General features: G+C 49.8%; 1 protein-coding gene across 1 annotated transcript; it reads left to right on the top strand.

Annotated features, from left to right (window-relative positions):
- Positions 1-30,676: 30,676 nt before the first annotated feature.
- RASGEF1C (RasGEF domain family member 1C) lies at positions 30,677-71,327 on the top strand. Its single transcript, XM_075993754.1, is given in 14 exon segments — positions 30,677-30,853; positions 30,975-31,104; positions 32,197-32,238; positions 32,241-32,317; positions 39,510-39,608; positions 39,849-39,930; positions 42,445-42,546; positions 42,948-42,959; positions 42,962-43,026; positions 43,109-43,204; positions 49,129-49,224; positions 62,155-62,278; positions 70,766-70,838; positions 71,303-71,327. Coding segments are annotated over 14 exon segments (1,200 nt in total).
- Positions 71,328-71,674: the final 347 nt, after the last annotated feature.

Raw genomic sequence — 71,674 nt, 5'->3', positions numbered from 1 at the left:
ATCTAATCCCCTCCGGTTCTGGAGCACTACCTCGGATAGGGAGGTTAGTGACTTTTCTAGGTGTGAGATTGAATCTTCTATCCTTGCAATATCTTCATCAACAGCTGCCCTCAGAGTATTAAACCCTCTTTGCTGAGTTGCCAGAGGAGAGATACTAGTTCCTGCTCTTATTGCCCCTAAGCAAAAAAGAGTAGCCAGGGTTATGGCTGTGAAGGGCTCTCTTTTTCTTTCAAAAATTAGGTTGGTGACTCTTCGCCCTACTATGCCCTCATACATTGTCTCCTCAGTGTGGTATATTATTTTTGGGAACACTAACACCATTATACAGTAATCTTTAGACCCATGTAAGGTTATGGGGTTGGTGGGGGTTCGGGGTGGTAAGTACAGCTGTAGGTCTCCATCCCAAAAACATTACACCCACAACAACCAACCCCCACCGCGACCCGTCCATGTTTGTCACCCAGTTCAATCCTTAGATGCCACGACCCCAGTCCAAGTCTGTGTCAGCGGTCCTGGGCTGTCGCCACCACGCGGGTCAGTCTGGTCTTCAGAGGATTCTTCGGGTCTGCAGTCGCTTTCCACTGGTCCTGGCACCGCTCCTGGTCTTTTTATTAGCAGGTCTCACGTGGGAGTGGTGTATCCAGGTCACTACTATTCTATCGACCTTAAGAGCAGTAAGGGTAACAAGAATAATTTGATAGGGGCCCTTCCACCTCGGCTCGAGGGTTCTGCTGTTATGCTGTTTCACCCACACCCAGTCCCCTGGCTGGTGTGGGCGGAACGGTGTCCGGCACCCTCCTCCTCAGGCCGGTAGATAGCACGGAGGCCCGGCCATACTTGACTGTGGACACGTTGCAGAGCCTGCACCACTTGCAACACTTCTTTGGGATGTCCCGGAAGAGCCTCAGGCCTCATCCTAGGAACTACAGGAGGGGGTGTGCCATACATGATTTCAAAAGGGGTTAAACCCAAGTGATAAGGGGTGTTCTGGGCTCGGAACAGGGTGAAGGGAAGGAGGGTCACCCAGTCTCCGCCAGTCTCCAGGGCCAATTTAGTCAGGGTCTCCTTTATTGTTCTATTCATTCGCTCTACCTGCCCAGAGCTCTGGGGATTATATGCACAGTGTAATTTCCAATCTATCCCCATAGCCTGGGCCAGCCCTTGACTAACCTGCCAGACAAACGCAGGTCCATTATCTGATCCTATCCCTTCCACAGTTCATACCTGGGGACTATTTCTTCTAATATTTTCTTAGCTACTGTCAAAGCTGTTTCTCCTTTTGTAGGGAAGGCTTCTACCCATCCGGAAAACGTATCTACCATGACCAGTAAATATCAGTACCCGTATTTTCCAGGCTTGACCTCTGCGAAATCCACTTCCCAAAATAGTCCTGGCTGCCTCCCCCTTTCCTTTGTATGCGTGGGTCCCTCTGGTCCTCCCCGGCTGCATAACCTGACAGGCTCGGCAGCTTCTGACGATGTCATCTGCAACCCGTCCTTGTGACTTGAACCTTAGTTGAGCAGTGTCCAGCAGTTGCAGCATCTTTCTCTTTCTCTTCCCTAGATGCATGGTCTGGTGTAGGTACTCCAACCGGTGGCGTCCTAAGGTCTCTGGCACTATCAGGCGATGCCCTTCGTCCCAAAACCAGCCATCTTCGCCTTGTGTCGCATGCAACTGTTCTGTAACCCAGGCTTCGTACCGTCCCAAAGGCATAGCGGCTATCAGTGTACACTGTCAGCCTTTTCCCTTGGGCCCGACTAAGAGCCTCCGTTAGTGCTATTAGTTCCGCCTTCTGTGCTGCCAGATAAGTTTGCCCTGGTCATCTACTATGGCTGCCCCTGCGTACCTGTGCCCATCCCGGACGAAACTGCTTCCGTCCGTGAACCAGGTCAGGTCACTAATTGGAAGGGGGCCATCTGGGTTTCAGCCAGGATCTCAAGGCAGTCATGCTCAGGCGTGGCTGAATCGGGGCCGGGCAAAAGCGTGGCCGGATTCAAGGCGACAGGTGTTCAGAACTCAATGCGGGGGGCGTCCAACAGAAGCCCCTGGTAGTGTGTCAGCCTCGCATTTGTGATCCACTGTCCCATTGGCTGCTTCAGGACCCCCTCTATGGGGTGCGGGGTGGTGATCTGCAGCCGCTGCCCTAGGGTGAGCTTATCAGCGTCCTTGACCAACAGGGCTGTGGCTGCGATGATTCGCAAGCACGCTGGCCACCCCGCCGCCACCGGATCTAGTTTTTTTGTTTTGTTTTGTTTTGTTTTGTTTTGTTTTGTTTTGTTTTGTTTTTGACAAGTAGCCACCGGTCTCTTCCAGGGTCCCAGGGCCTGCGTGAGTACCCCCTTGGCTATTCCCCTCTTCTCGTCTATGAACAGGTGAAACTCTTTTGTAGGATCAGGGAGTGCTAGGGCCAGGGATTCCAGCATGGCTGCCCTCAGGGCCTGAAAAGCGTTTTCCATTTGCACAGTCCACTCCCATGCTCGCCCCGCCTTACACCCTTCATACAGAGGTCGAGCCTTTTCCGCAAACCCTGGAATCCAGAGGCGGCAGTAACCCACCGACCCCAGGAATTCCCTCAGTTCTCGGCTCGAGGCTGGAGTGGGTATCCCCAACACAGTCTGCTTCATTGCCTTGGTTAGCCACCTTCGGCCACCTTTTATTTTATATCCCAAACAGGTGACTTCATCCTTGCAAATTTGAGCCTTCTTTGCACTAGCTTGGTACCCCAACTCACCTAATACTTTGAGTAAGTCTTTGGTGCCCTCTAGGCAGGCCCGGGGGTTAGGTGCAGCTAACAGCAAGTCATCTACGTACTGCAGCAGAGTCACCTTTGGGTGATTAGTTCGGTACTCACCCAGGTCATCATGCAGGGCCTCGTTGAACAGGGTAGGCGAGTTTTTAAACCCCTGGGGCAGTCTCGTCCACGTCAGCTGCCCATGAATTCCTCTCTCATCGTCCCACCACTCAAAGGCGAAAATCTCCTGGCTGCGTGTCGCCACCGCCAGGCTAAAGAAGGCATCCTTTACGTCTAGGACGGTATACCAAGACAGCGTGGGGGAGAGAGAGCTCGACAGAGTATAGGGGTTAGGGACTGTGGGGTGGATATCCAGGGCCCTTGCATGGACTTCCCTGAGGTCTTACACAGGCCTATAGTCCTTACCCCCCGGTTTCTTCACCGGCAACAAGGGGGTGTTCCAGGCCGACTGGCATTTCCGGAGAATCCCACTGTCCAGGAGTCTCCGAATGTGGGGCGTAATTCCCACTCTGGCTTCCTGGGACATGGGGTACTGTCTGACTCGGGCTGGCTCAGCTCTGGGTTTTAACTCAACGTAAAGAGGCGGCTGGTGTTTTGCCCATCCTGTGCCCCCTGTCTCGGCCCACGCCATGGGAAATTCACAGAGCCATTGCTCCATGCCTTCCTCTCTGTTTTTTATGGGCTGGTACAGTCTATATTCATCTGCCTGTGTTAGGGTCAGGATCTGAGTGACCCGCAGGCTGTTGATGAGATTGCCTTTATTATCAGTTATTATTACTTCCTCTTCTTCAAAGTGAATTTGAGCCTTAAGCTTGGTAAGGATGTCTCTTCCCAGTAGCGGTGTGGGGCACTCAGGGATGACCATAAAGACGTGACTCACTTGTCCTGAACCCAAATCTAATCTCTGCCACGTGGTCCACCGATATAGTTTGGCTCCTGTTGCCCCCTGCACCCAACTGGTCTTACTGGACAATTTTCCTGTGTCTTCCGTTAGTACCGAATGTTCTGCTCCTGTATCTATGAAGAAGCTGACTGGGTTCCCCTCCACATGCAAAGTTACCCTAGGTTCAAGGAGGGGACCGAACCCCATCTTCCTTATTCGTCTGTCACCTGTCCTGCAACCATGATTTTTTTCAGGACCTTCAAGTCTTCGCCCCCCTTTCTTTTGGGGCACTCTTGGGCCCAATGCCCATGCTCCTTGCAATTGGCACATTGATCCTTGCCTAGCCTCTCCCACCGGGGCCTTTCCCTCTCCTCTGACCCTATCTGCCCCCCTCTTGTGGCGGCTAGCAGGATTTTAGCCATCTCTCTGTTTGCTTTCCGTGCTTCCCCAGCTTGGAATTTCCTATCTTCTATCCTGATCCTCCCTAACCTCTCTTCTGGCGTCTCTCTATTGTTATAGACCTTCTCCACCACTTCTAAAAGGTCCTGCAGAGTCTTCTCGCCTAATCTATCTATTCTCTGCACCTTGCGCCTGATATCTGGGGCTGCCTGATTAACAAACGTCATCATAACAGCGGCTTGCTGTCTTCCATAGTGGGATCTATGGGGTGTACTGCCGGAAGGCCTCCATGATCCTCTCTAAGTATGCTGCCGGGCTCTCTGGCCCCTGACGAACATCTCCTACCTTGGCCAAATTGGTCGGCTTTCGCGCCGCCATACGGAGACCGGCCATCAGAGTCTGGCGGTAGACCCGGAGACGCTCCCTACCTTCAGCCTCACTGTAGTCCCAAAGCGGCCGTTCAAGGGGAAAAGTTCCGTCAATGGTTCGCAGGTTTGTAGTAGGTCTGCCGTCCTCCCCGGAAACCAGCTTCCGTGCCTCCCCCTGAATCCTTTCTTTCCTCCATTGTGAAAAGCACCTTAAGCAACTGCTGGCAGTCATCCCAGGTGCGCTGATGAGTGAAAAGAACAGAGTCTAAAATATTAATTAGGTCTCTCGGATTCTCGGAGAAGTTTGAGTTCTGAGATTTCCAATTATAAAGATCACTGGTAGAGAAGGGCCAATATTGGAATGTCTGTGCTCTGTCCCCCCCCCACCAGGGGTCCCACTGCCCTCAGAGGGAGCGCCTTTACGGGCTCCCGATCTGTGGCTCGGCCAGCCCGCTGTCTGGTCCCATAGGCCGGCCCTGCTGCTGGTGGTCCTGCGTCCTCCTGGGCCGGGGGAGCCGCAGAGGCTGCCCCGGGGTTATAGGGCAGAGGCGCGTTCCATTCGAGACCTGTCAGGTCTGAGTAGAGATTGGAGTCCGGCAACACTGGCGTCCCAACGGACTGCAGACTCCGTGCCCTCTCCTTTCTGACTTCTTTAACTGCCAGAACTTCCGCCTTTCCCCTCGGGGCAGGTAGGAGGGCCTTCAGCCAGGATGGCGGGTCTCGAACCCAGTCTTGCCAGACCACAATATAGGGGATCTGATCAGGGTGTCCATGGTGGCCAAATACCACCCCTTTTACCTTTTTGATCAAGGAGGCATCAAACGAGCCCTCCCTGGCCCACCCCACTCCAAACGTGGGCCACTCGGCCTCACAAAGGGTAACAAACTTTCCTTTCTTGACCTCTAGGGACAGGTTGTGTGCCCTTGCCCTGACATCCTTAAAATGGCTCACCAGGATGGACAACGGCGTTGTTAGAGCCTGTCCCATGGCTAGTCAATAATAGGCAGATGTGCAAACCGATATTCCGCAGTTGGGGCACTGGGGACAAGGATCTGAATCCCTAGCCTTTCACTCCCTTCAGAGGTAACGGCCGTGCCCCTCCCGCACTAGCCACTCCTGGCGCGGGCGGCAGGAGATCCACTGTGCGCTGCCAGCCCATGCAGGGGCATACTCACCTGGAGGTTCTAGTCACCTCTGCGGATCTTTTCGTGGGTCCCCTGATTCCACGGCCCCAGCCCGAAAACCCATGCAACCCTGATGGGTTCTCGGGCTGAAACCACAGAACCCAGAGACTCCAACAAGCCAACAAGAGATGTCACACTCACTCACACACACAGAGAAAGCCGGCGACAAACAAAGCAGACAACAGACAAGTGGACAGTGAGGTAAACAGACAACCTAACCTGGTCCAGACCTGCTCGCCGGTCTCCTCCTGACTGAGCCCTAGGCTACAAGGTCAGCTCCGGAGTCCCAACGGGGCCAGAGGACGTCTCCGCCTGGCTCCGACTGGCGACCCACCAGCGCGTCCACCTAGGTCCTGTGCCGGCGTCCTGATCCGGGGTCCTGCAAGGGGATTCTGCTTCCCTTGCCCAACACCATACCCGGCTAGTCCGGGGGTGGATTTTCACACTCCTCCCTCAGCCCTGAATTCTATCCGGTTGTCTGTGGGGAAGGCAAATCCCGGACGAGCCCCCAAATGTTAGGGACCGACCTTCCACAGCCCCACCGGACAGAAAAGCAGAGACATCGAGGATGCAATCACACAAGAGGAGGTTTATTTTCTGGCTAGCCAGGGTCCAAGCCCCAGAGCACCAACGCAGTGGCCACTCTCACAGGCAAGGACCCATAAATATTTTAAATTAGAGGGAGAGGCATAAAAGGTTTTTTGTAGAAATTAAAAGATAAAAAGCAAAAGCAAAGTTCAAGCAGCAATTAGACCTGGAAATAATGCCACTGAAGCAATTTATAAAGGAGCTTACATACTCGGGCAAAAAAGGAAGCCATTCAGTAAGGTAGAAATTGTGAGAAAAATGCATTGTTGAAGTTGTAGGATGCTTCGACCCCTATAACATTTCAAAGTACAAACAACTGGCTCTCTCAAGGAGAACCATAACAGATTGGCAGTATGAATTAGCGTTTAGCTTAACAGAACAACTTCATGCAATACTCAAAAAGGAAAAATTCAATCGCTTTGGATGAATCAACTAATACTACTAACTTGGTGCAGGTTTTTTACTTCATTCAGGTCATAACAGAAGGTTTCCTTTACTACAAAAAGTTACTCACTTTGGGCACTTTTGTGCACAGAACATGGGGAATAGATACCTTCAACAACTTTCAAAATAAAGATCATGAAGTTGGACTGAATTTGGCAAGTTTAGTGAGTGTGTGTACAAACAGTGCACCTTCCATGACAAGAAAACATGAAGGGTTTATTGCACAGGTAAAAAACTTATAAACAGATCCAGATGCTCTCATTTCTTTTCATTGCATCTTGCATCAGCAATATCTCTGTGCTAAAGATACTATTTTAAGTGACACTTTGCAACAAATTATAAGTATTGTCAACTGCAGTATATTCCTGCAAAGGCAACACGGCATTGTCATTTTTGTAACATGCTAAAGTTGAAAGATGAGTGTTTGGTGAGCATTTGCTATATCACTCTAAAATGCATTGGCTATTGCAGGGACAGATGTTAGCCAAAATTTTATCTCTGCAAGAACAGATTGTTAAATTTTATGAAGAACAGACGCAGCAATGTGAATTATTGAAAGATTTCTATAGTAATGCAGTGTTTCTGTGTAGTATGTCAAAGCAAAACAACTTGAATATTTCTTTGCAAGGTAAAATTAAGTGATATGTGGGAAAAAATCCAAGCATTTCAAAAAACAGCTACCTTTTTTCTAAACACTTCTTCGAAAGGAAATTTCAGATGAACATTTTCCCCAGTTAGCATAGGTCATTGATGAGCATTGATGGTATATGGGAATTATTTGAAGAATATGCAGCTGTTATTAGACTTTGTAATTGGCGAATACAAGGAAAGGTTCACTGACTGTGAGAATCATGACATCACACTCAAATTAGCACTTCAGCCTCACCTAGTTGACGTCACCAAGGCACTACAGATGGAACTGTAAAGATCTACAGATGGAACTGACTGAGCTCTCAGTAGATGACGTTTTAAAGTCATTGTTTGATGCTAAGAAAGATCCAATTGAAATATAGAAAAATGCAGTAGAACACCCACCTTCAGCAACATGCCCGAAAAAGGTTTTCTTGCTTGTCAACCACTTATTTCTGGGAATCTACATTCTCCCACCTAACCCGAATCAAGATGCCCTCAAGGTTACAAATGACTGACACACATCTACAGGGTCAACTGAAACTGCGGACCTCCACGCTGCACCAAATATTCAAATGCTTTCCAACAAAAAGCAGACACAACAAAGTCATTAAAAGGTTAGTTAACTTTAAAATTAACAAATAGTTTTCATTTGTTGAAATTATTAAGTACATAGTAGATTTTTACAAAATAATATACATTTTAAAAGTATTTCTAATTGAACTTTCTTGGGTCCGGCCTTATTTGATTACAGCTGAATTAATGAGGCTTCCAACATGAAAAAGTTCCCCACCCCCAGGCTACATATTTAATACAGTTCCAGTCAGAATCCCAGCAGGATTTTTTGTAGAGATAGACAATGACTCTAAAATGAATATGGCCGGGCGCGGTGGCTCACGCCTGTAATCCTAGCACTCTGGGAGGCCGAGGCGGGTGGATTGCTCGAGGTCAGGAGTTCAAAACCAGCCTGAACAAGAGCAAGACCCCATCTCCACTATAAATAGAAAGAAATTAATTGGCCAACTAATATATACAGAAAAAATTAGCCGGGCATGGTGGCACATGCCTGTAGTCCCAGCTACTTGGGAGGCTTACGCAGAAGGATTGCTTGAGCCCAGGAGATTGAGGTTGCTGTGAGCTAGGCTAACGCCACGGCACTCACTCTAGCCTGGGCAACAAAGTGAGACTCTGTCTCAAAATAAATAAATAAATAAATAAATAAATAAATAAAATAAAATGAATACGGAAAGGCAAAAGAACTACAATAGCTAAGGACACCAAAGTATGAGAAATGAGGGACCTGTGAAAATAAATCCCTTAATGAGACAAGAAGAGCTGCTATCAAAGGCCACTAAGGAAACGCTGATCCGCTTGCGCTGCTCCCGCTGCTCCCGCACTACAGAGAGAGGTCTAAGCTGGAGGCGGTTCCGCTTTCCGCATCCGAACCGAGGCCGGTGCCGGGCGCGCAGGCGCAGCGCGCTCCCCGGCTTGCCTTCCCACCGGTGCTGGTCCTCGCACAGTGCCCCGAGAACTCGGAGAGTCCCACGCCCGGGGCCTGGGGCCCGGGGAGCCGGGGGGCCGGGGGCCGGGGCTTTCACACGCAGGGAGGCAGGGCCTGTGAGCTGGAGCCGGCTTCGGGCGTGCTCGCGGGCCGCGCCCGGGACCCCGCGCCCGGGACCCCGCGCCCGGGACCCCGCGCCCGGGACCCCGCGCCCGGGACCCCGCGCCCGGGACCCCGCGCCAGGCCTGCGGGCTCGGGGCACGTGAGGCTCAGGGAGGCCGCGGCGCAGGTCAGCGGCCAGACCACGTCTAACAGTCACCCCTCCACCTGCTCATTTATATGGCTCAAACGCGCTTTGGGGACCCACCGTGTGCCCACCACAGCCCAGGCCCTGGGGTGCTGCCACCGGTAGGAGAGGCCCGTCCCAAGGCTCCCAGTCTCGGGAGACAGAGAACTTCAGCAGGAGCAAGGGCTGTGGGACAGTGCCCCGGTGATGTACTGAGCAGGGCCCCCAAAGGCGGGCTGCACGGCGCGTCCCCAGAGGGCCCGGAGGCCGAGCCGCCAGCCTGCGGGGGGGGGCGTGAGCCGCGCGCCGCAGAGGGCGCGACCCTGCCCGGCTTTGGTTCGGCCGGCGCCCTCTAGCGCCGCCCTCGCAGTCCCCACCCTCCTGGGTACGGATCCAGGTCGGTCTAGGCACCTGCCCTCCCAGGTGTAGCGTCCGAGACTGGAGCGAGGATCAGGCACGCAATGCCGAGAAACTCGAGCCCTCGGCGGCGGTGCTGTGGCCCAGCCCGGTCCGCACGGGCGAGCCGCATTCCGGGCAGCTCCCCTCTGCTGGCCCCCTCATGCTACCAGGGCTTCTCTCTGAGGTTTAGGGAAGGCAGGTCCTCCCCAGGGCCATTTCTTGCCACCTCCCTGGGGCACCTCCCTTAGAAACAGGCTCGGACTCCTCCGCCTCAGACCTCACTCCCCCAAAGGGTGCTACGGGAGCAAGGCAGAGGGAGCGCCTTCTGCCGCCACCACCAGCCGCTATGCTCCGGGGCCTCCCTGCAACTTATTCCTCTCGCCTAAGCCAGGGAAACCGTTCTCTGTTCAGGGGGTCGTGGAGGAACTTTGCCTCTATTCATGATGTTTCTCCCAGACGTATCAAACTCAAGGACCAGAAGAGTCCTGCCTGTCTCTGCTCCCTGCTGCCACTTCCTCCCTAGAGCTCTGACACAGGCTGGCTGGGGTGTGAGTGGGGAAAGGGTGGGGAAATTGGTCCCTATTTTGAGTAACAGGCCTCCAACCCCCACTCTTCAACACCCACAGCCTTCCAGGGCTGTGCCAGATGCAGGCCTGTGTCCCTTCCTCAGTTTTCCGTCATGTCCCTAATATTGCCGCGCCTTGTTATGCTATGAAGACAGATGCTATAAAGATATATGCAAATAAGGAAAATGACTTAAAGCACTTGTAGGAAACGTTTATGAATCTATACTAGAGATCTACCTGGATTATTGCTGGTGTGAGACCCTTAGTGGAGTAAATATTCCTCGACTTTTCCCCCACTGTGCTCCTATGCAGACATTCATTTTGTGTATTTCAGTTTTAAAAGCATTTTTTTTTTGAGACAGAGTCACAACTTTGTTGCCTGGCCTAGAGTGCCGTGGCGTCAGCCTAGCTCACAGCAACCTCAAACTCCTGGGCTCAAGCGATCCTGCTGCCTCAGCCTCCCGACTACAGGCATGCGCCACCATGCCTGGCTAATGTTTTTTTCTGTATGTTTTTAGTTGTCAGCTAATTTCTATTGTTTTTTAGTAGAGACAGAGTCTCATTCTTGCTCAGGCTGGTCTCAAAATAATCCACCCACCTTGGCCTCCAAGACTGCTAGGATTACAGGCGTGAGCCACTGTCTCCAGCCTTTAAAAGCATTTTAAAAGGTTTCCTAACACTGTATCATGGGTGTATTGTACATACTGACCTGAAATAAGGAGCCAGGTTTTTCTTCCCAGAGGCAAAGCTGACAGGGTGATGGGGAAGTTGCTAGAATTGTATTAGGATAGAAATCTGGGTGTAGGCCATTCAGAGGCCTGTCCCTGCCTCAGAGAGCCAGGTGAAATGACCCCAGGTGTGAAGTGATGGTCAGTATATCACCAACAGAGGGGACACCCTCCCAGCATGGAGCCCAGCCCCTGCAAACAGCCTGGGTCTCCAGGCTCACAAAGCAATGTGCCTTGTGCGTGGGGGCAGGAGCTGCCCAATCTGGAGGCCCCAGAGGCTGACTACACCTGGAAAGCAAATGGGTGCCTTGACAAGACCTGGGAGCCTCACTGACACCTGTCTGCTCCTTAGGCCCAGATGGACCCAAATGGCTTCTTGTAGGAGGGATCTAGGAAGGGTGCTCTACTGAGTCACCACCAGGAACAGAGGAGATTTGCAGGAACCACCTCCAAGTTAGCAAGAAAGTGGCATCCAGAGACTGTTGCACTGGTCTATCCTTGTCCACCTTCCATGGAATAAATGAGGCTGTGGGTGGGCAGCCATGAGCCCTACAGGCAGGAGTATCACTGGGGGCAAATTTTTGTTATCAAGATTCTTTACTTTTAGTAACAGAGGCCCAGTTCAAACTGGCCAAAACAAAACAAAAAATGAAAATTTACTGTTTCATATAAATAAAAACTCTACCAGCAGGGCTAACTTGGGGTGCAGCTGGATTCAAGACCCAAATAATGTGCTCAGAGCTTGTCCTCCTGCCCCTCTCAGGCCTGCTCACCTCCCCTGTTGGCTCGTGGCTGTCAGCAGCTCAGGGCTTTGTCTGCTCAAGCTCTAGTGCCACTGGAAAGAGAGTACCAGGAGGGCAGGCTGAAATCTCACTGAAGAGTCAAAATTAACAAACAAACAAAACCCCACAAGGACAGAGAACAGAAGTAGCAAAAATAGCAAGAAATTCAGGAAGCTAGAAAGTAGATGGGTAAGTTACCAATGATAGAGCAGACCTTAGAAACCCAGCCTTTGAATCAGTTAAGGGGATGCTACGATTAGGAGTTAGACCTACAGCTCCTCTTCCCAACTTCAGCACCAGAGCTCCCCCCAAAAATGGCCCACCCAGACCTCCTCACTGAGCTTGTCCACAAACCTTACCCTCTCCCTCAGAGTGTCCAGTCAGCATCTTAGTCTCTATCTGATGGCCAAGGATACTCTGACATCCAAGGCAATTCTCCAAGCCTGGCTGGTAGAAACCAAAGCAAAGGAAGACAAGGGCAATTGGAGGAAACAAAGACAATGCAGGAAGAAGAAGACTTCAAATAAAACAACACTAATATTCTCAGAGAGGCAAGAGAAGATATTACATCTGTGAAAAAGAGAACAATGTTATAGCTTTAAAAAGTAACATTCAAGACAAAAAAAAAAAAAGACCTCATAGACATTAACATGTCAACAGAAATAAACAATAGAAGATTTGGAAGATAAAACTGAAAACCTTTCAGAAAGTAGAGCATTAAGATTTTTTTAGTGGAAAATAGGAAAGGAAAGATTAAAAATTGGAGGACAAGTCCTGGAGGTCCAACACTGAACACCAAGAATTCTAGAAAGAGAAAATGAAGTAGAGGAAATCATCAGTGAAGAAAATTTTCCAGTACTGAAGGGCATGAGCTTCCACCTTGTAAGCCTGGAAAGGGCTCCACACAAGGGACATAGAAAGATCCATATCAAGGTGCATTACTGTGAAATTTCAGATGATGTGAGATTGGCGTGACCAACTCTCTGGGTTTGCCTGGGACTAAGGAGTTTCTTGGAACATGAGATTTTCAGTACTTAAACCAGGATAATCGTAGGAAACCAGAATGTTTGGTCACTCTACTGGAACAAAGAAAATTCTACAGAGTTCAAAGAGGAGCCAGAAAACTGGCTTCAAAATTATGAAGAAAAATGACTTCTAATCTAGAATTCGATACCCTGCTGAACTATCAATCATACTATTAATAGCAAATAGGATGGTAAAATGAGAACATTTCCAGGCACACAAGATCTTAAAAATTTATTTCCTAAGCACCTCTTCTCAAAGAGGTACTGGAGGATGTGCTCCATCAAAATGAAAAACTAAACCAAGAAAAAAGACATAAAATACAGGAAGCAGGACACAAACACATAAGAGTGAAGGAATTACTTGGACAATGGTGAAAGGTGATCTCATCAAGACAACTTTGCACCACATGTGGAAGGCAACTGAGCAATACTGCAACAGTGTGACCCAGGCATCACCAACATGCTCACTTCCTTTAGGCCATGTGTTTTCTTTAGTAGAGTTTATTATTTTAGAGCATTTTTAGGTTCACAGCAAAATTGAGGAGAAAGTAGAGATTTCCTATATATCCCCTGCCCCCACACAGCATAGATTCTCCTATTATCAACATTGCCCACCAGAGTGGTACATTTATTACCATTGATAAACCTACATTACTACATCATTATCATTCAAAGTCAATAGTTCACTGTAGGGGGTCTCACTTGATGTTGTACATTCCATGGGTTTTGAAAACTGTATAATGTCACGTATCCACCATTATAGTATCATACAGAGTAGTTTCACTGCCCTAAAAATGTTCTGTGATCTGCCTTTTCATCCTTCCCTTCCCTTCACCCCAGGAGACCACTGATCTGTTTAAGTTTTCCATAGATTTGCCTTTTCCAGAATATCATAGAGTTGGAATCATACCATATATAGTCTTTTCATGTTGTCTTCTTTCACTTACTAATATGCATGTACATTTCCTCCATGTGTTTTCATGGCTTGATAGTTCATTTCTTTTTAATAATAATGTTCTATTGTCCAGATGTACCAAAGTTTATTTACCCATTTACCTACTGAAGGACATCTTGCTTGTTTCCAGGTTTTGGCAATTATGAATAAAGCTGCTAGGAAACGTCTGTGTGCAGGTGTGTGTGTGGACATAAGTTTTCAACTCCTTTGGGTAAATGCCAAGAAGTGAGATTACTGGATCATATAATAAGAGGATGTTTGTCTTGCAAAAAATTACCAACTGTCTTCTGAAGTGACTCTACAATTTTGCATTCTCACCAGCAATGATAAGTGTTCCTGTTGTTCCACACTCTTGTCAGCATTTGGTGTTGTCAGTGTTCTGCCTTTTGGCCATCCTAATAGGTGTATAGTGGTATCTTATTGTTTTAATGTGCATTTCCCTGATGACATGTGATGTGGAGCATCTCTTAAAATGTTTATTTGCCATCTTATATCTTCTTTAGTAAGGTATCTGTTAAAGTCTTTGGCCTATTGTTTAATCCACTCATTTGTTGAGTTGTAAGAGTTCTTCGTATATTTTAGATAACAGTCCTCTATCAGATGTCTTCTGCAAATATCTTCTCTAAGTCTCTGGCTTCTCTTTTTATTCTCAAAACGATGTCTGTCACAGAAGCAGAAATTTTTAATTTTAATGAAGTCCAGCTTATTAATTCTTCCTTTCATGGATCATACCTTTGGTGTTATATCTAAAAAGTCATCGCCATAGTCTCTGAACCAGTAGGTTAAAAAAAAAAAGTCATCACCAAACCTAGGTCATCTAGATTTTCTCTGATATTATCTTCTAGGAGTTTTATAGTTTTGCATTTTACAATTAGATCTGTAATCCATTTTGAGTTAATTTTTGTGAAGGGTAGAAAAGTCTGTGTCTGGATTCATTTTTGCACGTGAATACCCAGTTCCAGTCCCATTTGTTATAAAGACTATCTTTGCTCCATTGGACTACCTTTGCCCTTTCGCCAAACATAAGTTTGCTGCATGCACGTGGGGCTGTGCTCTTCATTCTGTTCCATTATCTATTTGCCTATTCTTTCACAAGTACCACACTGTTGATCACTGTTTTAGTAAGTCTTAAAGCTGGGTAGTGTCAGCTTTTCCAGCTTTGTTCTCCATCAAGCCACTTTTTTAACTGAGGACAGAATACCCAGGAGGGCTTGGCTCATCCTGACCACGTGCTGATGAGGGTCTCTCCCTTCCTGCTCTGCTGAGGACACGCACATCACCCACAGAAGTCTCTAGCTTTTCCCCAAGAGCTGGAGGGAGGCCATGTGAGCTTAGGAGCAGAAGATACAGGGCACCCCCGCCCTGACCGTATTTCTGCTGCATGTCCAGTACCTACCTGGCCCATACCTCAGCCCTGCCAGGCACATGACTGTTTCCTGAGACTCCCTCGTGACCTTGCTCATAACCTTCCCAGAAGGGGCCTTGTCAACACCAAGAGAAGCAGAAGTCAGACCAGGACCTGGAGACTGACCCACTCACCTCTTCCCGGAGCCTTTGTCCAGCAGGCTCAGTGCCGCCCTCTCCTTATGGCTAGTGCGTGCTTGCCCTCTGCTTTCAAAACTAGGCAGGATCTTACATATGTCATGACTTGTTCTGAAAACAAAAAGAAAAGGCAGGACATTGTTTGGGGATAGACACAGGTAGAACCATAAAGAAAAGCAAGGGCATAATCAGCACAAAGGTCAGGTGGTCATCTCCTAAAGGTTAGGGAGTGAGGAATGGGGCTGACTGGGGAAGGTGCATAGAGTATTTTAAGGTACTAGTGATGCTCTTTTCATTAGCATGGACAGTAGTTCACAGATGTTTGCATAGTTATTATTAAGTTGTAGGTATGCTTATAGACTCTTTTGTATTTAATTTTTTTTAATTAATGAGAGGAAAAACTATCAAGAGAACATCTTTTGGTGGCAGTCTCCCAGCAGGGCCCATGTTCTATTCTGTCTGGATTACCCCAGACAGTGGTTCAGGGGTGGGAGGATGGAATTCTGCACTCTTTTTTTTTTTTTTTTTTTTTTGAGACAGAGTCTCACTTTGTTGCCCAGGCTAGAGTGAGTGCCGTGGCGTCAGCCTAGCTCACAGCAACCTCAGACTCCTGGGCTCAAGCGATTCTGCTGCCTCAGCCTCCCGAGTAGCTGGGACTACAGGCATGTACCACCAAGCCCGGCTAATTTTTTCTATATATATTAGTTGGCCAATTAATTTCTTTCTGTTTATAGTAGAGACAGGGTCTCGCTCTTGCTCAGGCTGGTTTCGAACTCCTGACCTTGAGCAATCCGCCCGCCTCGGCCTCCCAGAGAGCTAGGATTACAGGCGTGAGCCACCGCGCCCGGCCGGAATTCTGCACTCTTATTGACCAGGACTCAGTTTGCCCAGAGTCCAGCCAGTGGGGAGAAGTTCCTATAAGCAAGGAAGCATGGGGGTTGGGCGGCTGAAACAAACCCCTTCGCTGTGGTTTGGGGGAGCAATTGGGCAGTGCCTCTCCTTTAGATGTGTGTCCTCGGGAAATAATCGAGAACATGGACCAAGACAGGGACTGGATGCAACATAAAGCAGAAGAGAGGCTGCCTCCTCCCTCTTTGGAGAACTCTATTTTTAGTTCCCAATCCGCTATGGGTCTTGGTACATCGACTTGCAACCGACAGATTGCCTCCAGGCTGGGCCCTGAGCTCTCAGAAACAAGAGCCTCCTGAGAAGGAGAAACAGCAGGATCTATCAGCAGGAGTTGAGAGTCATATGGAGCCTGAAATAACTCAGGCCGGCCTTTCCCTCACAGCTAAGCCTACTGCCCCCATGGGCAAGGCCAGGTACATTCCCAGCCTAGACAGGCAGAGTTGGCCTGGACTCAGGCAGAGGAGGCCCTGATGCCCCACAGCATCCCTTCAGTCACCAGGGCACAGGGAGCAACCCTTCATGGGACCCACACTGGAATGACATGAGTGGAAAAGACCCTGGCACTGCTCAGAGCAGCCAGGCATGAACTGGTACAGTCCAGGCCCATACAGGGCTAGGGGGTTTCTCCCCCAAAGTTCCTATGCAAGGTGGGGAAGGGCTGGGCTGTGGGCTGAGGCCTCTCCTTCAGCTGAGTCCGTCAGCAGCTGCTAAGGGGGCTTCCTGCTTCCTGGAGGCCAGGCATGGTGAGGCTTCCAGTATTCAGGTTGTCCTCCCTCAGTTCCCAGCTACTGAGCCCAGTTGCCCTGCTAAACTTTCAGGCCATGTCTGTCTTCCACTCAGCCTTTACCAATTCTCTCTCACAGGGCCAGGGCCAGAAGCTGGGCCTGGAGTCCGGACCCCAGGGATCCAGGGTAAGTCCACTAGTCACCATCTGGTATTCTTATCCACTCAACTTTACTCCTAAGGCCAGGGTGCACTCCTCTGTGAAGTGGGCAGCCATTCCCATATGGCCCTTTTAAGGATTAGCGACATTGACATATGAGAACAAATGACAGATGAGGCATAGTACAGAGTCTGTTTCTTCTTCAAACTGAAGGCCTTGGAGATCAGAACCTGTCTGGGTGAGGTGGAGCAGGTACTTTATCCAGGACTCTCAGAAATAGCCCTGAGTCCCAGCTCCCTGTCCCCTAAGGGTACAAACAGCGGCTGTCCATGTTCCTGAGGAGGCAGAAGTAGCCCCCAGCGAAGGCGCCCACTAGGCCTCTCAGCAACGCCCTGGGCCAGCCGAGCCTCCAGACAGGTTTCCAGGCAAAAGGCCTGGCCTGGCCCCTGTGAGAAAAGCTGAGTAGTGTCAGTTTTCCAACTTTGTTCTCCATCACGCCATCTTTTTAACTGAGGACAAAATACCCAGGACGGCTTGGCCCAGGTTCTCAGCAGGACTTGGCTCATCCTGACCACGTGCTTATGAGGGAAAAGCTTGGAACGCAGGCCTCTTCTCAGAGCTGTGGGGGCCCTGCACACAGAAGCAAAACTGACAGAGACTGAAACACGGGCTCTGATGAGGCCCAGCTGGGCTGGGCTGTCAGCAATCTCATGGCAGGTGAAGGAAGAAGGGACTAGAAAGGTCCTGGAGCTTCCAGGGCACATGCAGATGAGGGGCTGTATGGCCCCAGCTCCTCTCAAAAAGCTGCAACTTCTGTATTTGTAGCAGGGTGACTAGGAACATTATCCTAGAAGGGCTCTCAGCTCTGTCCCCAGAGCACACCTGACCCTAATGGAAAGATGGAACAATTTAAGATACTTATTCTTACCAGGATTGTTTCACCTGGAAAGTTCTGTCCAATACATTACAATACATCATGACAAGAAATGGGAGAGAAGTTTAACCACCAGAAAGGAAGAGATGAAATTACCACTAATTGTAGACATGATTGGCTTCTGCAAACCCCAAGACTATTAGAACTAATAAGATGTAAAAGTCCGTATGCAAAACCCAAGAGCATCAGCCACTTGCAGATAGAACGGAAGGATGTCTGGGAAAACGGTGGAGTAGGAAGCACCAAGATTCCATCTCTCCACCCAAACGACAATTGCACTGGCAGAATCTGTGTGGTGTAACAATTTTGGAATTCTGGATCTATTTGAAAGCTTGCAGGTCCAGAGGAAATCTTGGGCAGTAAATCACTATTGATTCTGGTCAATTTCCACTCTTAGAACAGTAGCAGCTACCCATCTCCCACCCCCACCCCCGGCCCTGTGGCAGGCAGCTGTGCGTGTGTTCCTGGAGCAGCTTGTGGGAGTCAGGGTGAATAATCACTTTGTCCTCCAAATAACAGGGAGCTATATTCTGCTGCTTATTGTCACTTTTTTTTTGAGACAAGGTCTCACTCTGTTGCCCAGGCTAGAGTGCCGTGGCATCAGCCTAAATCACAGCAACCTCAAACTCCTGGGCTCAAGTGAGCCTCTTGCCTCTGCCTCCTGAGTAGCTGGGACTACAGGTATGCACCACCATGCCTGGCTAAGTTTTTATATTTTTAGTAGAGATGGGGGTCTCACTCTTGCTCAGGCTGCTCTCAAACTCCTGGCCTCAAACAATCCTCCCACTTTGGCCTCCCACAGTGCTAGGATTATAGGCATGAGCCACTGCACCCAGCCTGTCTTTTATCTTTTGACTATTTGATTATAATGTGTCTCATTGTGTGTCTCTTTGAGTTTATCCTACTTAGAGTATATTGAGCTTCCTGGATGTTTATATTCATGTTTTTCATCAAATTTGGGAAGTCTTTAGCCATTATTTCTTCAGTAATTCCTCTTCTCCTTTCTGTCTCTCTTGTTCTTCTAAAAAACATTTAAAGGAACTAAAAATAAATATTGGAGCTAAAAATATAATAACTGGAATGAAAAATTCATTAGAGATATTCAAAAGCAGATTTGATCAGGCAAAAGAAAGAATCAGCAAACTTAAAGATAGAGTAATCCGAAAAACAGAAAGAAAAAAATATTGCAGAAAAGTGAACAGGACCCTACAGGACCTGTGGGACACTATCACCATCAAGTACTGTCTTCTTTTGTGTTTCTTAACTAAACAAAAAAGAAGACAGTACTGTAGGAAATGAGAGACAAAAAATATAGGGCATATAGAAAAAAATAGCAAAATGACAGAAGTAAATTCCCCTTTAACAGTAATTATTTAAAATGTAAGTGGATTAAGTTCAAGATCAGCCTGAACAAGAGCAAGACCCTGTCTCTACCAAAAATAGAAAAATTACCCAGGCACAGTGGCAAGTGCCTGTAGTCCCAGCGACTTGGGTGGCTGAGGTAGGAGGATCCCTTGAGCCCAGGAGTTTGAGGATGCAGGGAGCTATGATGATGCCATTGCACTCTAGCTGGGGTGACAAAGTGACATTCAGTCTCCAAATTAAAAAAAAAAAAGATAAAGACAAATAGATAATCTTGAAAGCAGCCAAAGAAAAGCAAGTCATCATATACAAGGGATGCTCAATAAAGTTATCAACAGATTTCGTATCAGAAACCTTAGAGGCTAGAATGCAGTAGGTTGATATATTCAAAGTGCAGAAAGTAGAAAAGAAAACCTGTCAACCAAGAATCCTATACACAGAAAAACTGTTCTTCAAAAATAAGGGAGAAATTAAGACATTCCTAGATAAATAAAAGCTGAAGAAGTTCATTACTACAAGACCTGCCCAAAAGAAATGCTAAAAGAAGTCCTTTCATTGAAATGAAAGAACACTAAACAGAGCTCAAAGCTGTATGAACAAATAAAGAAAACATAGGCAATTATAAAAGCTAGTATTATGGTAACAATTTGTAACTTCACTTTCTGTTTTTTACATGATTTCTTTCTTTCTCTCTCTCTCTCTTTCTCTCTTTCTTTCTTTCTTTCTTTCTTTCTTTCTTTCTTTCTTTCTTTCTTTCTTTCTTTCTTTCTTTTTTTTTTTTTGGCAGAGTCTCACTCTGTTGCCCAGGCTAGAGTGCCATAGCATCAGCCTACCTCACAGCAACCTCAAACTCCTGGGCTCAAGTGATCCTCCTCCCTCAGCCTCCCAAGAAGCTGGGACTACAGGCATGCACCACCATGCTCGGCTATTTTTTTCTATATATTTTTAGTTGACCAATTAATTTCTTTCTATTTTTAGTAGAGACAGGGTCTTGCTCTTGCTCAGGCTGGTTTCAAACTCCTGACCTTGAGCACCTCAGCCTCCTAGGATTACAGGCATGAGCCATCATGCCCAGCCCTGTTTTTTACATGATTTATGAGACTAATGCAATAAGGAAACAATTATTAGTCTATGCTTTTGAACACACAGTGCATAAAGATGTGATTTTGTGACATCAATAACTGAAACAGAATGACAACAGAGCTGTACAGGAGCAGAGTTTTTGTATACTACTGAAGTTAAGCTGGTAAATTAAAATTAGAGTGTTATAACTTTGGGATGTTAAATGTAAACAATAGCAAAATAGCAGAAGTAAATCACTTCTTAATAGTTATTATTTAAAATGTAAATGGATTAAAATCTCCCGTCCAAAGATAAAGATTGGCAGAATGGATTTTTTTTAAAAAGATCCAACTATATACTGTTTGCAAGAGACTCACTTTAGAGGCAAGACATAAATAGGTTACACATGAAAGGATTGAAAAAGACATTCCATGAAACAGTAACCAAAAGAGAATGGAGGTAGATATACTAATAACAGAAGAGAGACTTTAATTTAAGAAAGGGTTACCAGAGACAAGAAAGAACATTATATATCAATAAAAGATTTAATACAGCAAGAAGATGTAACAGTTATAATCATTTACATACCTAATAATGGACCACCAAAATATCTGAAGCAAAAAACACCAAAATTGAAAGGAGAAATAAAAAGCCCTACAATAGTAGCTAGGGACTTCAATACCTCACTCTCCTTAATGGATATAACAACCAGACAGAAGATAAGTAAGGTAATAAAGGACTTAACACAATAAACCAACTGGATCTAACAGACATATACAGAGCACTCTATTCAGTGACCACAGCATACACATTCTTCTAAAGTACACATGGGGTGGGGTGCAGTGGCTCATGCCTGTAATCCTAGCACTCTGGGAGGCTGAGGCGGGCGGATTGCTCAAGGTCAGGAGTTCAAAACCAGCCTGAGCAAGAGCGAGACCCCGTCTCTACTATAAATAGAAAGAAATTAATTGGCCAACTAACATATATATAGAAAAAATTATCTGGGCATGGTGGTGCATGCCTGTAGTCCCAGCTACTCGGAAGGCTGAGGCAGGAGGATCGCCTGAGCCCAGGAGTTTGAGGTTGCTGTGAGCTAGGCTGATGCCATGTCACTTACTCTAGCCTGGGCAACAAAGTGAGACTTTGTCTCAAAAATAACTAACTAACTAAATAAATAAATAAAATAAAGTACGCATGGGACATTCTCCAGGATATACCATATGTTCAGCCACAAATCTAGTCTCAATAGTTTTAAAAAGTTATACAAAGTAACTTCTCCAACAGGATGAAATTAGAAATTAGAAATCAATAACAGAAGGAAAACTGGAAAATTCACAAATTTGTGGAAACTAAACAACACATTCTTAAACAACCAATGACTTGGAGAAGAAATCACAAGGGGAATTAGAAAATACTTACAGATGAATGAAAACAAAAACACAACATGCTAAAACTTATGCTATATAACACAAACTGTTCTTGAAGGGAAATTTATATCTTTAAAGACATTTAAAAAGAAAATCTCAAGTCAACAACCTAACTTTACAATTTAAGGAACTAGAAAAATAGGAACAAATTAAGCTCAATGCTAGCAGAAGAAAGGAAATTATAAACTTAGAGAAGAGATAAATAAAATAGAGAATATAAAAACACAGAAAACAAATAAAACCTAAAGGGTCATCAAAAAGGTTAACAAAATTGACAACCCTTTAGCTAGATTGAGAAAAAAAGAGAAGACTCAAAATATTAAAAGTAGAAATGAGAGTGGAAACATTCTAACAATTCTACAGAAATTGAAAGGATTAAGAATACTATGTGTATGCCAAACAGATTCAACAACCTAGATGAAATGGACAAATTCCTAGAAACACAAAACCTACCAAGACTGAATCATGAACAAACAGGAAATCTAAATAGATCTATAACTAGCAAACAGATTGAATTAATAATAAAAAAACTCCCAACCAAAAAAAAAAAAAAAAAAAAGTCCTAGACCTGATTGATGATTCACTGGTGAATTCTACTATTTAAAGAACTTACACCAATCTTTCTCAATCTTTTCCCCAAAATTAAGGAGGAGGGAACACTTCATAATTTATTCTATGAGGCCAGCATTACCTTGATACCAAAGCCAAACATACACACTATAAGAAAAGAAAACTACAGACTAATAACCCTTATGAACCCATGAACATTGATGCAAAAGTCCTCAACAAATAATAGCAAATGAAATTCAACAGCATATTAAAAAGATTATATATCAGTAGCATTTATTCCTGGAATACAAGGATGGTTCAAAATATGAAAATAAATCAATATAATATGCTAGGTTAACAGAATAAATAAAAAATACATGATTATCTTGATTGATGCAGAGAAAGCATTAAACAAAATTTAACACCTTTTCATGACAAAAACACTAACCAAAAAAACTAGACTAGAAGGAAACTATCTCAAAATAATAAAGGCTATATATGAAAAACACAGAAATAACATTATATTCAATAGTGAAAGACTGAAAGCTTTTCCTCTAAGATTAGGAATAAGGCAAAGATGCCTACTCTCACCATTTCTATTCAATATTGTACTGCAAATTCTAGCCAGAGCACTTAGGCAAGAAAAAGAAATAGAAAGCATCCAAATTGGAAAATAATATGATGTGATCTTATACGTAGAAAACTCTAAATATTCCACAAGAAAACCTGTTAAAACTAATTAACAAATTCAGCAAAGTACCAGGATACAAAATCAACACACACAAAATCAGTTTTGTTTTGTATGCTAACAATGAACAATCAAAGAGGAAATTAAGAAAATAATTCAATTTATAAAAATATCAAAAAGAATAAACTTAGGAATTCATACTTTGGAATAAACTTAACCAACAAGATGAGAGACTTGTATGCTGAAAACTACAAAATGTTGCTAAAAGAAATTAGAGAAGAGACAAATAAGTGGAAAAAAGCCACCTCATGTCCACAGACTGAAAGACTTAGTATTGTTAAAATGTCAGTATTACTCAAAGCTGTCTACAGATTTAATGCAGTCTCAGTCAAATCCAAATAGTGTTTTTTGCAAAACAGAAAATCCTATTCTGGAATCCATATGGAATTTCAAAGGATCCCAAATAGCCAAGACAATCTTAAAAGAGAACAAAGTTGGAAGACTCAAATGTCCTGACTTCAAAATTTACTATAAAGCTACAGTAATCAAAACAGTATGGTAATGGTGTAAAGACAGACACATAGACCAGTGGAATAGAATAGAGAGGCCCAAAAACAAACCTTCCTATGTATTGTTAATGATTTTTACAAGAGTGACAAGATCATTGAATGGGGACCGTCTTTCACAACAAATGCTCCTGGGAAAACTGCATATTACATGCTAAAAAAAGAAGATAGAGCCTTACTTAATACCATATACAAAAATTAACTCAAAATGGATCAGAGGCATAAATGTAAGAACTAAAACTATAAAATGCTTAGAAGAAAATATTGAGGGAAAGCTTCATGATATTGGATTTGGCAGTGATTTCTTAGATATGATACTAAAGGCAAGGCAACAAAAGAAAAAAATAGACAAAATTGGATTTCATCAAAATGAAAAGTTTTGTGCCTCAAAGACCATGATCAACAAAGTAAAAAGATAACCTAGAGCTCACGCCTGTAATCCTAGCACTCTGAGAGGCGGAGGCCGGCGGATTGCTCGAGGTCAGGAGCTCAAAACCAGCCTGAGCAAGAGCGAGACCCCGTCTCTACTATAAATAAAAAGAAATTAATTGGCCAACTAATATATATAGAAAAAATTATCCGGGCATGGTGGCGCATGCCTGTAGTCCCAGCTACTTGGGAGGCTGAGGCAGGAGGATTGCTTGAGCCCAGGAGTTTGAGGTTGCTGTGAGCTAGGCTGATGCCATGGCACTCTAGCCCAGGCAACAAAAGTGAGATTCTGTCTCAAAAAAAAAGATAACCTACAAAGTGGGAGAAAATATCACATAACTAATGAAGCAAATCACATAACTAATGAAGGATTAATATGCAGAATATATAAAGAACTCCTAAAACTCAACAATAAATGCCAAAAACTCAGTTCAAAACTAGGCAAAAGAGGACTCTCCAAACAAGTTACCTCATGCTCCCTCAGAAGTACCAGCAGCAACCACCTTAGAAGTCCCAGCAGAACCGGGCCACTCTGATCTTCTAGGGCTGGGAAGACTGCCCCTCTCTTTTGTTCCTTAAGCCCCAGAACAGCCAGTAGTCACATTCTGCTGTGTAATCAATTCTTTGACTTAGATTTTCTTTGTTTGAAAAAAAAAATGGGTGAAAAACTTGAACAGGCATTACTCCAAGGCATATATACAAATAGCACATAAGCAAATGCTCAACCTCACTAAATTTTAGGGAAAGGCAAATCCAAACCGCAATGAGATGCCACTTCCCTTCCATTGGATGGCTGTTATAAAAAAACAAACAAACAAAAAAAACAGAAAACAAGCATTGGCAAGGATGTGGAGAAATTGGAGCCCTTTTATGTTGCTGGTGGTCAAATGGAGCAACTGCTGTGCAGAACAGTGTGGCAATGGTGGAGACAACAGAAATGTCATTGATGGATGAATGGATGAACAGCATGTGGCATACATGTGCAGTAGCATATTATTTAGCCTTAGAAAGGAAGGGAATTCCGATACATGCTGCACAACATGGATGAAGCTTCACATGATAAGTAAAATAAGCCAGACACACACAAAAAAACAAATATTTTATGATTACACTTATATAAGGTACCTGGAATAGTTAAAATATGTAGAAACAATGTAGAATGGTGGTTGCCAGGGGCTGGGGGAGGAGAGGATGGGGAGTTACTGTTTCGTGCGTACGGGGTTTCGTGAGAGAAGATGAGACAGTCCTGGAGACGGTGGTGGCAATGGCTGCACAACACTGTGGATGTATTTAATGTCACTGAACTGTACACTTAAAAATAGTTAACATGGTAAATTTATGTTAAATATATTTTGCCACAATTTTTTAAAAGATATAACAGGAGAGGAGAAACAAATGAGAGGATAAGAATGTGTAAATGTGTAAAGTTCCGCTACATATTAAGGCAAGGGCAGAAGTGGCTCTGACTGGGCGTTGTGGGCCTCCTGCGGCCTGTGAGGTTAAACTGGCGGGATAACTTCTAGCAGCTGTTGATAGCTGGGCTCAGAAACTCCAGCTGCAGGGCTAGATGAGGACAAAGGGTTGTCCAGGATGCGGCAGCATGGAAACCCTGGTGAACTGGGGAAGTCCAGTCTTTTGGGTGCAAAGCCATGGTTAGCAGCTGGAGCAGAGGCCACCTCTGCTGTGGCTCCAGCCCTGGCAGGTGGTGAGCTCCCACGGGGGGCACTGGTCTTGGTGGCCTTTCTTCTCCATGGCGGGCACTGTGCTGGGTGCTTTGCGCACTCAGTCTCATCAGCTCCTCTCCGTGACCTGAAGAGGGGGCTTATCTGCCTCTTCTCAGCACGTGAGGCCACTTGTCGGAGCTCATGGGGTTCTCCAGGAACAACTTTGCCTCTGTCCCCTTGGCTACCTCTGGCCCAGGGAGAATATCTGTCCAGTCCCCAAGATGCTGCACTGACCAGCCACACACTTTTCTTCTGCAAGTTCAACAGATTTCCATTTTTGCAGATTCTTTTATACCAGCCACTGCTGCTGGGGCTTTGGGGACCCCAGCAGAGTGGGGACTGTGAACTGCCACCTGGGAGCTAGAGATGTCATATCTAAATGTGCTTTTGGCACACTGTGTGGCCCCATGGTGGCTTTTTAAAAAAATAGAATGAATTACTACCCTTAACATCAGAAACATAAAAGTCAGGGCTCCGGGGGTTCTTACCCTGGAAGGCCTGAGCGAGGGGCCAGCCCCGCAGAGCCCAGCAGAGCTGGTTTTCGTCACCACACTCAGTGACACTGAGACAATGGGGACATCACTGACGTGTTCTCAGCCCATCACAGTCTCCACCCGCGTAAGTGACAGCCTCCGCGTCTGTGTGGTTTCTCTCCAGCCCTCCCTGCGCTGCGCTGTGGCGTTCTCTGTGCCCGGCTGAGCTTGCCCGGCTGAGCTTGCCCGGCTGAGCTTGCCCGGCTGAGCTTGCCCGGCTGCACTTCCACAGTGGCGGCAGCTCCACCAGTGGTACGTGACCATCTTCTCGTCATTCTCCCTTTGTTCTCTGCAACTCTAGGTCGTGTTCACTGCCAATAATTAATATCAAAGCAAATGCCTTTCTGTCCACAGCTTTGCTCACTGAGATTATTTTCTTGGGGTAAATTTCCAAGGTTTGGATTAGGCTAAATGGACACTATCAAACATAAGGCTCTTGGCACATTGAGCAAAATCCTGGTACAATCAGAGGGACTATGACAGTGCGCCCCACCCAGCAGTGTGTAAGGGGCCACCAAAGCACGCCTGCCAGCACTGCTCGTTGTAGTAGGCGCTGCTCGTGGGGCGCAAAGCAGAAACCCACTGGAGCAGATGGCGTGCATGCCCCTGCTGACCTGGGCCCCAGGCCCAGCCCGGCAGAGAAGTGGAAGTGGCTCTGGAGACAGGGCTTGGGCTCAGAACCGTCTGTGCTGTCCCCCAGCACGCCAGCCCAGGCAGGGCACCACTCGGGCTGTGTTCTCAAAAACAGACTGGGAAACTCACTGATCATTTAAAGGACTTTCAGGGGAGACTGTAACAATAAACAATTTTCCTAGCATCACTGGCTTTTTAAAATTTTTATTAAAATACACATAACATAAAATTTACCATCTTAACTATTTTTAAAGTGTACAGTTTAGTGGCATTAAGTCCATTCACATTGCTGTGTGACCATCACCACCATCCATCTCCAGAATTTTTTTCATCTTGCAAAACTAAAACTCTGTGCCCATTGAACACTATCTCCCCAACCCTCACCCTCCACTCTACTTTCTGCCTCTTGAGTTTGACTAGTTTAGGTTCCTCATACAGTGGAGTTACAGTTTTATCCTTTTGTGACTAGCTTGTTTCACTCAGCATAACATGCCCAAGGTCCGTCCACGTGTGGCGCGAATCAGAACTCCCTTCCTTTCTAAGGCTGAATACTACCCCACCGTATGGACAGACAGCCTTCTGTTTATCCGCTCCTCCACTGATGGGCACTTGGGCTCCTTCATCATTGGCTTTTAAAAATTACTCCTCTTCACAATTTTGCTCTGTCAGTAAAAAAATAAAAATTACTCCTGGACATCCAAACAATGAAATACTGGGAGGTGGTTTCCAAAAAAGTGAATGAAGAAGGCCTGCCCTGCCGTGGAAAGATCTCCAAAAGCATCATTAGTGAAAAGTGCCCAGCATAGGAAAGTGTGGACGATATGCTACCTTTTTTGTAATAAAAACAGAAAAGGAGGAATATATATTTATGTTTCTTGTCCCTGTATGAAGAAGCTATAGAAAGATAGGCCAGAAACTAACAAAAGCACTTATGGGAAGGGTCACACGGGGGGTAAGATCTTGAGCAAGCCACATAGCTGTTTGTGCACACAAGAGTGTGATGTGCCCACCACCCTTGTGCACTCCCTCATCCCCAACTTGGTCACTCCCCGCTATCCTTCCAGGAGCCACTGCCTGGCTCCCGCCAGCTAAGCACACGTGCCTGTAGCCACACCACACCGGCTTCTAGCTCCACTAAGCCTCTGCACACGTAGGTCCCTCTGCCTGGCGTGTCTCTCTGCAGACTCCTTCCTGCCCTCAGTCCCCAGTGCAGACGCTCATGACCCCTGCCCTCCCTGTGTTCCGGGCAGGCTGGAGCCCCCGCTGGTGGGAGGAGGCAGTTGGGTTGTCCAAGGTGGGTGGAGGGGCAGCAGGGGCCTCTGTGCCCCCAGTTGTCTTCATGCAGAGGCCAAGGGTGGACGCCGCCTGGTGCTGTCTGCATCAGCCTGCCTGTAAAGAGGGGCGAGAGGATGATGGGGGCACCTCCTGGTGGAAGCCCCCACCCTCTCTTGGAGGTCTCCCAGGAACATCCAGCCACAGGGAGTTGTCACTCCGTTTCTCCTCATTGGCACATCCTCCAGTGGGGCAGTCTCTTCACAGCTTTTCCTCCCTCCAGTGGCTCCCTGAAGTTGTGCTTTGTTCCCAGTGCCCGGAACAGTGCCAGGAGCTGCTCCATGCATACGTATATGAATGGATGGCCCTTGGCAAGAGCAGGAGGAAACCAGACACTGCAGCACGAGGACAAGCCCGTTCATTGAGACCCAGGCCTGGGTCCAGTTGGTGACACCATGGGTGGTTGGAGGTCAGAGGGCCACCAGCAGCCCGGCCTCTCTCTGGGCATCCCTGAAGGTCATGACGGTTCTGCAACTGCTTCCACCCCAGCCCCCACTGTGAGCTAGGCACTCTAGAGCAGAACTGAAGCTGAACATTGTCCCCACCCCTATGTGCCCAGTACCCCACACCCAGCACCCAGTTCTAGACAGGCCCTGAGGTGCTCTGGGAACTTCCCTCTGTCTCTAGAAGTGGCAACACCCTGGCCTCGCTCAGAAAGGCCCTCTGTGGCCCCTCCCACTGTCTGACAGACCACCCTGGCCTGCAGAGAGGTTCCTAGAGTCACTCTCCCCTGCAACTGTCCTGTCTTTGAGAAAACTACATTTAGGATCTGGGACAGGCCCAACGCTGCAGGGTGGACAGGTGCCAAGTGTCCGGCAGGAGATAGCAGACCTTGCCGGGCTGTAAGTTTTCTGTCCTTTGCAATCAGCCTCCAGCACCGGCCCTGGGTGTGAGGCCCGGCAGCACCCACCCCACAGCTGGCTGCCCTCCCGCTGAGCAGCTGCAGCCCTGCCCGCCCACCTACACAGCTGCCTCCCCCGGGATGGACAGGAGGCAGTTCTGTGAAATTTTACAGCTTCACTGGCTGAAAATTGAACAGTTACAGAGTTCCCAGGAGGTGAAAACAGAGCTGCGTTTGTCCCAGGGCCAGCAGTATCCAGGCTGCAGTCCACACTGATGCCTGAGCCCTCCCCAGGCTGTAACCCAGTCCCAGCACCTCCCACACCTACACACCCACAGGACCGCCCTCTGAGGGGGATCCCTCGACCTCCACATCCCTCTATCTCTACTCCCAGGGCAGGGTCACTCAGGGGGCCAGGGTCGGGGTCTGCCACAGGGCAGCAGGGGTGGTGTGAGCAGGGGAGATTCAGAGTCCCTGGAAGACCCTATGGTGAGCCCGAAGGACACCATGATTGAGAACGTGGGCAAGACATGGTGATGGGAGGGCCCCGCCTTTTCAATGAAGACTGGTCCCACAGGGACAAGGGGAAGAGCTTCAGGGAGCAGGTGTGGGTTTCCTGTGCACATGTGTACTCAGTGCCAGCTCAGTGGAGGAGGTTTGGGTGGAGAAGACACCAAAACAGCTGTAGCTGGCCTTTCTCTGGGCCAGACACTGACAGCAGTGCCCCCAGGCACCCAAGAAGGCTGACCAGGGGAATCTGCTGATGGTCACCAGAGGTCAAGTGTGGCCTGGGGGGGCACTGCAGGGAGGCAGGGAAGGCTCCACCGAGGAGGAGGCACTTGAGCTACGTCTGGAGGGATGCAGAAGTGAAGATGGTGGGAGAGACTTCTTGTGGGAGGGAACAATATGTGCAGTGGCTCAGAGTTGGAGAAGGGATTTGGAGGAGAGTACATGGCTGGCACCAAGAACATATGATGAGAGTTGGACACAGTGGTGCACACCTGCAGTCCCAGCTGCTTGGAAGGCTGAGGCAGGAGAATCACTTGAGCCCAGGAGTTCGAGGGTACAGTGCACTATGATGGCACCTGTGAATAGTCACTGCACCTCAGCCTGGACAACATAGTGAGACCCCGATCTCTTAAAAAAAAAAAGCATACAACACGGAATGTTAGGAAGTGAGGTTGGACAGGTTGCCCAGAATGCCAGAAGTCCATAGATCAGCTTCAGGCACAGCAGGATCCAGAGCCTCCAATGCTGTCCTCAGGAATGTGCCCACTTTCCTGACCCTTCATGGTGTCAAGATGGCCCCAACAGTGTTGGGCTTACTTGTACCAGCTCAGGGACCCCAGGAGGAAGAGAGCTTCCAAGTGCTACAGAAGTTCTAGGATTGTGCCTGAGGAACCCCCCCCCTCCAGTTTGGATCAGGCCTGTCCCTGAACCAAACTTTATGGCCAGCAGCAGCGGGGAATATTCTGATCATACAGGTGTGTTAAGTCGACCTTTGTGGTGGCAGGGGGCGGGGAGGCAGTGGACTTTAGAAGGGGCCTGCCCCTAAATGGGAAGCTGAGACCAGAGAAGAGGTGAGCGAGAGTTGAGGGGCTGTAAGAAGGAGGAGAATGGAGGCTATGCTGCAAGGTCCCTGGAAGCCCTCCCAGGAAATGATCCCGGGACTCAAGCAGGCACAGAAGCTACTGTGGGAGGCACAGCCCACCCAGTCTGAGCAGGCCCCAGCTCAGGTGTGCCCCCGCCACTCCTTGCCATTACAGGTAGGCATGCCCCAGACGCTGAGCACCTCCAACATGGTCACCCCAGGCAAACTCAGCCCACTTCCCGAGGAGCCCACAGATGGCAAGCAGGCCAGGCAGCCCCTCCTGGACGGAGCTCCATCCTCAGCCTCCCTGGAAACCCTCATCCAACACCTGGTACCCACAGCTGACTACTACCCAGAGGTGGGCACAGTGAGACAACAGGGCTGGAAGTGGCCTTGGATCTGTGGGGTGGGGCAGGCTGGGAGGCATGCCGCACCCTATGCCCTCCTAGAGTGTGGGCTCTTTCTCATGTGTCCCCCAGAAAGCCTACATCTTCACCTTCCTGTTGAGCTCTCGCCTCTTTATCGAGCCCCAGGAGCTCCTTGCCCGGGTCTGCTACCTGTGCGTCGAGCAGCAGGAGCTGGACAAGCCAGTGCTGGACAAGGTGAGAGGCAGGGCAGGGCAGGGGGCTTCTGAGTATACCAGCTCCCCCGTGCCATGCACTCATGGAGGCAGTGATTGTCCCTGCTTTTCTGAAAGGGTGGCTACAGGGTGGTTCTGACTTGTCTGAGGTCCAGAGCCAGAAGGAACCCTGCAGGGACCTTTAACTCCCGTGCAGTTTTCTGGCACCCTATGGGAGCCCTTGCGCTCACAGTAAGCCCAGACCCCGTACCAGGAGCTCGGCCAGTAGAGACCCTGCGTCTGTGGCCTGGGAGGCGCCCGCAGCTTCGGCTGGGCTTCCTTCCGTGAGCACAGCTGTTCCAGCTTCCTTTCCCCGTGGGCCCGCTGAAGGGCCCAATCTCCCCATGGTTCCCACTACATTTCCTCCATTCCTGGCGGATCCTGTGGGCTGCCACCGTCTATTCGTTGGCGTGGCAGTCGGCTCTGCTGTGGACAGTGAGGGAAAGCCAGCTTCAACTGGCCTAAAGCAAAGGGACTTCTGGCTCAGGTAACATTCAGGTCTCAGGTACCGCAGGCTCCAGGAGCTCAAAGGACAACACTGAGCCGTGGTCCTTCTCCTTCCGTCGCCCTGCTACCAGCTCCCTGGCCGGCCTCGCTCCGGCCGGGCTCCCAGGGGGACTGTGGTCAGCTGCGCCAGGATCGCCTTCCACCACGCGGCGGAGCAATTCGCCCCGTCCCGCGAACGTCTCAACCTCGTTGGCCAAGCCTAGGTCACATGACCATCTGCGAGCCAGTCACTGTGCAGCATGGAAGTGCGCGGTGTCCTGATTGGCCAGCACTAATCTGGGCCCGCCCCGCGGCGGGAGTGAGGGCGCGAGTCCCCTGGCGGGCGGAGGCGCGAGAGGGAGAGCGCAGCGGCCGGCGGACGCTCCCGAGACGCGACGCGCGTCTGGCCCGCTCTGCTCCCTGTGGGAGCCAGCAGGGTCGCTACCGCCACCTCGTGCCCCTCCGGCCGGCCAGGCGCAGAGCGGGCACGAGGCCCGCCCCGGCAAAGGCGGCAGCGAGGGCCGAGGCGCCGCGCCCCGCGCCCGCACCCAGTGGGCCGCCCCTCGCAGCCTTGCCTTGCAGCCCCGGGTCGGAAGTTTGGCCCCAGCTGCTGCAGCTGTTGGCCGAGTGGGCAGACACCTTCCGCGGGACTTCCTGGAGGACTCGGCCATCGGGCACCTGAAGGACGTGGCGGGCCGCATCGCCCCCTGTGACGAGGTGGGCGAACCGGGGTCACATCCCAGGCCAAGCCTGCCCCTGGGGTCCCCTCTCAGAGCCTTTGTCCCCCACGCTGCACACTGCAGCCCTCCAGAATCGGCCCCTTTCTGACCCATGGGGAATCAGGCATTGCAGAGCAGGAAGGGGGTCCGGGTGCAGGCCTGGCTCTTGACCTCTCTCCTGACTGCGTTCACGGAGGCATCAGACGGGGCAGGGGAGCCCCACTGGTGGGCGCTTGGTATGGCTCGGCCTTCATCCTGTGCCTTTTGCCACAGAGACCTCTCTCCTCCTGCCCAGCGCCATGTCCAGGGCTGGGCTGGTGGTCAGTGCTCTGACCTGAGCAAGGACCTGCACATCAGGGGCAGGAAAAGGGCTCTGCAGGATGAACCAAAGAACAAGAGTGGTGGGGATAAGGACCACTCACTGTCTGGACAGATTCTCAGGGATCCTCTCGGCCCCCAAGGGTAAGCTGTAAACCCGGCAGGCTAGGGGAAGAGGCGGGGAGAGGTGCCCTGCAGCTAAAACCACACGACAGGTAAATGTGGCCCTTGTGCTGGGAAATCCCAGTGGCAGGGAAGCGGCAGGTGTACTGGGCATGAGGTGCCTCTGCAGCCAGCACCCACTCTGCTCTCTAGGCTGTTCTACCCTGGGGAGAGCACTTAAGGGTCTCCAAGTCCCACTTTCCTTATGGGTGAAAGGAGGACAAAAATCTTCAGCTCCCAAGATTATGATGACAGATGTCTCCTGGAATATTTAGAAAGGGCAGGTTTATCAGCATCCCCAGAATAATGCTGTGGGCAGCATTGGTGTTGCATTATCTGGAAAGAGAGAACATGGGTGGGGGTCGTGGGCAGTTTGCCCCAGGAAGAAACTGAACATGGCAAGCTGGTACCTAATGATGTGCCCCAAGGTGGGTCTGGACATGGCAGAGCCAGCTGCATGTAAGACAAAGGAAAACTGCTAAGGCAGGCTGGGCAACAGGAAGCCATAATGCCATCTCAGGATCATGACACTTGGCCTAGGATACAGCACAGAACAGGGTCAGGGAAGAGTTGATGATTGGATAGATAGGGATTGGGGAAAGTGGGTGCTAGTTGACTGGCTGGGTGGACAGTGGGCTCCTTTTATGGATGGTGTAGGGGGCAACAGGTGTTTGGGTAATGCATAGGCGGGTGCATGTATGGGGTGAGCAGATGTGGAAAGATTAATGGAAAGAAGAAAGGAGGCAGAAAAGTAGGAAAAGTGGATGGGTGGATGGATGACAAGATGGATGGGAAGGTGAGTGGGTGGGTGTTAGAAAGGAAGGAGGAAGGACAGATGAGTGAATTGCTGGAACCATGGGTAGGTTAACTGTATAGAGGGGAGATAGCATGTGGGCAGAGAGGAGATGAGTACAGGTGAAAGGTGTGTGTATGGTGGGTGGGTGGATGGATGGGTGGGTAGATGAGTGAGTGGGTGGATGTTAAAAGGAAGAAAGGACAGATGAGTGAATTGCTGGGTCTGTGGGTGGGTCACAGTAAAGCGGAGGTGTGTGATCGCACGTGTGTGGAGAAGAGATGGGTGTGGGGTGGTGGGTGGGTGTGTGTGGTAGAGGGTATGCAAGGGGTTGAGAGCCCAGTCTCCTGCTTTATCCTTCCCCCTCCCCCAGGGGGAAGCCCCCAGGTCTTCAGCAGCAGTGAGGTCTAAGTCACATGACAAGATAGGATTATCCTCCCTTATTTGATCTGCCTGGCATTGGTGGAACCATGTCTGGGTGGTAGGGATGGGTATAAGTCTGGATCTGGTTCCCCTTGGGAAGCCAGTGCCTCCTCACAGGTCCTCACTAAGGACCTGTCAGGCCTGTCACCAGGGCTACGTGGTGTGGACTAGAATAGGAGACCCCCACCCCACCCCAGCCCCGGCCAGGGGTATTCCCAGGTGACCCCAGTATCCCCAAGTTGCCCTGCCACAGAAAAGCACCTACCCGAAAAGGATGTGCTCTGGGCACTGGCCCTTTACATGGAATGGCAGCAGGTAGGCTGCAGGTTGCCGCCCTCCCACACAGCACAAAGGAGGACAGAACCAGACTGATGAGGTGCGGTCCACAGGACCTCGAGCACCTGAGCCTGCCCAGGTCGAGACTCAGAAACCACAGCTCCATGACCCTGGGCAGAGGGCTTTGTTGCTCTGAGCTTCAGATTCCTTATCAGTTAAACAGGGATAATGACTGTCCCTACTGCACAGCTTTACATCAAGGGGCCCTGAAATCATGTGTGCTCTCATTTCAGCACTAGATAAATGTGAGCTACAATGAGAAATGAATTATTTGCAGGATTCAGGCACATGGGCATACTTTTTAACTTTTATGAAACTTTTATTATGAAACACTGCAAACATACATAAATGTAAGGAATAGTAACTAGGAACACCTTTGTACTCATCACTCAGCTCCAACAATTACCAACTTTTTAGTAGACTCGTTTCTTCTATCCCCTCACTTATTTTCCCCTCCCCACAAATTTGTTGTAAGGAAACTATAGACATTATATCTTTTGTTTCAAAAATACTTCAGCATTATCTTTTAAAAGATTTCTCACACAGAGATGGGATCAAAAGATATAAGGTTCTGGGCAAAAGGCAATGAGATGAACACAGGTGGTTTCAGAGCTTTGTGTCTTGGGGCAAGTTACTTAACTTCTCTGATCCTTAAATTTCCTTCCGTAAAAGGGAGGTGATAATTCCTCCCTTACAGGGCTGTGAGAACAGGAGAGCTCAGGGATATAGAGGAGACGCACAGGGCCAGGGCTGAGGGGTTCCCTTCCGGACCCTCTGCAAGGGCTTCCTCATCAGAGCCTCTTTCCCACTGCCCCACTACCATGTCCTCCCCCTGCTCCCCACCACCTCTCAGCAGCTGGGAACAAAACTTGGAGAGGAGCTGAGGAAGCCACTCTCCGCGACTGTGGGTTCTAAGGGCGCCCATGGAGGCCTTCCCAGCATCTGACCACTGCATTGAGACATCTGCTCTGGGCCACCCTGAGCTGGCAGGAACCCAGGGGTGTGTCATGGCCAGCCCTGCCCTTGAGGGGATCCTGGTAGGTTGGACTCAGTAGTTACAGCTCAGCGGGGCCAGTGCCAAGGCTGAGAGAGACTGGGGGAGCCCAGGGGAGATGCAGAGGGTGGCAGCCCCGGATATGGGAGAAAGGACAGGCGGACAGCAGTGCCCCAGCCACTCTGGGCCAGCCCTGAGAGGCGGCTGACTCGACAGCCCTCCCTGTGGACTAGTCTTGTCTCCCCTTGCTCTCACGGACTGTCTGCTGGACTGACTGCCACCCTCCAAGGCTCCCTCCGAGGGCAGAGGTGGCAGATCACTGACACAGAGGACAAGCTGGCAGAGGAACAGAGCCCCAGGCCCCTCACGAGCTCCTGGCTAGCTCAGGAGGGAGTTTTCAAGAACTTCAGAGAACAGGGGCCAGCGCTTTCTAGCCAGGGACAGGTGGTTCTAGCTGTGAAATGCCCACTCCAAGAGAACTTAGAGACACTGGGGCCACCACCCAGGCCACATTTGGATGACTTCTGCCCTCATGCCTGGCTCTGTGCATGCAGCAGATGGCTCAGTGGAAAAAGATGGAAAGACAGCACCAGATCTCGCAGCCTGCAGGGCACACTCCAGCTGCAGCCAGTGGAGAGAGGGCTCCAGCCCGAGGCAGGAGGGATGAGGTGCTGTGCCACCCAGGCACATCCTGGTGCTCTGTAAACATGAGTTCACAAAGCAACAGGGAACACCCTGACATTCTCAGTGGTTTAGGTCTCTGCCTGCCCACATTTACCTGGGGGTCTCCAAGTGTCTGCCCACAGAGTGTGGAAATCAGGAAATGAAAGCAAGTCAAAGAGAAGGGCAAATACCATCCCCACATCAGAAGGGGAGCGGAAGGTTCAGGAAAGAACAAACAGATAAGCTTAAGTTAACACCACTGGAAATATTCCAAATGAATTAGCAAACAGGAAGTAATTATTAGGAATGAATATTGGTTCTATAAAAACAAGTCCTGCTAAATTACCTGCATTAAAAAAAAACGTAGGGCAACCCCATGATTCTATAGGGACAGGCACAGGTGCACTGGGCCCTTGGTTGTGGTAAGGCCCTGCAGTCTGCCTGACACCCTTGCGGGAGAATGTCTGGCTGTCCGCCATGAGGCCGTGCTCGTCACCCGCCCAGCAGCTGTGCGTGGGCACCTCCTGTGGTCCAGGCCCTGCCATTCGTGCTGGGACAATCAGAGAGCAGCCAGCTGTTGTCTGAGTGCAGTGTGTGGTCTGCGGAGAGGATGTGCACGAATAGAGTAGTCTCCCTGATGGCTCTGAAACCGTGAAGTGGGCAAGTGGTGCGTGGGACGGGTATGGTGCTCTGAGCACCAGTGGCCTGTCTGGGAAGCGGTGCCTGAGCTTTGGTCCAGGGGTTAAGGGGCACATGCCAAAAGGGAGAACGATGCCCAGGCCCTGCCGGGACATGGGAGGAGTGGGAGGAGGAGGGGTCAAAGGGGTGGAAGAGTGACCTGTGTCCAGAGCACAGTCAGGGAGCAAGGGACACGTTGAGCCATTGAGCATGACCAGAGCTGACCTCAGGGCCTTAGAGCCACAGTGGGGCTTTTGTCTTTGCAAAAGCCATGGAGGTTCCTGAGGAAGAGGGAGGCAGTGGTCAGATTTGCACCTCAAATAGACCACTCTGCAGCGAGAGTGGAGAAAGCTGGCATGGATGCAATGGGGCCACTGGGGAGACCGCTGCAGCCACTAGGAGACAGCAGTGACCTGGACCACAGGGACAGTGCTGGAGACTCGTGGAAATAGAAGACAATGAAATGGAGAGGGTTAGTGAGGCCTGGAGGGGTGTTGGGGAGAGGGTGGGAGGAGGGGTTCCGAGCCTGTGTGCGTGCAGGCTGGCTGTGGAGGAGCACAGGACGCCTGTGTCCAGCACGGGGTCTGGGCAGGCCATGTCCTGTGGCTCTGGAGATCAGAGGGGACGCTGCATGTGTAAATGTGGGCACTGTCCACACATGGACGTCAGATGGCACTGTGGACATGAACCAGAACAGCCAGGAACAAAGGAAAGAGTGAGAAGAGAGGTCTAGACTGAGGAAGACCAGGATAGAAAGACAGGCAGGAGGAACCAGGAAGCTGAGGTGGAGGTGGCCAAAGAAGATGCAGCCTGAGAAATGGCCATTGGCTATGGTAACAGAAGGGTCTTATGCAAGTGGCTCCCAGATGGGGTGGCCAAGGAGTGAGTGGGAGGTGAGGACACATGTGGCCGGTGTAGCTGCTCATGGGACTCAGGCTGTATGGGAGAGAAAGACTGGAGGGTCATGCAGGGGTCGGAGCTCACAGGGTCTGACTGTGCCCCCAGGGCTGGCATGGCTGGACCTCACTCCCCATCTTCCCTGAACTCATATGACAACCTGGGAGGCAGCATGCTGACCACATCTTGGCCTGCAGCCTTGCCGAGAGGGGCTGTTCCTTTGGTGGGCAGGAGGCGGAAGAGCCAGATGTCCGGTGACCCGCTCGCTGCCTAGCTAGCCTGCAGGCGCCTTCTGGTCTGACCCACGACATGGGCTTAGGTTAAACAGCCACTTCTCCCTTCCTCGTGTCCTGAGGGCTATACCACAGCTGCCTGGGACTGCTTCACAGGGAAGTGATGCCAGGAGGGTGGGCAGGAGCTGCCTCCATCACAAGAGCGCTGGCACCGCAGTCCTCAGACAGGTCCCTCACAGCCAGCATGCCAGAGGCCACACCTGCAGAATGCTGCAGGCCTTGTGTGTTTCAAGAGAGCATGAAGGAAAATTAGCTGACGGTTGTGACTATTCACCACCTGTTCTCTTCTGAGGGCCCTGGGCTCGGGCTGTCTGGTCGATGGCTCGCCATTGCCAGAGGCCTGGCTCCCAGCTGCCACACTGCCTCTGCCAGCACCCAGGCCCCTCCTTGGCATCTGGGGGGTTGAATCCACCTCCTGGGGTGACATTTGCTATGAGCTGATGAGCTCAGAGGCATATTCTGTGGGTTGGACCAAAACCCTTGGGGGCATGTCTTAATAACCCAGCCGGTATGGTGGCATTTCCATGAAACAGGTCTCCAAGGGGAAATAACCAGTTTCTCTTTGGGGGCAGAAGGATAGGTGCCCCTTGAGGGGTCATGCCCTTCCATCCCTGTACTCAGCCCAGGGCATGACCCACAGCAGGAATCTGTCCTGGGCTGGCTGGGAGGGGACCGCGGTGGTGTAATAGCTTTTTGTGGAGCACTCGCTGTGTGCCCAGAGCTGGGCTGGGCTCAGCTAACAGAGGTCACAGCACAGACCTCCCAGCCCCTGTGCAGCTGTCATTCCAGTGAGGGAGCAAACAAACCGGACTGTCTTCACAGTGGTCCCATAAAAGAAGTCACATGGGGCCGGGCGCGGTGGCTCACGCCTGTAATCCTAGCACTCTGGGAGGCCAAGGCGGGCGGATTGCTCAAGGTCAGGAGTTCGAAACCAGCCTGAGTGAGACCCCGTCTCTACCATAAAAATAGAAAGAAATTAATTGGCCAACTAATATATATAATATAAAAATCAGCTGGGCATGGTGGCTCGTGCCTGTAGTCCCAGCTACTCGGGAGGCTGAGGCAGGAGGATTGCTTGAGCCCAGGAGTTTGAGGTTGCTGTGAGCTAGGCTGACACCACGGCACTCACTCTAGCCTGGGCAAGAAAGCGAGACTCTGTCTCAAAAAAAAAGAAGTCACATGGGATGGCCCAGATGAGCACTGCTGGAGGCGGAGGGCAGGTCGGCAGGGCTAGTCAGGGAAGGCCTCTCTGAACTGGGCCTTGGAGATGGGCCCATCGAAGCCAAACAAAAGGCCAGTCATCCAGGACAGGGCCTGTTCCCTGTCTCCCTCCTCTGTCCCTTCCTCTGGTGTCCTGCAGCACCCACCCCACTCTGCCCTGCTGCCCAGATCGCTGCCCCCCAACACTTTGTCACCCTCCCAAATATGTGCTCTTCTCAGCTCCCCCATGTCCCTGCAGCCTTCTCCCCACCTGGCCTGGTCCCAACCCCAGGCTTCCCGGGGTGGGGTCCTATTTCAGGGCTGGCAGGTCCCATCCATTTGGCACCTAGGAGCCTGCCCTCCTCTGACATTAGATTTGGAAGTGGATGTGCAGGCCTGAGCGCCTTCTTCCCACCCTGCCCCCTGCCCCCAGGCATTCCGGAAGAGGATGCAGCAGCTCCTGCAGGCTCTGAACCAGAGGCTAGTGGCCCTGGGCCAGGGGCCGGAAGGTCTGGTGGGCGCCGACAGCCACAGATGAACGCCACAGCGACTTTAGCGACAGCCATGATGGCGCACAGTCAAGTGTTGACTTTAGCCGACAGCTGTGATATGACTTCTAATTTTTCATTTATCAAAATAAAATTGTGAACATTTAAAAATAACATAATGAAAACATATATGTCTATGTTCCCTATTCTGATTTACATCAAGTAAAGCTGCCTGTAAAGTAAAACAAGCTTTCAGTGCTTTGAAGCTTTCCTCCTCACACAAGAACAAGACAGATTCCGCGTCAATGCGCAGCACAAGCCGTCGTGCGGCCCGTGAGTGCGGCTGCGGGCGAGGGTTCGTGGCCGGTGAGCACAGTACCGAAGTGGTTAAAAGTTATTGAATAGCCGGGCGCGGTGGCTCACACCTGTAATCCTAGCACTCTGGGAGGCCGAGGCAGGCGGATTGCTCAAGGTCAGGAGTTCGAAACCACCCTGAGCAAGAGCGAGACCCTGCCTCTACTATAAATAGAAAGAAATTAATTTGGCCAACTAATATATATAGAAAAAACTAGCCGGGCATGGTGGTGCATGCCTGTAGTCCCAGCTACTTGGGAGGCTGAGGCAGAAGGATTGCTTGAGCCCAGGAGTTTGAGGTTGCTGTGAGCTGGGCTGATGCCACGGCACTCACTCTAGCCTGGGCAACAAAGCAAGACTGTCTCAAAAAAAAAAAAAAAAAATTATTGAATAGTTGGGTGAAGTGGCGCTCACCTGTAATCTCAGCCACTTGGCAGGCGAGGCAGGAAGATTGCTTTGGCCCAGGAATTGAAGGTTGCAATGAGGTATGATCGTGCCATTGCTCTCTAACCTATGTGACAGAGCGAGACCCTGCCTCCAAAAAAAAAAAAAAAAATTATTGAGGACCCCAAGAACTTTGGTTATGTAGATTTTTGAGGTGACAGATTCGTTTGCCCATTTTCAAGAAAATACCTACCAAATACTGAAGTCAATACCATGGTTTCTCCAGCAGTCCTTCCTTCAAGTAAAAATGGTATTCCACGAGAGTGGCCAGATCAATCAAGTGCTCCCTTGCAGACAACCTGCATACTTCTGCATACAACACAGGCCTTTGTGTGTATGCCCCCACATCACAGAGAGTATGAGGATGTGTACTCAGGGTTGAGATTTAACGTAATTAAAAAGTTTTGCCTGGCTGGGCGCGGTGGCTCACGCCTGTAATCCTAGCACTCTGGGAGGCTGAGGCGGGTGGATTGCTTGAGGTCAGGAGTTCGAAACCAGCCTGAGCAACAGCGAGACCCCCATCTCTACTATAAATAGAAAGAAATTAATTGGCCAAACAATATATATAGAAAAAATTAGCCGGGCATGGTGGCGCATGCCTGTAGTCCCAGCTACTCGGGAGGCTGAGGCAGAAGGATCACTTGAGCCAGGAGTTTGAGGTTGCTGTGAGCTAGGCTGACGCCACGGCACTCACTCTAGCCTGGGCAACAAAGCGAGACTCTGTCTCAAAAAAAAAAAAAAAAAATTTTTGCCTCATTAACATTCTTAAGTCACACTCGTTCTTTTCCTTCTACTGGGCAGCTTTACCTGCCATTGCTTTTGTATCATCAGTGCAAATCTCAATGCAGTGGAAAAGGCAATTACATCATATTACTATGAAAATAGCTCTGCCCTGTGGACTCCCTGAAAGGGTCCCAGGGCCCCCACCCCGGGAGTCCACAGGCAACACGTTGAGAACTGTCACTCTAGTGTATACATAGGAAGGGGCATTACTGTGTCATGGGGCAGGCACATGGGCAACCTGCTGTCAAGTGAGGATACACCAGTTTGCACACCTAGCAGGGGTTATTCTTGCTCTACATCCTCATAGACTCTTAAAATTGTCAGATTTAAATTTCTGACTATTAAACTACTAAACTATTAAATGGAGCATCTTTTCATTATTTTGGGCCATTCTTGTTTCTCCTCTGTGAGGTGCCTGCCCCTGACTTTTGTCCAGTTTTCTATTGGTGGTTTGTCTTTTTCTTAAGGATTTTTAAGAATGTTTTATTCTTGTTGTATTTTAAATATACATTAAATAATCATTTGCAGTTAGATGTACCGCAAATTTTCTTCTCCTGGGTGGTTGCTTTGCTTTTCATTCTCATTGTGATGTCTTTTGACACACAGGTGTTCTTAAGTTAACTCTAGTCAAATTCACTAAATTTTTCCTTTATGGTTTTTTATGGGGAGGTAAGAAATCCTTCCCTACACCCCACTCAGGCCATAAAGATGATGTCCTGCGTTTCCTCTGGGAGTTTTAAAGTTTTGCCCTTCACATCTTGATCTGAAATTCATTTTGTGCCTATGGCTTTAGTTGGGGATTCACATTTTTTTTCCAAACAAATAACCAATTGTTTTTGCGCCATCATGTCTTCCTTCACCCTTAGGTGTGCCCTGGCAGACCTGCGCTCTGTCCACATACATGCAGGTCGTTCCGGGACACTGCCCTGCTCCATCCGTCCGTTTCTGTGTCAGGACACGTTGTCTTAATTACTACAATCCTGTGACGACCCTCGAACGGGTCCCCCAGGCTCTTCTTTAGGAGTGGCTGGGCTATTGTTGACTCTCTGCTTTTCTATTTAAATTTTAGAATCACTTGTCAAATTCTATGAAAAGTCCTTTGGAGGCCGGGCGCGGTGGCTCACGCCTGTAATGCTAGCACTCTGGGAGGCCGAGGCGGGCAGATTGCTCGAGGTCAGGAGTTCGAAACCAGCCTGAGCCAAGAGCGAGACCCCGTCTCTACTATAAATAGAAATTAATTGGCCAACTAATATATATAGAAAAAAATTAGCCACTGAGGCTCTGGTGCCCTGTCCCCAGCCAGCCAAGAACAACAGAGGGCCCGGGCGGCTGAGCTGTCCATCGGCGTGGCCTGCGAGCGCTGCAACGCCGGCAACTCCAGCTCTCTGGAGGCCGTCACCTGTGAGTGGGCCGGCCAGGCCCGGCACCCGCACAGAGACCCAGAGAGGCGGTGCAGGTGCAAGTCGGGGCCCTCCTCTGCACAGTGGAGGGTGTGGGCCCAGTTGTCCACAGGCCTCAGGCAGCCATCAGCCCCAGGTCCCCACCCCAGAGGTCCTGAGGGCACCCCTTTTGAGGCGTGCCTTCCGGGTGCTTGGAGAGGGCCTGGTAGTGTGTTCCCAGATTCAGAGTACGGGGCCCCACCAGGCACTGGGCACAGGGCAGGGACAGGCTCTGCATACGCAGGCCGGGCCCACCGCGACACAGTGCCTGCCAGCACCCACCCTGTCTGGAGGGCGGGGCCGCTGCAGCCACACAGGGCCCCCCTGCCCAGGGGCAGCCTCAGCCCAGCCCTCCCTCTTCAGCCGGCATGAACATGAGCCTGTCTCCAGGCTGAGGAAGACCTGGGCCAAAGCGAAGACAGCCAAGTTTTTCATTCTCGAGGTAAGCAAGGTGGCTGGGCTGCCCAGCGCCACCGGCCATCCCCCGCGCACGGCTGCCCAAATGCCTCCCTGTCTCCTTCCAGCACCAGATGGACCCAACGGGGAACTTCTGCAACCACAGGACAGCCCTGCGAGGGGCAGCCCCCCGCTTCCTGACCGCCCACAGCAGCAGGGAGAAGGCAGGTCACAGGCCTGCCCGCCCACAGAGCTCCTCCCTGCTCTAGACCACCGGCCGCCTTGGCCCAGGTGGGCTGTATCAGGCAACCTGGCTGCTGGCTCAGAGACCACCTGGTCTAGCCCTGCCCTTCGGCAGCATCCACGTCGCCTTGCTTGCATGCCTCCAGTGCAGGGAACTCACCACCTCCCAGAACAGGCCAGCTCCCCTCAAGCAGCTCTAAGAAAGCTATTCCTTGAGAGGCTGAAGCCAGCTGCCTGGCGCCGTCCTGTCGGGGCCTTGCAGGGTGAAGCCTCTTCCTCTGCTGCTCCCCAGTGCTCAGAGCCGCCACACCCCTCCTCTCTTCCCGAGTTGGCGGCCCCAGAGCTAGTGTCCTGCCATGCTGCAGTGCCTAGTCCCTCCCCGTATGGGCCCCTTTGGTCCCTGAACAGCTGTCTGTCAGAGTCCCTTATGTTTCAGCTCACATTTTGGTTCTGAGTACATAGGATCTTTCACTTCCCTTATTCTAAACACAATTCCTTTATTCATGTGGCCTCAGATCACATTTACAGTTTTGGCAGTGACTGAACCAAGCTTCTTCCTCACCAAACGGCCTGTTCACAGGTCATGTTCTTATACATTTGCATTTGGGGGCCTTTGTTCATCCTGATCCATGTTATTTCTCTTGGAAATTCTCCTCGTAGCCCCTGATACAGGGAATGTGCACAGGCCCTGGGACTGCAGTGATCCTCTGGCTTAAACCTCGTCACCAGCCTGATGATCAGAGTTGTGCATGTCCACAGACGGGAAACCCCAAGACCTGATGCACCCTTAAAGATGGGCTCCTGCAGGACCATCTGTGGAGCAGGTCCCTGCTGTGGTTTGTGGAGGTCTATCTCCAACTTGAGGGATAACAGGACAAACTGCTATTCTTGAAATTCTGAGTCACTCTGGGCGCATCCCAGTGGTCAGGGTTGCAAAGTGAGCTGAGGCATGCACACATGTGCCCCCCAGGCCTTCCTGGCCCCCCACCCAACAGGCAGATACAGGTCACACTGATGGCTCTGTCTTGTCCAGCTGGCCTTTCTGGTTCAGGCTGTGAGTGCTTGACGCTGGGTTCTTGATGCTGGGTCCACAGTGACGCTGGGTCCACAGTGACGCTGGGCCCACAGTGACGCTGGGCCCACAGTGACGCTGGGCCCACAGTGACGCTGGGCCCACAGTGACGCTGGGCCCTCAGTGACGCTGGGCCCTCAGTGACGCTGGGTCCACAGTGACGCTGGGCCCACAGTGACGCTGGGTCCACAGTGACGCTGGGTCCACAGTGACGCTGGGTCCACAGTGACGCTGGGCCCACAGTGACGCTGGGTCCACAGTGACGCTGGGTCCTCAGTGACGCTGGGTCCTTGACGCTGGGCTCACAGTGACGCTGGGCTCACAGTGACGCTGGGTCCACAGTGACGCTGAGCCCACAGTGACGCTGGGCCCTCAGTGACGCTGGGTCCACAGTGACGCTGGGCCCTCAGTGACGCTGGGTCCACAGTGACACTGGGCCCACAGTGACGCTGGGCCCACAGTGACGCTGGGTCCACAGTGACGCTGGGTCCTCAGTGACGCTGGGTCCTTGACGCTGGGCTCACAGTGACGCTGGGTCCACAGTGACGCTGGGCCCACAGTGACGCTGGGTCCACAGTGACGCTGGGTCCTCAGTGACGCTGGGTCCTTGACGCTGGGCTCACAGTGACGCTGGGTCCTTGACGCTGGGTCCTCAGTGACGCTGGGTCCTTGACGCTGGGCTCACAGTGACGCTGGGTCCACAGTGACGCTGGGCCCACAGTGACGCTGGGTCCACAGTGACGCTGGGTCCTCAGTGACGCTGGGTCCTTGACGCTGGGCCCACAGTGACGCTGGGTCCACAGTGACGGTGGGTCCTCAGTCACGCTGGGTCCTCAGTGACGCTGGGTCCTCAGTGATGCTGGGCCCACAGTGACGCTGGGCCCACAGTGACGGTGGGTCCTCAGTCACGCTGGGTCCTCAGTGACGCTGGGCCCACAGCGACGCTGGGTCCACAGTGACGCTGGGTCCACAGTGACGGTGGGCCCACAGTGACGCTGGGCCCACAGTGACGCTGGGTCCACAGTGACGCTGAGCCCACAGTGACGGTGGGTCCTCAGTCACGCTGGGTCCTCAGTCACGCTGGGCCCACAGTGACGCTGGGCCCACAGTGACGCTGGGTCCACAGTGACGCTGGGTCCCGGGAGGGCTGCTGCACTGGGGAGAAGCGTCCTGCAAGGCAGACCTCAAGCCCCAGACAGGAGGGCTCCTCCCGCCCCTGGGAGCGGAGCTCGGCAACAGGGCCGGGACCTCACTTCACTGAGCACCTGCCTCTTTCTGGCCGTCTGACCCCCACACACAATCCTGACGATTACCTGGTGGGATGGGCTTCAGCTTTGCCATTTCCCAAGTTAGAAGACTGCATCTCAGGGAGGAGACGTCACTGGCCCAGTTCCACTGTGAGTAGGTGGCAGAGCCAGGGACCGATCTGCCACCTGGCTCTGAGCAGTGCGTCTGCGCACCATCAGGCCGCCTGCTGTTCCGGGGCACGGGTGCGTGCGGTGGCCTCAAGGGCGCCGGCTTTTGGCCGCAGCAAGGAGGGCCGGAGCTGCTTGCTGGGCTGGGCTGCAGCCCCTGCCTTGAGACGCCAGCCGCGCGCTGCTCTCTGCACCGCGTGGCAGGTGCGTGGGGTGGGTGGACGGACTGCCAGTGCATGTGCCTGTGGTCTGAGCCCTTCCCAGCCCTGGGTGCTGGGTGCCGTGCATTTGGGTCTGGTGCCACAGTGGGTGACCTTCAGAGCTGTGTGTTTAGTTTAACTATATTCTCCTTAACTTCCAGAGAGATGTGGGCCATGGACTGGGCCCCCTGAAGATGCTTCATGGGTGGAAGGAGAGGAGGAAGAAGGGAAGGGAGGAAGGAAGGATGCTCAGACACATTCTCCTAGCCCCCTGGTGCCCCAGCTGGGTTGATAGGCTCAGAGATCTCAGTGGTCACCACACTTGATGCTTTCTTCCTGCCTGTGGCTGGCTCCTGTCTGCCCCTCTCTCTCAGTCTATGTCACGGGCCACTTCTTAGGTGACCTCAAAGCTGAGCTAGATTCTGATTGAACTCCTTGGATCCGGAAAGCAAAGGCAGTGGGTGTGCAGACACAAAGGGCCCCTTTGGCTGCCATGAGGACAGGGAGACCAGACTGGATGTGAGGGTGACCTGGCTCAGCATGCACGTGGTTGAAGGGGTGAAGTCCCCACTGGGGAACACACTGCCTCTAGGGAACAGCTCCAGGGCCACTGCCTCCAGAAGCGGAGACCAGGCCCCAGAGGAGCCATCTGTGTGCAGAGTCCCATTGCCCGTGATCCTCTGCGTGTCACGTGCGTGTCCCCGTGCCACATGGTCCAGCTGCCATGCACTAGCACTGGGGCTGAGGATCGGCGCCATGGCAGTGGAGGGGACAGAGAACACCCCCCCCCCATACAGTGAGGAAGCAGGCAAGATGGGTCCCTGGGGTTGAGCTGCCTGGGTTCCAGTCTTGCTTCTGCTACTTACTGCTGTGTGATCTTATGCAAGTTACTCAGCCTCTCTGGGCCTTGGCTTCCTCATCTGTCAGACGGGGTCATAAGAGCCCTGCTTCACAGGACCATGTTGAGGAGGAAGCGTGTGCACATACAGCTTAGCAGTGTACCACTCAGGCCCGCCGCTGGGGCCCCTTGATCAGGGCGTGAGCAGAGGCCGCTTGGGAACACAGGTGGGAACTAAACCCAGCCAGGGAGAGGGGATGAGCAAAGACCTCCGAGACCACACTGCCTTGTTTTTGTTATTCCCACTACACTAAGGTCAGGAGTGAGTGTGTCCCCCGAGCTCTGGCACCTGGCACAGGAAAGACCCGTGGAGTTGGCGTAAGTCGAGTGACCAATTTGTCCCAGTTTGCTCAGGACTGTCCCGGTTTCAGCACTGAAGGTCCTGCTTCCCAGGAAATCCTTCAGCCCTGAGCAGACCAGGCAGACGGTCACCCTGCCAAATCTGGATCTGGTCTTAGTCCTGGTAGTCACTAACTGGGTGACCTTGGGCCAGACCCTGCTACTCTCTGGCCTCAGTTTCCCTATCTGCCCTGCTCAGGTGGGCCATCTGTGCTTTTGTGCTTTGCAGAGTTGTCAGAGCCTAGGCTCTCACCTCAAAGACCTTGTTAACTTGGGGCTGGGGATGTGACCCTAGCACTCTCTGAGCCAGAAATGCCAGTGCTGGGGCCCAGTTCCCAAGGATCACTGGCTGGCTGGCCCCACTGGACTGGCAGCGCGTGCCCCAGCTCCAGAGGCTGAGGACAGAGCGGTGTCAGTGTGCAATGGCTTACAACAGCATACAGCATAGAATACAAGGAACAGCATAGAATACAAGGAACAGCATAGAATACAGCATAGAACAGCATAGAATACAAGGAACAGCATAGAATACAAGGAACAGCATAGAATACAAGGAACAGCATAGAATACAAGGAACAGCATAGAATACAGCATAGAACAGCATAGAATACAAGGAACAGCATAGAATACAGCATAGAACAGCATAGAATACAAGGAACAGCATAGAATACAGCATAGAACAGCATAGAATACAAGGAACAGCATAGAATACAAGCAACAGCATAGAATACAAGGAACAGCATAGAACAGCATAGAATACAAGGAACAGCATAGAATACAGCATAGAACAGCATAGAATACAAGGAACAGCATAGAATACAAGCAACAGCATAGAATACAAGGAACAGCATAGAACAGCATAGAATACAAGGAACAGCATAGAATACAGCATAGAACAGCATAGAATACAAGGAAATGTATTCCTTCGTGGTTTTCACAGTTCTGCAGGCCAGAAGGCCACATCAAGGTGTCAGCAGGGCCACGCTCTCTCCAAAGGCTCTAGGGGGATGCTTCCCACCTCCCGCAGCTTCTGGGGGCCCCAGGCATTCCCTGGCCTGTAGCCACATCACTCCCATCTCTTCCTCCGCCCTTAGATGGCCTGCCCTCCTTTGTGTCCAAACTTCCCTCTTTCTATAAGGACACCAGTCACTGGATTAGGGCCAGCCCTTGTCCAGTGTGGCCTCAACTTAATCTTATCAGCGAAGACTCTGTCTCCAAATAATGTCCCCTATGCGGGCACTGGGTGTTAGGACTTGAACATACCTTTGCGAGGATGCAGTTCAACCCACAGCAGGAGGGTAGGCCCAGCCAGGTTCCCCAAAGGGCGGTCTGCACCTTTAGTGGTGGAGCTCGCTGCTCTGGGGGGCAGCGCGGGCATGCAAAGCAGGCGGAAGGAGCCTGGGGACACATGTGACGCCCAGTTGTCACAGGCTGGATTCACAAACCTTTCCCTTTGTGCAGCAGAGCAAGAATGCTTTGCTTTTGCTCTCACCCCAAGTGTATCAGGATTGGCTCTTTAGTGTCAAGAAAGACACAGGATGACAAATTGTTAAAAACGTTAAAATAAAAAAGTTGGCCACGGAACTTCAGGCCAGATGATTCACACCTGTTCCACACAGATTGAGCACATTCACAAACTGCGATGGGAGAGATATTCAAGGGTCGTCACAACTGTGCATCCTTCGCCCAGCACCAGCCCGAAAGACGCCTTGACCCGGCTGGGAGGAGGCAGCCTGGCCCAGTACCGGTCCTGTACCGCCGTCCTGTGGTTCCACCTCGCCCCCAGCAGGGCGCGCTCATGAGCCTCATAGCTCATGAAGCGCCAGGCTCCGGCTCGCCCTGGAGTCTCCCTGCCCGCTGCCCCCTGGGCTGCAGCGCCCAGGGCCGGGGTCCAGGCGGTGTCTGCTGGCAGGGCTGCCTCCCTGCCCTCGAGCCAGCGCTGCAGGGCCGGCCGAGGCCGACCTGTGCCTCTCCCTTCCAGGTCGTCATTCCCTTCTTCAGCTTGCTCATCAAAGACATCTACTTCCTCAGTGCGGGCTGTGCCAGCCGGCTCCCCAAAGGACACAGCAAATTTGAGGTAGGGTCGCGGGACCTTGGTGGGATGGCCACTGTGTCAGACAGGCCAGGAGAAGATCCCAGAGTGTAGGGCAGAGGAATTTGTAGGACAGAGGAAGGGCAGAGGAATTTACTTGGGTGGGGCAATGAGCTAACCGCAAACCTTTGCTTCTGGTCATTGCTTGCTCGCTACGCCGCTGTAAGGGGAATTATGGGATGAGGTCATTGAAGCACGGGTGACTGGCCCATCAGGTAATAGAGGGCAACCAACCCGCCAATTATTTCAAAAGGCAATAGTGGGCAACCAATCATTTTAAAGGTCAACGCATGATCCATGCGTAGTCGGCTTGTGCGCAGCTTGTGCACCTTGGGGATAAAAGGCATGCCGTTGTTCCGGCCGGGGTCCTTGCCTGTGAGAGTGGCCACTGCATTGGTGCTCTGGGGCTTGGACCCTGGCTAGCCAGAAAATAAACCTCCTCTTGTGTGATTGCATCCTCGATGTCTCTGCTTTTCTGTCCGGTGGGGCTGTGGAAGGTCGGTCCCTAACAAGAGCAGGACCACTAGTGCCTAACAGGGGACTCGGGCAGAGTGCAGCAGCTCACAGCTGACTTCAGGGCAGGATCACCAGCATCCCCCACTCCACCAGCTGGGGAGACCGAGGCACATGCACATGTCGCTGGCCACTCCTGGCTAGGCCTTGGCCCAGCGCAGGGGAAGCAGAATCATTTCATCCCTTGGAGAGTGTTGGAGACTAAGACTCTCTACATTTTAACCACTTGTCCTGCCTTGTCCTACACACAGAAAATAGCCTAAGACGAAAATAGCACCCAGCCCCCCAGCTATAGTTCCGAGAAGAATGCATTCCATGACATGCTTGCTCCAGGGCATGCTACCTGCAATTGTTCCCAACCCCCTGCCAGGTTGGGGTTGAGTGATCCATCACAAACAGCTTTCGGTGCCATTGGGATGCTAATTGGGGCTGATTAGCCCACACCCAAGCCTCATCATCCCCCCACTCTATTTTTCTGTTTCTACTTCCTTGTTTTCTGTATATAAAACCTACTAAAAATCCAAGTAAAGTAGACCTTGACAACCCTTTGCTTGGTCTCATTCCTTTCTCTCCCCCATCTCTTTCAGGCACGGTCCCCCTCGCCCCCGAGAGTAACAGAAGGTCCCGTGGGCTGGGACAAGTGGCGCCCAACGTGGGGCCCGAGGTATGGACCTTTGTCGGGTGACGCCGCAGAGTGCTCTTTGGCCGAAGGAAACCCTACAGAGACCCTCGTTCTGCCGCTCACAGAGTCGACGGTCTGGTGAGTAAATTTTTACATTGTCACCCCATCAAGATGGGCCATTCATTGTCTAAAGAGGCCGTTTTTTTTTTTTGTTTTTTTTTTTTTCTTTTACCTGAATAGTGGTCATTGTATAAAGAGGCCGTTTTTATTAAGGATCTTAAGGCCTCACTCAGAGAGAGAGAAATTAGAGTTAAGAAAAAAAGACTTAGTAAAGTTTTTTGTGTTCATTGATCGTGCTTGTCCTTGGTTTATTATTGGTGGACCTGAGATTCACCCACACAAATGGCAAAAAGTAGGTAAAGATTTAAACGATTTACTTCTAAATCAGGGCCCAGATGCCGTCCCTGTATCTGTTTTTTCCTACTGGGGACTAATCAGAGATATTGTTGAAGGGGCAGATTCAGACCCCAATAAAAAGCAGCTGCTCTCAGTAGCAGAATTCTGCCTCCGACCCGTGTTGCGGTCCGCTTCGAGAACGTCTTTAAAGACAGCCGAAGGGCCGGTTTCTCCTAATAATTTTAAGAGACCAACATGTCCTTCCCCTTGCCCCTCAGTTTGTATTAATATGCCCCCTCAGGACCCCTCAGCTGAGCTCCAGACATCTAGAGACGAGCCCCCGATCAGTAGGCCAGACACCAAGACCCTCTATCCTCCCTTGCCCGAGGGTACAGCCCCTCATGCATTCAATTACCCGGTATTCAAAAAACAACCCCTCCAAGAGTCCCTCGACCCCGCAGAAGAGGCAACCCTCAGAGAGGAAGCGGCCCAATATCACGATCCCAAATGGCCTCCTCCTTACACGCCCGAGATTTACGCACTTTCATTAATGCCTCCCCTTACAATGCCCTTGCTTTTGCGTGCCAAAGAAGACTTAAGTCAAAGGGTTACGCAATTAAAGGATGTCTTACAACTTCAAAAAGAGTTTGCACAGCTTTCCAAAGACTTGTCCTCCCCACCCCCTTTTCGCCCACAGGACTCTTTTGGCAGGGCAAGCCTCTTTTTTGGGTTCACCTATCGGCTTCCTCGCCTAAAGTCCTTCCCACCTACCCTTACTTAGTAGCTAAGATTATTCGCTTGGGGCGAGAAAACTCCCTTAAGCTCTTTAGAAAGAATCCAGATATCATAATACTCCCTTACAATGCTTCCCAAATTCGGTGGCTAATACAAAATGATGATAATTGGGCGGTTAACTGTACGTCTTTCCAGGGCAAACTAGATAATCATTACCCCCCTGATAAACTAATTCAGTTCCTCTATCAAACACCTGTAATATTTCCCAAAAAAACAAGAGTCTCCCCCGTTCCAGGAGCCGTCTTAGTCTTTACCGACGGCTCCTCCTCAGGCACCGCGGCCTATAGCATTAGTGGCCAGGTCCGCAGTTTTCCCACCGGGTTCTCCTCTGCTCAACTCGTTGAGTTAGCAGCCTTAGTCACAGTCTTCAAAAACGTAGATCAGTCGCCATTTAACTTGTATACTGATAGTTCTTATGTTGCTCATGCTGTCGCCACTTTGGAAACTATGCCTCATATTCGGCCCTCCAACAATACCACTCAAATGTTCCAGCAACTACAAGGACTCATTCACTCCCGTTCTGCGCCCTTTTTTATAGGCCATATTCGCGCCCACACTGGCCTTCCTGGGCCTCTAGTCGCTGGAAATAATCTTGTTGATCAGGCGACTCGCGTTGCAGGCGCTGTTCACAATATCACTGTTGATCCTGTCTGCGCTGCACTCCAGGCTCATAATTTACACCATCTCAAAGCCCATACCCTCAGGCTTAAATTCTCCATTACTAGAGAACAGGCCAGAGAAATCGTCCGCCAATGCAGGGCTTGTTTTACCCTTCTCCCTGAGCCACACCTAGGAGTCAACCCTCGCGGCCTGATCCCTGGGGAGCTCTGGCAGATGGATGTCACTCATTACCCCCCTTTCGGAAAGCTTAAATATGTACATGTCTCTATAGATACTTGCAGTGGATTTATCTTTGCTTCCCTACAAACAGGCGAGGCCACCCGCCACATTATTAGTCATATTATAGCCTGTCTCACCTCCCTCCCTCAGCCTAAAGTTATTAAGACTGACAATGGCCCGGGATATGTCAGCTCCAACTTCAAAAGTTTCTGTGCTCAGTTAGGCATTAAGAATGTTACAGGCATTCCATACAACCCTCAAGGTCAAGGTATTGCAGAGAGAGCTCATCAGACGTTAAAAAATACGCTCTCCAAACTACAATTGGGAGGAGGAATTTTGTACCCTTTGACAGGTAATTCCAAAACCCTGCTTAATCATGCCCTGTTCATTTTAAACTTTCTCACCTTTGACACTGCCGGTAAAACGGCCGCCGACCGCCTTTGGCACCCATCCACCACGGATACTTATGCACAGGCCTTATGGAAGGAGCCGCTTATAGGCAAATGGCTGGGGCCTGACCCTGTCCTCATATGGGGAAAAGGACATGCCTGCATCTACGATACCCAGGCAAAAAACGCCAGATGGCTACCAGAGAGAGCGATTAAGTTATATAACCCACCCAGGGAATCCCCTGAGAAAAATTCTTAATTCTGTTCTCTTCCAGAAATACAATGACTCCCCGAGAGAAGACGCTGACCCTCCTGTGCCTAGTTCTGGCCACGGTCAAGAACACCGCCGCAGCCAACATCCACCAGGTCTACAACTATACATGGCAAATAATTAATGAGGCAGGGGACGTTGCCAATTCCTCCTCGCACCTCTCCGCCACTACACCATAGAATCCACTAGAAGTCGACCTATTCGTGTTGGCCCTTGGAGCCCATGACTATTGGGGCACGCCCTCACATTTTGCACCACAGGTAAAACCCATTAACACGGGAGAACGAGACACCAGTTCTCGGCCAGGCTGTAGCTCTGGGGTTCGAAGGACCTATCTAACCATGGCCCCTATATATGTTTGCCCTGGGGCTCATCGAGACCGCTCTCTTGCTGAAGCATGTGGCTATGCCCCTGACTTCTTTTGTGCCTCCTGGGGCTGTGAGACTACGGGCGATACCTACTGGAGCCCCTCCTCCTCCTGGGACTGTATAACAGTCAAAAGAAAATTCCCTTCCCCATACCACCTCAACAGCGGTCCGGTCCCCTTTGAGAAAGAGTGTAGCAACCAATGGTGCAACCCCCTGTTAATTTCATTCACCGAAGCTAGAAAAAAAGGCTTCTTGGGACCAGTCCAGGGGATTTGAATGGGGGCTCAGACTTTACATATCTGGGAGAGATATTGGTCTCACATTTAAAATCAAGTTAATTAAAAGCCTCCCCAGAGGTCCTACGGTCGCATTAGGCCCTAATAACAACCTACACCCACCACGGCCTCGAGGTCCCTCCAGGGGCCTACCCTCCTCCCCAACTGTGTCCCCTCCTCTGCTCAGCACCTCCCTATACCAACCTACCCTGCCCGAGGGGCCCCCTTCCTCGGCAGAACTAATTCTCTCCTTAGTCAACGCCTCTGTCAGGACCATCTGAGAGGCCAATAATTCAGAATATCAGGAGTGTTGGGTATGCTACTCCCCCCGGCCTCCCTTCTATAAAGGCGTCGCTACTTTTGGTGAGCCATTATTTACTAATGACACCAGCAGACTCAGATGGGGTCTAGAGACCCATGATGGCCTGACGCTCAGCCAAGTCACAGGCCTAGGTCTTTGCCTTCTTAGCCCAAGAATGCTCCCTCCCGCACCCTTAGAAAAAATATGTAATCAGTCAATTACTGTCAACTCCACTTTTCAGTATATTCAGGCATCTAACACCTCTTATTTTGCTTGTTCCTCCGGCCTTACCCTGTATGTAGTGTCTGCAACGTTTCTTGAGCATAGAGAGTATTGTGTATTGGTCATGCTCTTTCCCAGACTCACTGTACATCCTGCTAATGAGTTACTTCAGTTTTGAGAGCGCGGCACCACAATGCCCCAGGTAAAGAGAGAGCCCATCACGGCCATAACACTCGCAGTTGTTCTAGGCCTTGGTGCCACAGGGGCTGGAACAGGCATAGCCTCTCTAGTCACCTCCAATCAGCAATACCTACAGCTCTCTGTAGCCATCGATAATGACCTCCGAGAGCTACAGCAAGGTCTAAAATATCTTAAGGAGTCCCTCGCTTCACTCTCTGAGGTAGTGTTACAAAATAGAAGAGGCTTAGATTTAGTGTTCCTCCAAGAGGGAGGTTTGTGCGCAGCACTCAAAGAAGAATGCTGCTTCTACGCAGACAAAACAGGCCTGGTAGAAGATAGTATTGAGAGAGTTAGACAAAGCCTTGAAAATAGAAAGAAACAGAGGGAACAAAGTGAGGCATGGTATCAAAATTGGTTTTCTACATCCCCCTGGCTATCCACATTGCTTCCCAGTGTCTTGGGGCTGTTTGTAGGTTTCTTGTTGCTTCTCACTTTTGGGCCTTGGGCATTCAAAAAACTAACCAACTTTGTCAAGTCGCAGGTAGACGCAGCCACACAAAAATCGGTCTCTGTGTTTTACCAACGGCTAGAACTAAGAGGCTCCAGAGAAGACCTCCATGAGGAGTCTCCCAACACACCCACTGAAGGTCTAAATTTCTCAGACCTTGCCGCAGGCATGGAACGCAGTTGGTTCCAAAGGCTGTGGAGACGCCCATGACAGGATTATCGCGATGCCCCGTACCAGGTGCACACCCCGCCAGCAGTGAGGTAACTCCATGACGGGAATATTGTAGGTCCATGCCCGGGGGCACACTTCATAATCAGAAGTGCCGGAGCTGGATGCCACCTACATAGCCTAAGACAGAGGCCTCACCGTCATTTCAATTGCCCGATCTTATATTTGGGGTGCTGGTCGCGGAAGCCCATCGCGTAGCCTAAGACAGGCTCTCCACCAACCTGTGTAAATCTCCCTCATATTAATAAAGATAGGGGGAGATGTTGGAGACTAAGACCCTCCACATTCCAACGACTTGTCCTGACTTGTCCTGACTTGTCCTACCCACGGAAAATAGCCTAAGACGGAAAATAGCCTAAGACGAAAATAGCACCCAGCCCCCCAGCTATAGTTCCGAGAAGAATGCATTCCATGACATGCTTGCTCCAGGGCATGCTACCTGCAATTGTTCCCAACCCCCTGCCAGGTTGGGGTTGAGTGATCCATCACAAACAGCTTTCGGTGCCATTGGGATGCTAATTGGGGCTGATTAGCCCACACCCAAGCCTCATCATCCCCCCACTCTATTTTTCTGTTTCTACTTCCTTGTTTTCTGTATATAAAACCTACTAAAAATCCAAGTGAAGTAGACCTTGACAACCCTTTGCTTGGTCTCGTTCCTTTCTCTCGCCCATCTCTTTCAGGCACGGTCCCCCTCGCCCCCGCGAGTAACAGAAGGTCCCTCGGGCCGGGACAGGAGAGCCCCAGCCCAGTGAGAAAGCCAGCCCCATAGGTGCACAGTGACAACTGTGACAGGCTGCACGGGGACCCCGTGCACCAGGCTCAGGGCAGGTCCTAACGGAGGGCCCTGAGTGGCAGGGGGAGGTTGTCAGGCAGAGGCTGGAATGGGCAGAAGGAAAGAAAGACACTTAACTGCTGTCAGCTCAAGTGCCCTCCTCCAGAAAGCCCCTCTACCGTCAGGCAGAGAGAGCCCACCTGTCTGGGTTCCCACAGGAAAGTGTGCTGGCCATTCCTTGCTCGGTCCCCACACTGGAGTCCCTGAGCTCCTCAGAAGCAAGGTCAGCTGGTCCAGTGTGTCCTGACCCACAAAGTGGGCCCACCCAGTGCAAGTGTTTCACGTGGCTATGGCTAGGCAGGCACTGGGCAGCAGTAGCACCCCTATGTGGGGCGCGGTGTCAACGCCATTACAAGTTGGCGCCTGTTTCCGGCTTTGCCTAGAGCAGCTAACAAGTTCAGCGCACGCATAATTGTCGGTTGCCCTGTGGCGCGAGAATGCAAACAAAGGGTCCTGATATGGGCTAATGCTTTGGTGGCTCGACAGTTGAGCGGCCTATCGCAGCTTAGGGGTTGTACTTCTGGGGTATATAGCGGCCTGCGCGCTGCCGGGCTGGGTCTTCCGCAGCATGCAAGTTTAAAGGGAACCCCATTAAAGCACGGTCAGAAGAACTCCTGTTGCCGCGTCTTCCTTGCTGGCGAGGCGGGCGCGACAAGTGGTGCCGAAACCCGGGACCTCGTGCAACTTTGAAGCACCAGCGGAGACGACCTCGACAGAGGTGAGTTCAGAACTGACGTGTGGGACGGCCAAAACTCCCCTGCTTCCAAAAAATGGGTAATATTCTGCTGCGGCGCTTTTTGTGGCCTATTATCATAAAATGCCTGTATGATGAGACTTCAGGCCCGCGCGTAGCAGCTAGCCAAAGTGCACTGAGTGACTTGCAAGACGCAAGCTCAGAGAGAAGCAGTAAGGGAAGTACCGCGGTAAAAGGTGGAAAAAAGGAATATAGAGCTCAAAAAAGGAAAATGCAGGGAGGGATAGCGCAGCCCGACCTGCAAAGGGAGAGAAAGAAGAAAAGGGAGAGAAAGAAATGTAAAAGTACCAGGAATAAAAATAACAAAGGAAAGGACAGGACAGAAGACAGAGGAGATAGCCTTTTTCTGTCAGAATTTAAAAAATTAAATATTTCTGAGGATGATTCCTCTTCTTCCTCTTCTCTTACTTCCTCAAGTTCAGGGGAGGAGGCGGGGGAGGAATTAGAAAAGAAAGAGGAACCGGTTTTTCTGGAAGCGGCAGGTTGTGAGCGGTACCGCCCACCTCCGCATGCCCCGCCTTGGGAAGGGCTGGGTTTTTCTTGGGGGCTGCTCGCCGCTGGGGATCCTCTGCCCATACCCTGGAATACAGAGGAGCCAGTGTGGGTACCTCAGTGGCCTTTACCCTCTGAAAAGTTACTTGCGGCCCATAATCTAGTGCAAGAGCAGCTTACTCTTGGGCATCTTGAACCCTCTCAATCTCCTTGGAATACCCCTATTTTTGTGATTAAGAAAAGGTCTGGTAAATGGAGACTGTTGCATGACCTTAGAGCAATTAATGCCCAGATGCAGCTTATGGGGCCTGTTCAAAGAGGACTGCCCCTTCTCTCAGCTTTGCCTAAACATTGGAGTCTAATTATCTTGGACATTAAGACTGTTTTTTCTCTATTCCCTTGCATCCACAAGATAAAAGCAGATTTGCATTCACGCTTCCTTCCATAAACCATGAGCAGCCTGATGCAAGATATCAATGGCAGGTTTTGCCTCAGGGCATGGCTAACAGTCCCACTATGTGCCAACTTTATGTGGCCTCAGCTATCCAGCCGGTTAGGCAGAAGTTTTCAAAGGTAAGAATTATACATTATATGGATGATATTCTCTTGTGTCATTGTGATAATGGCGTACTTCGCCAAGCTTATGCATCTCTCCAGGCTCACTTAAGGGAAAAGGGCTTGCTGGTCGCTCCAGAAAAGGTGCAAGAGGGAGAAGTAGGCGCGTTTCTTGGTAGTAGCATTCTCCCTGACAAAATTGTGCCTCAAAGACTGTCCATCCGAAGAGATGCCTTAAAAACATTAAATGATTTTCAAAAACTGCTAGGGGATATCAATTGGCTTCGACCTTTTTTATGTCTTACCACAGCAGAACTGAAGCCATTATTTCAGATTCTAGAGGGAGACTCACACATCACGTCTCCTAGAACTTTGACTCCTGAGGCCCTTAAGGCTCTTCATAAGGTAGAAGAAGCCATTCAAAAGGCGCAACTAGTGCGCATTCAACACCATGATCCTTTCTCCCTCTGTGTACTCCCTTCTCCTACGCTCCCTACGGCAGTGCTTTGGCAAGATGGTCCCCTTTTATGGGTGCATCCTCAAGCCTCTCCAGGAAAGGTGATTGGCCACTATCCTACCTGTGTAGCCGAGATAGCTTTAAAGGGTATTAGTTTAGCTGTGTCCCATTTTGGGCGTCACCCTGATAGCCTGATTTGTCCATATACTGCCAATCAGGTGAACACCTTATGTGCCACTCTTGATGCATGGGCCATATTGAGATGCACCTTCCCAGGGAGCATTGATAACCATTATCCCAGACATGCCTTGTTGCAGTTTGCAATGAGGAATGAGCTTATTTTCCCAAGAGTAACTTCACTGTTACCTTTGGTTGATGCCTTGGATGTGTATACCGATGGCTCTAAGACGGGTATTGGGAGCTATGTCATTCAGGACAAGGTGTATACCAAACAGTTTAACTATTCTTCTCCTCAGCTAGTAGAGTGTGCCGTAGTCGGTCTGGTTCTCAGTACCATCACTGAACCTATCAACATCATCTCAGACTCCTTTTATGTGGTCAACGCAGTTAAACAGTTAGAGAGCTCCTTTCACATTCTTGCCAAGAGTACAGTCTTTTCTGTATTTACAGAAATTAGGAATACTATTCAAAATAGGAAAAACCCATTTTCCATTCAGCATATCAGAGCTCATTCCTTGTTACCTGGACCTATGGCTGTGGGAAATGCTATGGCAGATCGCGCCACTCGCGCCCTCTGGGTGTCTGATGGCCACGCCGCCGCCATAGACTTTCATAAACTTTATCATGTGCCAGCTGAAACCTTACGACTTAAGTTCAACATCACACGTGCAGATGCTCGTGAGATTGTACTGCAATGTCCAAATTGTGCTCCTTATCGCACTGTTGTTCATACGGGCGTAAATCCTAGGGGTTTGCGTCCTCTACATATGTGGCAAATGGATGTAACTCACGTCCCATCCTTTGGGAAGCTTCAATATGTTCACGTGTCTGTTGACACGTGCTCAGGCGTCCTTCATGCCACGCCTCTGGCTGGAGAAAAGGCAAGTTACGTTATCATTCACTGCCTAGAAGCTTGGGCAGCCTGGGGCAAGCCCCGGGCTATTAAGACAGATAATGGCCCGGCTTATACCTCAAAATCTTTTCAGCAGTTTTGCACTCGCTTGGGTGTGGAGCACCATACAACCCTCAAGCGCAAGGCATCGTGGAACGTGCTCACGGCACGCTCAAAATGTACTTACAAAAACAAAAAGGGGGAGATGCCCTACAGCTAGGGCTATCACCCAAAGGACGCCTCTCCTTTGCTCTCTTTACTTTAAATTTTTTAAATTTAGATGTCAAGGGACGTTCGGCAGCAGACAGGCATGTCACGCCTGCTCCGCCACAGAAAGAATTAGTGAAGTGGAAAGATGTGTTGTCTAATCTATGGAAAGGCCCGGATCCAGTGTTAATGAGATCCAGGGGAGCTATTTGTATTTTTCCACAGGACCAGGACAATCCCATCTGGGTGCCCACGCGGCTGACCAGAACGGTGCAGCAGCCTCCAGAGCAGCATGGGGACCCAGTGGCTACTCCTCCTGACGACAGCATAGATGATCGCGAGGATGGCAGCGGAGCCACGCTGGAGGATCCTGTCAGTGCTTCCTCTGCCGATGCCTGTGACACATAACTCACCAATTTTCCCTCGCTTCTTTTCTACTAATGTTTCCTTGGGCACTGCGTACATGCCGTTGGACACGCAGAGTAGTAAACTGGAGGAAAATAGATCCTTCTCCTTGAAGGGGACTTTGTGTTTTGTGTGGGTTTAACGGAAGCTGCACAGACTTGGCCCCCCTGTCCATTGGTGGCTGGGGGTATGGCAAGGAATGCTAGTTTCGCATGGAATCTTAGCGACTCTTTTAAAGGTTCTGTGAGGGTGATTGCGAGAGGGCAAAATGCGACCTTTGCCCCTATACTTGTCTGTGTTTGGCCCCCGTTTATCTGGGTGGTATCCACGGAAAAACCCTCTGGTACACATGTGAACTGTTCCTCTAATACGTGCAATTATACATTGTGTTGGAATGCCATGTCTCACCCCTCTGCCATTGTTACCTGCTTGCCTAGATACATTCCTGTTCCTGTTGAAGCTCTTAGCTCTATGACTTTGTTTCAGTCTTGCAGCCACGGACCATGTGGTATTGGCACAGACATTTGCTGCGCTTGAACTGAGACAGTCTGCACAGGTGTGGTTGACCATGCTAAAAGGTTAGCCTAGTTTTGGGTTGCACCCGCTCCTACCCCCAGGTATTTTAGCAGACATGGCCTTTGCACTCTGAGGGGTCTCTCCCATTGCACCAAATAAGGCATGTCTCCTATCCCACAGCCAGCCTTTGCACACCTCCGAGTTGTGCTCATTGCACGAGGATAGGTGGTTGCTGGTGAAAGTGAGGCTCTGCAACCTTGATCGCACGGTCGAAGGACGGTGCTGAACGGTTGCTCAGCTCTCATTAAATTAATAAAACAGGGGGAGATGTGGGGCGCGGTGTCAACGCCATTACAAGTTGGCGCCTGTTTCCGGCTTTGCCTAGAGCAGCTAACAAGTTCAGCGCACGCATAATTGTCGGTTGCCCTGTGGCGCGAGAATGCAAACAAAGGGTCCTGATATGGGCTAATGCTTTGGTGGCTCGACAGTTGAGCGGCCTATCGCAGCTTAGGGGTTGTACTTCTGGGGTATATAGCGGCCTGCGCGCTGCCGGGCTGGGTCTTCCGCAGCATGCAAGTTTAAAGGGAACCCCATTAAAGCACGGTCAGAAGAACTCCTGTTGCCGCGTCTTCCTTGCTGGCGAGGCGGGCGCGACACCCCTAATCTGCGTGATGGAGGGGTGCTGCCCTCAGCAGGGACACAGGTAGATGTGAAGCCCCACCCAGCCTCCCACTCCAAAGGGCAGTAAGTCATGGGCCAGTCACTTGCTGCTCTGAGCCTCAGTCTCTCTCACTGTAAAATGGGGCTCCAACCCTAGCCACACAGAGGGGCTATGAAAAGTAGATATGCAGTGTGGCCCACCCAGGGCTCGGTGGACGGGGACCACAGCACATGCCTGGGTCCTTTGGCTTGGAGCTGCCCCTGCATGGACTTCCCAGTAGACCATCTCATGCTGCCCTGGGGCCTGGTTACCCCCAACAGCCAGCAGAGCTGGGGGAAGTGCAGTCCAGCAGGTGGTCCCAGGCTGCTGCATGCCCAGGTCAGCCCAGGCTGGAGGTGACGCAGAGGAGACGAGGCTTAAGCAAGACTATGGGGGCCTGAGGGGCCTGGGCGATTCCTCCACAGGTGACACCAGTACACAGCCAGGTGTGGGAAACCCCATCTTTTGTCCTTCCTGAATTGCTTCTCAGAGCAGAGTCCAGGGGTGGGTAAGGTTGCAAGGTGCTCGTGTGGCCCTGGCCTCGGGGAACGGCAGTAGGGACTAGACCTAGTTGCCAGGGCAGATCAGGGGATGCCACGGAACAGGGCTCCCTACCAAGCACAACTGTGCTGTTATTTATTTCAATCCTTCTTAAAGTTAGCACACTATTTAAAAATTTAAAAATATATTTACATTATATGTAAGAGAATTTACTTGCATCTTATTTAAATGCATTTATTTAAATGTATTTGCATTATTCTCTAGATAAATACATATCACTTGCCATAAATAGTGGATAACCACAAAAATAAATGCAACAAAAATAAAATATTCACTCTTGCTAGAGAAGGCTGTGGGCAGAGGCTGCTCCCTCCCTCACTAACTGCCTGCCTTCCTCCCCAGTCCCTGAAATCCCTGCTGGTTGAGAGAGCCTTTGCTGTGGCCAGCCGCTCACTGTCACAGGGACCTCCAGGACTGGGGTGCCTCCATTCTGTGTCTTCGTGACCCTGACAGAAGTTTCTGGAGCTAGCCAAGCAGGTTGGAGAATTTATCACATGGAAACAAGCGGAGCATCCCTTCTAGCAAGACCCCAGCACCACCCACTACCTGTACACTGCCCCCATCTTCAGCGAGGACGGTAAGGTGACCCCACAGCTTCCCTGCCCCCTGGGCCATGGGACTCTTGGGTGGCCTCCTAGTCACCATTCATGGCCTCCTGCTCTGAATAAGGATGCCCCATGCCCACCTGTGCTGGCTCTGGCAGGGACCAGAGGAGGCTGCTTCCCCCTGGCTGGCCCACTGCCACCCTAGGAGCATAGGATGGGCCTGAAGAGCTTTGAGCTGGCACCTCAAGAACGCCTGGGGCCAGGTTCCTCCTTGGACACATTTGGACACTGTTGGGCATTGCCAATCTGGGCCATCTGTCTGTAAGGTGGGGGGAGGGGGTTTGATGATACCACCCTCCAGGGCTCACACTGGGGATGGCCATGCCCTGGGCTGTGCTGGTGTGTAATATGCACTGGCATGAGGTGGGGCCTCTTTTCTCCAATGTGCTGTCATTTCTGTCTCTGCCAGTAAACAAGCATTCCCACATGATCATTTGTCATACAGATTTGTTTGTAAATGTGCTGAGTAGGCAGATGCCAGGATCCATCTCCCTCTTTTAGGAAGCAGAAGTGGTAGGGAAGCAAGTGGCCACTGGGCTTGAGCTGACCATCCCTGTGGGCAGAGTGGCCCATGGGCAGCTGCTCTCACCCAGGGAGGCCCCACTCAGCACATAGGAGGCCTGGCTCCTCACCACAGCAAGCATATTACACAGTGACCCACACCCAAAGGCTGCCAACAAAAAAAAAAAAGAAAAAGAAAAAGAAATTAAGGAGAGGGATTTTTTAATTATTATACTTTTGAATTGTTTCAACTTTGCCATTTTATTTTTTATATTTTGGAGCCAGGAACTTTTTGGAGGGGGTTTCACCCATATCTGTACCCCACAAGAAGCTCAGCCACTGATGAATAAACCCACCTGAGTTGCTCCCACCCCATTGAGCTGTGTGACCCCAGGCAGGCCTCACCCCCTCTAAGCCTCCCATGCCGCATCTGGAAAGTGGGTGATGAGAGAATCTCCTCCCAGGGCATCGTGAGAGTCACTCGTGTTGACAGAGGCGAAGCCTGCAATCCATGCTAGCATATTAGTTTGGTGTTATAACAGATGACACAAATCTGACAGCTCAAAACAACACAGATTTATCCTGGAATAGATCTGTAGGTTAGAGGTCAGAAATCAGTTTTGCTGGGCTAAAATCAAGGTGTCAGCAGGGCTGGTTTCTTCTGCAGGCTATGAGGGGAGAATCCACTTCCTGGCCTTTCTGAACTTCCAGTGGCCACCTGTATTCCTGGGCTAGTAGCCTCTTTCTCCATCTTCAGAGTGGATCACTCCGATCTCTGCTTCCATCATCACATAACCTTCCCTCTGCTATAGTCAAATCTCCCTCTGTATTCCTTTTATAAGGATACTTGTGATTGCATTTAGGGACCACCCAGATAATCCAGGATAATCTCCCCAGCTCCAGATCCTTAAGTTAGTCACATTTGCTGAGTCCCTTTTGCCACAGAAGGTAACTTTCAAAGGTCCTGGGGATGAGGACCTGGGTCTCTCTGGGGGCCATTGTTCAACCTACTATAGTAGGTATTATGATGACTGTTGTCATTAGCCAATGAGCTCTTCATGGAAATTGGGCAATAATATGTGTCAAAGACACATGAGGAGAGGGACGTGGGAGTCTCATGGCAGGGAGATGAGGGAAGGGGGACATTTCATTCCCTCCTTCAGTTAATAGTGTTTCTTGAGAGCCTGATATGTGCCAGGCAGCAACTCAGTAGCGAGATGCGACAAAACCGAGGCCCTTCTAGGGGTACATTAGAGAGGAACAGCTCCCATTTTGACCTTATCTTCCTCCTCTCCCTCCTCCCACCTAGAAAAGTGGAGGGAAGCTAGATAAGAGACCTGAGATATATTGAGCTCCAACAGGGTTGGTCACAGCTCCTGACAGAAGCTTGGTCCTGACCTCAGCTCCAGGCCTTCCCTGACGGGGCCTCCCTGGCAATCAGTCAGCCTTGAGTCTCCTTGAAGCAAATGAAAAGATAGAAAGTCTCACCAAAGAAACAGAAGACATAAGGAAGAGCTAATGGAAGTGTTAGAACTAAAAAGTATAATAATTGAAATAGAAAACTGAGTGACTGGGCTCAACAGCAAAATGATAGGACAGAGGAAAGAGTCAGTGAATTGGAAGCTAGAATGATAAACATTATGCAATCTAAACAACAGAGAGAAAATGGACTGGAACAGAGCCTCATCTGTGTGATTATAACAAAAGATCTCACACTCATGTCATCAGAGTTTGAGGAGGAGAGGAGAAAGAGGGCAGAGTTGAAAAAGTACTCGAAGAAATAATGGCTGGAAAGTTCCCACAATTGGAAAAAACATAAACCTATAAATTTAAGAAGCTGAGTGATCCTAAACAGGAAAACCCAAAGAAACCCATACCAAGACATATTATAGTCAAACTTCTGAAAACTAAAGAAAAAGAAACAAATCTTGAAAGCATTAATAGAGAAATGACACTTTACCTATGGGGGCAAAATAATTAGAATGATGTCATATTTGTCATCAGAAACCATGGAAGCCAGAAGACAGTGACACATTTTTTAATTGCTGAAAGAAAAGAACTGTCAACCCAGAATCTTACGTTCCATGAAACCATCATTCAGAAACTTACTATACGTAAATCAAAATGGAATTCTAAAAGCTGTTCAGGTAACCCACAGGAAGACAAGAAAAATAAAACAGAGAAACAAAACACAGAACAAACAAAAAATAAAAATAAATAAATAGAATGGCAGGCTTAAGCCCTACCATATCAGTAATTACATTAAATGTAAATGGCCTAAATATACCAAGTAAAAGACAAATTGACAGAGTGGATTTTCAAAAAAACTCACCTCAAATGTAATCATATAGATGTGTCATAGAATGGGATGAAAAAGATATAGCATGCTAAGATTAATCAAGTGAAAGCAGTGTTTATTTATTAACATAAATAAAATCTACTTCAAAAGAAAGAAAATTACCAGAGACAGAGAAGAACATTATATAATTATAGGATCAGTTCCCCAAGAAGACATAACATATGATATGTATCCATCAAACAACAGAGCTGCAAATGGTGAAGAAAAAGCTGATCAAACTGAAAAGGGAAATAACAAATCCACAATTATAGTCAGAGATTTCAATACCCGACTCTCAACATTTGATAGAACTAGATAGAAAATCAGCCAACATGAAGACTTCAACAATACCATCAAACAACAGGATATAATCAACATTTACAAAACTACAGCAGAGCTCACATTTTTTCCAATTTTCCACAGAATATGTACCAAGGTATACCATATCCTGAGCCATAAAACAAACTGCAACAAATGTAAAGTAATTGAAATCATACAGAGTGTGTTCTCCGACCACAAGGGAATCAAATTAGAAATCAGTAATGTAAGATAACAGGAAAATCTCTGAACACTTAGAAACTAAATGACACACTTCTAAATAATCCATGGTTCAAAGAGTCTCAAGGAAAATGAAACATAATGGAACTGAATAAAAAAATACAATCAAAATTTGCAGGTCACAGCTAAAGCAGGACTGAGAGGAAATTTGTAGCACTAAATATACACATTAGAAAAAATAAAATTTCAAATCAATAATGTAAGTTCCCACCTCAAAAATCTAGAAAAAGAGGAGCAAATTAAATCCAAAGTCAGAAGAAAGAAGGAAATAAGAGCTGGTAAGAGCAAAAATCAATGAAACTGTAAACAGGAAAAAAATAAAATTAACCAAAGGGTTTTTTCTTTGACAAGAACAATAAAATTGCCATCCCCTAGCAAAGAATTTTTTTGACAAAAAAAGAGAAGACATAACTAATGCAATAGTCCTCCTTTTACCAGTTTCACTGTCCATGATTTTAGTTACCTGTGGTTAACCATGGTCCCAAAGTATTAAATGGAAAATTCCAGAAATGACTCATAAGGTTTGTTGTGGTTTTTTGTTTTGTTTTTTGAGACAGAGTCTCACTTTGTTGCCTGGGCTAGAGTGAGTGCTCTGGCGTCAGCCTAGCTCACAGCAACCTCAAACTCCTGGGCTCAGGCGATCCTCCTGCCTCAGCCTCCCCAGTAGCTGGGACTACAGGCATGTGCCACCATGCCCGGCTAATTTTTTGTATATATATATTTTTTTAGTTGTCCAATTAATTTCTTTCTATTTTTAGTAGAGACGGGGTCTCGCTCTTGCTCAGGTTGGTTTTGAACTCCTGACCTCGAGCAATCCGCCCGCCTCGGCCTCCCAGAGTGCTAGGATGGCAGGCGTGAGCCACCTCGCCCGGCCTGTTGTGCTTTTTTGAGACAGTGTTTCACTTTGTTGTCTGGGCTAGAGTGCAGTGGCATCATCATAGCTCACTGCAACCTCAAACACCTGGGCTCAGGAGATCCTCCGGCCTCAGCCTCCCGAGTCGTTGGGTCTGCAGGCACGTGCCACCACGCCCGGCTAATTACAACTCTAAGTTTTAAATTGCACAGGATTCTGAACTTCACGATGAGATCTTACGTCACTCTGCTGTGTCCCGCCAGGACCTGGCCATCCCTTATCCAGCACCTGCACGCTGATACGCCTCCTATTAGTCACCTAGCAGCTATCTTGGTCATCAGATCAACCGCCTCAGTATTGTAGTGCTTGTGTTCAAGTAACTCTTATTTTACTTAGCAGTGGCCCCAAAGCACAAGAGTAGTGATGCTGGCAATTTAGATATTCCAAAGAGAAGCTCTGTAAAGTCCTTCCTTTAAGTGAAAAGGTGAAAGTCCTTGACTTAAGGGGAAAGAAAAAAAATCTTATGTGGAGGTTATTAAGATCTATGATAACAGACCTATCCATGGAATTGAGAAGAAGAAAAAACAAATTCAGGCTAGTTTTGCTGTTGCACCTCAAACTGTAAAAGATAAGTTCTTAGCTGAGATGGAAGCATCATTAAAAGCCAGCGTATATGGGGTTGAGTACTATCCTGTGTCCGGCATCCACTGGGGGTCTTGGAATGTATCCCCTGCAGGACAGAGGGACCTTCTGTGTCAGGAATAAAACAAGGGATATCATTAAAGACTCTGCAGACATCGAAAAGATAGTACCACAAACAGCTCTTCACACATAAATTTGACAATTTAGATAAAATGAATCAATTCCTCGAAAAATATAAACCAACTACAATTTGTCATAAAATAGATAATTTGAATAGCCCTATACCTTATTAAAGAAGTTGAATTTGAAATTTTAAAACTCCCAAAGATGAAATTTGAAAACTTCAGGCCCAGTTGATTACACTGGAAACTTCTACCACATTTAAAGAATTAATACCAATTCTTTACAATCTCTTCCAGAAAGTAGAAGAGGAGGGAACTTTTCAATTTATTTTATGAAGCCAGTTGTCTTAGTCAGTTTGAGCCACTATAACAAAATACCTTAGACTGGGTAATTATAAACAACAGAAATTTGTTTCTCACAGTTCTGGAGACCAGAAGACCAAGATCAAGGCACCAACAGATTTGGTGTCTGGTAAGGACTGCTTTCTGCTTCCAAAATGGAGCTTTCATGCTGTACCCTCCCATGAGGGGAGGACAAATGCTACGTCTTTCTGTGGCAGAAAAAGCAAAAGAAGGGCCAAACTTGCTCCCTCCAGCCCTTTTATAAGAGCACTAATTCCATCTGTGAGGGTAGGACCCTCATAGCCTAATCAGCTACTGTGGCATTGGGAACTAAGTTTCAACATGAATTTTGGAGAAGATAAAACCATTCAGACCATAGCACCAGTTTGCCCTGAAACTAAAACCAAAGATAGTGAAAAAAAGAAAAAAGAAAGAAAATACAATACATAGGTGTAAACAAAACATATATAGGACATATAGGACGTGCACACCAAAAACTGCATAATGCCGATGAAAGAAGTCAAAGAAGATATAAATAAATGAAAGACATGGAGTTCATGACCTGGAAGACTAACACAGCAGATTTCAGTTCGATTCCCAGAGCTTAAGTACAGGTTTAATGTAATTCCTATCAAAATCCCAGCAAGATGTTTTGTGAGGTGTAGACAAGATGATCCTAAAATTTATAGGGAGGGCCAGGCGCGGTGGCTCACGCCTGCAATCCTAGCACTCTGGGAGGCCAAGGTGGGCGAATTGCTCAAGGTCAGGAGTTGGAAACCAGCCTGAGCAAGAGCAAGACCCTGTCTCTACTATAAATAGAAAGAAATTAATTGGCCAAGTAATATATATATATATATATATATATATATATATATATATATATATAAAATTAGCCAGGGCCGGGCGCGGTGGCTCACGCTTGTAATCCTAGCACTCTGGGAGGCCGAGGCGGGCGGATTGCTTAAGGTCAGGAGTTCAAAACCAGCCTGAGCGAGACCCCGTCTCTACTATAAAAATAGAAAGAAATTAATTGGCCAACTAATATATATATATATATATATATAAATTAGCCGGGCATGGTGGCGCGTGCCTGTAGTCCCAGCTACTCGGGAGGCTGAGGCAGTAGGATTGCTTGAGCCCAGGAGTTTGAGGTTGCTGTGAGCCAGGCTGATGCCACGGCACTCACTCTAGCCTGGGCAACAAAGCAAGACTCTGTCTCAATCAATCAATCAATAAATAAATAAATAAATAAAATTTATAGGGAAAGGCAAAGAACTAGAACAGCTGAAATAATTTGGAAAAAGAGGTTTAGTGGGCGGAGTCCATCTACCTGCTGGTAAGGCTGATATCGCATAGCGTAGCATTCCAGACAGGGCAGTACTGGGGGAGGGATGACACATGGTGGCTCACCGGGACAGAATGGAAGACCCAGAAAGGGACCCACACAAACACACCAGGTGACTTTTGACCAAAGTGCATAAGCAATTTAATGGAGGAAGGATGGCCTTTCCACAAATGGTGCTGGAGCATTTGGCCATCCAAAGACCAAAAACTAAGCCTTGATCTAGGTCTTACACCTTACACAAATAATTAACTCACAAGGGATCACAGACTTAAGTGCAAAATGTAAACCTATAAGGCCGGGCGCTGTGGCTCACGCCTGTAATCCTAGCTCTTGGGAGGCCGAGGCGGGCGGATTGCTCAAGGTCAGGAGTTCAAAACCAGCCTGAGCAAGAGTGAGACCCCGTCTCTACTATAAATACAAAGAAATTAATTGGCCAACTGATATATATATAAAAAATTAGCCGGGCATGGTGGCGCATGCCTGTAGTCCCAGCTACCGGGGAGGCTGAGGCAGAAGGATCACTCGAGCCCAGGAGTTTGAGGTTGCTGTGAGCTAGGCTGACGCCACGGCACTCACTCTAGCCTGGGCAACAAAGTGAGACTCTGTCTCAAAAAAAAAAAAAAAAAAAAATGTAAACCTATACAACTTTTAGGGAGACAATCTATGGGACATAGAGCTAGACAAAGAGTTTCTTATAACAGTAAATATGCAACTATTATATGACCCCACAATTGCATGCATTTTTATTTATTCTAGAGAAATGAATACTCATGTTCACACAAAAACCAAAACCTGCACACCAATGTTTATAGCAGCTTTTTTGTTATGGCCAAAGACTAGAAACAACCCTGTCCTTCAGTGGATGAATGATTAGCCAAACCGTGGCACGGTCACACCACACACCGTTCACTGCTGATGCCCGCCGCAGCATGGGGCAGCTCCAGAGAGCCACTCTGGCTGAAAAGAGCCAACCCCGAAAGGTTGCATTTATACAACTTCCTTAAAAGTATAAAATACAGAAATGGAGAACAGATTGGTGGCTGCCAGGGCTTAGGAAAGGGGTGGGTGTGGGAGGGAGTGGGCGTGTCTATAAAAGGGCAGAGGAGGGTGCCCAGGCTGGCAGGGGCCCTTGGCGGGATGGAGGTGCTGGGCTTCGAGCCTGGGGGGTGAGCGCCGCCTGGCTGCAGAGCGCACGGGCTGTACTTGCTGTGGTTTTGTCGGTGGTTCCTCTGGGGAAACCAGTGAAGGTCCACAGGATCTCTGTGTTATTTCTTACAACTGCACATGAATCAATAATTATCTCCAGGCCGGGCGCGGTGGCTCACGCCTGTAATCCTAGCTTTCTGGGAGGCCGAGGCGGGCGGATTGCTCGAGGTCAGAGTTCAAAACCAGCCTGAGCAAGAGCGAGACCCCGTCTCTACTATAAATAGAAAGAAATTAATTGGCCAACTAATATATATAGAAAAAATTAGCCGGGCATGGTGGCGCATGTCTGTAGTCCCTGCTACTCGGGAGGCTGAGGCAGGAGGATTGCTTGAGCCCAGGAGTTTGAGGTTGCTGTGAGCGAGGCTGACGCCACGGCACTCACTCCAGCCTGGGCAACAAAATGAGACTCTGTCTCAAAAAATAATAATAATAATAATAATTATCTCCAAATGAAAGTTTAAACTAAATACAGAAAGGAGGTCAGGCCCTGGGTGTAGAACAGGTTATTATCATCAACCATAATTGCATAATTTCACTTTGTTTTCTGTCTAGGTCTTTATTTGGCTTCTTATGAAAGTGAGAGCCCAGAGAACCAAACAGAAAAAGAGAGATGGAAATCTCTAAGGTGAGTCTTCGTGCCAAGGCAGGTCTAGGGGCTGCGGGGCCAGGACAGAGCTGAGGGGTTTCAGAAAGACCTGCCTCCTGGGAGCCTGGAGCCCATGTGGACGGGGCAGGACCAAGCCAAGGTCGCGGGGGTGGGGGGACTCGTGTGCTGGGGTGGGAGAGGAGACTGAGCCCACGGCCCCCACAGCTGGAGGTCCCAGGGCTAAGAACTCCCAGTCCAAATTGTTATGCCACAGTGAGACACACACACACCTGCTTGTCCAGCACGTTGACACAGCCCAGGGGAGGCTGGAAATGTTCCCTCGAGGTGGGTCCTGAGGGCTGAGCTCCAGGGCTGGTGGCAGGCCCTGGGACGGGAGGCTGCCTGGCTCCGCGCGCAGAGCAGGTGGCCTGTGTCAGGCGAGCAGCCAACCGCAGGGCAGCAGGCACCGGGCTCTCACCACGCTCCCGAGCTTAAATCTGCAGATCTTCTATTCTGGGGAAGACCTGAGAAGCGCGGAGCTGAAGGAGAGGAAGATGAGGAGGCGGCAGAAGCCGGCTGCAACCCTGCCCAGATGGCGCCGCGGGCAGAGGCGGAGGCAGAGCCTCCTTACTTTGCAAACCTTGACTCGTGGCCTGATACCTGCCACAGTGGCCGCATGGGCACAGGAGACCTTTTGTGGGACCTCAGCCTTGGCAGGGCCCAGGGCATCCAGCTGCCTCGGGGACGCCCTGCCTTCAGGACCATGGGAGTCATGTTGCTGGTCAGTCTGTCTGTCCTCAGTGAGGACATGGCACTGCCCCAAGGACCAGGCAACTACAGGCTTATGCTCTCACTAAGTGACGTGTGCCTCTTTG

The sequence above is a fragment of the Microcebus murinus genome, chromosome 17, assembly GCF_040939455.1.
Source record: "Microcebus murinus isolate Inina chromosome 17, M.murinus_Inina_mat1.0, whole genome shotgun sequence".
Lineage (NCBI taxonomy): Eukaryota > Metazoa > Chordata > Mammalia > Primates > Cheirogaleidae > Microcebus > Microcebus murinus.
Note: the sequence above shows the minus strand (reverse complement) of the source record. Positions and strands in the feature narration are given on the sequence as shown.